At 40.2% G+C, this 64,004-nt stretch overlaps 2 protein-coding genes and 2 long non-coding RNA genes across 5 annotated transcripts in view; all 4 read right to left on the minus strand.

Annotated features, from left to right (window-relative positions):
• The window catches only part of LOC143850822 (uncharacterized), a 4,087-nt gene extending 2,476 nt beyond the window's left edge, over window positions 1-1,611 (minus strand). For both annotated transcript variants that reach the window (XR_013236070.1, XR_013236071.1), the window contains exon 1: window positions 1,140-1,611. This is a non-coding gene — a long non-coding RNA (uncharacterized LOC143850822). The remainder of the gene's footprint in view (window positions 1-1,139) is intronic.
• An 11,765-nt stretch (window positions 1,612-13,376) lies between these two features.
• Window positions 13,377-15,920, minus strand: LOC143850870 (uncharacterized). The gene is made up of 2 exons (XR_013236085.1): window positions 15,207-15,920; window positions 13,377-13,911 (listed from the first exon to the last, which is right to left on the minus strand). It is a non-coding gene; the product is annotated as an uncharacterized LOC143850870 (long non-coding RNA).
• An 8,009-nt stretch (window positions 15,921-23,929) lies between these two features.
• On the minus strand, window positions 23,930-24,935 carry LOC143850204 (F-box/LRR-repeat protein At3g48880-like). The gene is made up of 2 exons (XM_077359469.1): window positions 24,589-24,935; window positions 23,930-24,416 (listed from the first exon to the last, which is right to left on the minus strand). Exons 1-2 carry the CDS (start codon window positions 24,933-24,935, stop codon window positions 23,930-23,932), a joined length of 834 nt encoding a protein of 277 aa, XP_077215584.1.
• Window positions 24,936-40,110: 15,175 nt separating this feature from the next.
• Window positions 40,111-60,643, minus strand: LOC143850205 (protein FAR1-RELATED SEQUENCE 5-like). Its single transcript, XM_077359470.1, has 4 exons — window positions 60,483-60,643; window positions 40,501-42,709; window positions 40,263-40,393; window positions 40,111-40,159 (listed from the first exon to the last, which is right to left on the minus strand). Exons 1-3 carry the CDS (start codon window positions 60,641-60,643, stop codon window positions 40,292-40,294), a joined length of 2,472 nt encoding a protein of 823 aa, XP_077215585.1. The 3' UTR covers window positions 40,111-40,159; window positions 40,263-40,291.
• Between the last annotated feature and the right edge of the window lie 3,361 nt (window positions 60,644-64,004).

A 64,004-nucleotide genomic window follows, 5' to 3' on the forward strand; every position in this document is an offset into this window, starting at 1 on the left:
TTTAGTTTCATTTGAAATTTTTAGTGGTCTTTTGGTTAATGGCTTTTAACGGATTTTTATCAGTGGATTTTAAATGGGTGAATTTTAGTTTTGTTAATTTTAGGTTGGATGTACTTTAGATTAATGTCTTTCGATTTTGGTTTGGAAAATGACGTTAACACAACCAAGTTTTGACAATTGCACAAATTCGACAAACCATTGACCATTAAAAGATCTGACAAATGCAGCCCACTAAAACTGTCGTAACTCTTTAACCGCTTGGCCAAATTCAACGTACAAACATGCGTTGGAAAGATCTTTTATAGGGCTACAACTTTGTAGTTCTCCATTGTTTGTAAATCTGTGATTTAGAGGTTCGAATTTGTGTTGCAAACAAAAGGACAGCAACATTAAACTGGAAATGCCTAAAGGTGTGCCGCAACCATTTTGGACTTAACTTTTTAACCGCTCGCTGTCTGATCTAGCACGAATACTCGTTGGAAACGGCACGAAAATATCTACGACTTTGTAGTTAACCATTTCCCACGATTCTGTTGTTTAGAGGTCGAAAAATCTGTTTAAAGTCTAACAGCTAGCACTATGACGGGAATGATATTGGCACCCCCATGTTTTCTTTTGATAGTTCTTATTTTTTTAGTGATTAAAAGACGGTGAATATGAAAAATGGCTTGAATGGGCCTGAGATTAGATTCAAATGGGATGTTTGAAAAAGGGGTTGTTTTTATCTACTTGGCAAGGTGGGGTATGGATATTGGGTTCTTGAGATTGAGTGGGGGCTGTTGTTATCAAATTGGAGTGGGGGCTGTTGTTATCAATTGAAAGATGGAGGTTTTGTAAGCCAAATTAAATGGGTTTTGATAATTCATGTAAAATTCAAGTTTTCTTTCTTGTAAATGTTCAAAATTTTTAATGAATTGTTTTCCCAAAAGAAATCTAAATTCCCTAACAAGCCAATGATTTCAACATCCCATTGCAAATAGGTTCTAATGACCCTAACACATTAATCATATTTAGCATAAGTGAGAACATGACCAAGGCCAAACTAGTACAAAATTAAACATGACATCAACCAAAATATACGCAAAACAACACTCAATCCTACAAATATAGAAAAGAAAATAAAATTCCAAAAGACATACCTTTTTGTAGACGATATTCCATGCAAACTTATGGAGAAGAGGGATTTGGTCTAGAGAGAGGGCTTGAATTTTCTAAGAGAGGGGTTCTCTCCTCTTTTCTTTTTTTTCCTTCTTTTCTTTGGTAAGATGAGAGGGTATTTATAGGAGAATGGGATAGGAGGTTAGGTGAGGTTAGGTGAGGTTAGGTAAGGTTAGGTGAGGTTAGGTGATGTTAGGTGAGGTTAGGTGAGGTTAGGTGAGGTTTGGATGGTTATGATGGGAGGAGAGGTTAGGTGAGGTTAGGTGAGGTTTGAATGGTTAGGATGAGAGGAGAGGTTAGGTGGTTTTGGATGGTTAGACCCAGGTCATGATCTGCCATTGATCTAACGATTTACGGAAATCGGGTCTCGGAATGGAATCAGGGTCCGGGCTATGAAGTGACCCTAGCTTATTTTGTCCCGATTGATGATCCGTAAAGTCAGATCAAGATATTAATGACCTAAAACATATAAATCAATGATAGAGGGGGTTCTCACATGGATTTAACACACTAATTTATTTGTTGATTAAAACAAAACAAAATGGGGTGTCTACATATAGATCGTGCCCAGTAAAGATATTGGAAACCAAGACTTTGACGAATGATGAGACGACCAACCTTATGAACGAAGAACCATTAGTAACAAGAATGGATTAGGAACACTTTTATGAAACTTCAACAAGATTTTTCTCAATGAGACTGTTGGTCTTGTCTTCTTGGGATTTTGATAACTGAAACCTTGAACAAGACATTTGAGATTGGTAATTTAGAACAATGGCTCTCTTGGATATAATCATGAAAAAGTGGGATTTGCCTCTTGACAGGTGTTTAGATAAACATTTCTTGACCAGGATAGTATTTAACTAACTGGAAGGAGATTCCGAATTTTAATGGTTCATCTTTCTGAGAAATTGGCTCAACCACCATTGCATCTGGGGCTCTTCCAAGCTTAAGGTGCCTTCCTGGGGTATGATCTTTTTACGGAAGCTGGGCTTTTTGATGTTTCTACTTCTGAACTCTTCTGAGTTGATCTTCTTTGAAATGTAGCTGTTTGACTAGATTCTCGAACCCTTTCAGGTATAATTGCAGGGAGCTGCCTAGGCCGGGCCTCCTTCACCAAGACAGTTACATCATTTGGACATAGGAACGACGATTGACTCTTTCTAAAGAGAAAACTTAGATGAAAGGCACTACTCAAAGGATTGAGCAGCCCTGAAGGAGTGAACTTAGAATGACAAAGATTGACTAACTACACTGACAGACACAGTAATGCTTCTGACTTAGTTAACATTTTATTTGGTAAGTCTATCCTTTCGAGGAATGCTTTTTTTTTAAATCGTAAATACTGGACTTCTTCCTTGAAACAGTAATGCCTCAAGAATTTAATTACGACCCCTAAGATTGCTTAGCTTCAATGCACCCAGTTTTGAGGATGTCACTTGAATTTGCTTGAACTTCAGTTGATCTTCAGTCTTGATACCGGCTGTAGCCTTCTTATACTGATTCTCTTACCGTGACCAAGTCACCTCTTCGGGGTTTTTAACTTGGCGGACCGTGCTAGCCTTAACTTTTGCCTGAACCACCTTTCTAGGTTTTTGATCCAGCAGGCTATCTCCTTAGCTTCTGCCTAAGCCGCCCTTTCGGGTTTTCAACTTAGCAGGGGAATGATCTTAAATTTTGCCTAGACCGCCCTTTCAGGTTTTCAGTCTAGCAGATCTTCAAACTCCGCTCTTTTTCTTATTCATCATTTTTTTTTTTTTTATTGTGTCTCGGGATCTAGCTCATTAGTTCTGAACACCAGAAGGACTTTTATAGGTAGGATAGGGCTTTTCAAAGAATGGCTTAAGGCTCAACAAAGATTTCGACCGAACCTGTGAACAGGTCGCCTACATATCCCAAGGTAGGAATCAGGTCGTGTGTAGTTCAGGGCGAATGCCCTTAGTTTGAAGATAAATTGTTTGAAGGTTAATTGATTTTTTCCTTTTTTTTTTTCTTTCTTTCTGGAATAATTGACCTCTCTTCTACTGGAACTTGTCCCTCTTTTTTTTTTGAAATGATTGAATTTCTTTTCCTTTTTGAATCGACCGAACTCGGTTCAACCGAGTTGCCTACCTACCCCAGTATAGGGATCAGGTCTCGCGTAGTTTGGGGAAATGCCCCTGGTTTGATGGGTTTTCAAGAAAATTTTATTCAGGCTCGAAGGGTTTGCAAACCGGTATTCTTTTGACATTGGTTCTGATTTTGGGATTTATTCGGCCAAAGGGGGCCTTCCGATGTTCAGATTGGCTAGAGTCCGTCTGGTACTGATTATTTTTTTCTTTTTTGTTTTGTTTTGTTTTTTTTTTTTTACGGAGTTTGACGGCATTTCCAGGTAAGAGATAATGGATCTTCTTCTTCCAAGATTCTAAAGTGTGCTTTCGACTTTCATAGAGCGAAACTTGTTCTTTGACATCCTCCATCTATGGATTCGTTCTGATGATCACTTTTCAATGCTTGCTCTTGAACTTCTTATCTTGAATTTGTTGGCTTTATGTTATGAATTTGAGAACCAAGGTCATTAATTGGAAATATGAAAGTTGTTTCCACTCTATGCCCCTTGTATAGCATATATCTTCTCACTTTCTTCATTTTCTTTGAGCTTTCCAACTATGTCTTGCCCCTGGTATCGGTTGTAGCTTTTCTAGACAATCATCTTATTCTTGAAATAATTTTATCAATTCTTCACACTCTTCAGAGGGTAATGTATTTTCAATCGGCATTTACTGAATCAAAGTTTCAGTGCCAGCGTTTACCACTTCAATTTCATTTTTGAAAAGCTGGGATTGGCGCTCCTCCTCTTGTTCAAGTAATTGCTGTGACTCAAGTGGAGTTTCGTCAATTTTGTCCTCATTTGAGGAGGGAGTCTTATTTTAAGATCAGAAGCACACTTAAGAAACAAACACAAGTGAATTATTGGACACGACCTATCCTGAACATGCTCAGGATTCACAACTCTAAATAAAAAAGAGAGATGATTTGCCTGGACTAGGCATTGACCTTGAAATGTAAGACCGGACTCAACAATTGTACTGACCATGATGACTGATTCGCATAGGGGAATGCCCCTAGTTCAAGGATTATGATAGTGAACTCTGAAGGACTTAGCAAAATATTCTTGAAAAAGGTTGCCCTTAGAGTAAGAAAGGACTAAGGGTACAAGTAAGATTGGATCATCTGGACCAGGCATGATCAGATCATGAGATTGCATAATCGAAAGATTGTGAGATTCTGCTCCTGCCAGTTAGGGGATGGCATGAAGATACGATCGAATTGTATGACAGAAGAATGAAAGACGCACGATCAAGAGATTAGATGAGATAGCATAAGATTGCTTTCAACGGATAGATCATGAATGACTAATCCTATGAGATCTTTGAAAATGATGGGATTTATATCCTAACCCCAAAGGGAAAGTTTTTAATCTTCACACATTTTAACAGTGTTACCTGAGGGAATCAACCCTAATCCTAGTCTAGCGGAGTGGAGAGAGGATCTCGACTCATGACTTTGTTCGTGTATCTAAGGACCGATCGTAGCCATTGGAAGATGGACTACGGCCTAATCTAGACACAAATAGGTAGGATATCCTAAACTAGGCTCACACACGTGATGCACATGTGTTCGTATACTACATGCATGTGTGGGTTAATCTAGGGGTAAGGCCAAGAGTTCCCTTAGCGCGAATCCATGTTCGATATACTGTACCAGTGTCCGGCGTATCAGTACGTGAACAAGAGATCCGTTTACGTACCATAAAGGTACTAGGCTAAGGGTGGAATGCTTCTCTAGCACAGAGGCACCAGGTGATGAAATCCCAGTCAACCATGCTAGATAACACTCCGGGTTCCTAAAATAGGATGTGTGTGCACGTGAGATGCAAGGGTTTAGATGCAAGTGATGTAAGTGTATGCAATATGTTTGCGCAATCTACGATGCCTTCAGGTTTTGTTAGATTAAGTTCAAGTAAAATGTGATGAGAAAATAAAACAAGACAAAGTAATCTATCAAGTATAGAGTTTTTATGAGCCAGTTAAATTAAATTCAAATGAATTATCTTTTGAAATTTTAATGAAGTTAGGTGATCCCCAGCAGAGTCGCCAAACTGTGGGACCCGATCCCGCGAGAGGGGTGGGGCGCGAGCCGCCGCGCTCTCTCTCTTGGTCTCTCGTACCCACGCGATTGGCGTGTGCATTTTAATGTTGATTTGAATTAATCTTTCCTGTGAACTTGGGATCACTAAGGCAATCCGAATTCCACACGAAAGAGACTGACAGAGTCGCCACCTAGATGTGGGATCTAGGACCCGTAATTAACCAGAAATCTAGACTCGCTACCTGGTTACGAGAATGGAAGGTATGGGGAGTTATCCGCCACATGCACCATTCCTGCCCGATAATCGGTCTTCGATTCCAAAAGCTAATTCTTTTAAATTTATTTTAAATGGCTCATTCAACTCTATGTTAATGTGCGAACTAAGTGACATGCATCCTATGATCTAATTTTAATGTGAATCCTAGATGTGTATCTTGATTTATTAATTTGTCTGGATTCATTCTAAGTGAAAGTTCTCCTAGAATTCTAATTTCATGGAAAATCCTAAGTGATTTGATTAAGCATTTACAAGAAAATTAATATACAAAACACCACAATTTGTTTGTGGTGCCGACTCGCGGGTGGTATGCCATCAGACATCCAAGCTGCCTACGTACCCAAGCCTTACTGGGATCAGAGTCGACGTAGTTCGGTGCACCTAAGCTAAGCTACTTATGCCTAACTCAACTAGGACACCGACCTAGACGGGATTGACTGTTTCAACAGTTTTAGGAGAAGTTATTTAATTCAAGTTGAGGATTTTATTATCTTAAGATTTCATCTAAGATGCTATATGATTCTCATCTAAATGCAAATGGTCCCTTAGACTAATGCAGGTTTGCCTACATCCTAGTTTACTAGGCTTGTCCTAGGGAAAGATTGGGTGACTAGTGTAACTAGACCTATGGCACGGTTGCTATACATAGCAAACGTCCGTGATGAGGCTGGACTCCTAACTCTAGGACTCCCTAAAACCTAAGACTCCCTAAAACTTAGGACACGACACGACACCGGTGTTCCTAAATTGGGCTCTAAGGGTCCTTACGACGGAAACCGTAATCCAACGGTTCCGAGAGACACGAGGTGAATCGATTTCAGTTCTTGAGGTTAGTGAAAAAAGGGATGGAAGAGATGATGAAATAGTGTGAGGGAATGAGAAAGATAGAGAAAGGTGCGACTGAACTTGGGAGTGCCAAATTGCCTACGTACCCCGCGATGGGGATCAAGCCACACGTAGTTCCGCTGGGGAGGTTACTTGGATTTTGGAAAACAGAATTGGTATTTGGATCAGGAATCGGGTTTGTATTTGAGCATTGGACTTGAGATTCAGAAACATTGATTTATCAATGGGATTTTGGAATTGGGAATTTGCATCAAAGAATTGAGCATATAGGAATCATCAAGGGTTTGAATTTTGGGAATTCAAAATGGGCGGGCTTATGAGATTCGGCCAAATGGATTCAGACATGCGACTCAGATTGTGTTGGGATATGACTTGGTTAGGCAAAAGGGAGGAAGTTCTATTAGGTGTAAACGGGCATTAGTAGAATAGGGGAATGACTCGGTTGTGACATGGAAGGCCGCCACTTGGTCGAATGCGACTCGGTTGCATTGGGATGGGTTGATTAAGGAATTGGATTGAGTCAACTAAGGGGAGAGTCCAATCGGTTAAAGAGGTTGAGCATACTCGACTAGAGAGTTGGGTCAACTCGACTAGGGAGGTTGGCTAGAGTTGACTCAGTTGAGCTGGGTTGGGATCCCACTTGGTTGGATTGTATTGGGGCGATTTGACTTAAGCTGCAGGTGGCCTGGCTGGGTTAGATTTAATGTAACCAGATTTATGGATAAATGGTGTGCCTCAGTGAGTGGACAAAGGTATGGCTTGGGTTGATGTGACTCGGTTATAGGGTTTAAGGCTTATGGGTATGGGGTTTAGTGAGTTGGGTCTAAGTTAGGAGCAAACCCGAGACTAGCCATGGTCTAACCAGGAGGAAGCAGGGTACAAACCAGGGTGCGGACCAGGGTGCACCAGGGTGCGAACCAGCAGGGAACCAGGGTGCGAACCAGCAGGGGAACCAGGGTGCAACCAGCAGGGAACCTGGGTGCAACCAGCAGCGAACCTGGGTGCAACCAGGGTCTAACCAGAGTGCGAACCAGCAGGGAACCAGGGTGCGAACCAGTATCGAACCTGGGTGCAACCAGCAACGAACCTGGGTGCAACCAGGGTCTAACCAGAGGCTAACCAGGGGGAACCAGGGTGTGAACCAGGGTACGAACCAGAGTACAACCAGGGGCTGGCCAGGGTGCGAACCAGGGTGCGAATTAGTAGGGAACCAGAGTGCGAACCAGCAGGGAACCAGGGTGCGAACCAGCAGGGAACCAGGGTGCAACCAGTATCGAACCTGGGTGCAACCAGCAGCGAACCTGGGTGCAACCAGGAGCTAACCAGAGGCTAACCAGGGGGAACCAGGGTGTGAACCATTAGGGAAAAATAAAAATGAAGATCAGATGGGTTAAGAGAAGAGGGAAACATGTATAACTTCAAAGTCTACCATCAAGAAGAATATGAGTAAAGATTGATCCTAGATGCTTCCTAACATGGTTTTTCTTTTAAAGTAAAAGATATGCATGAAAACAGACCCTACATAAAATTGAAATAAATGCCTACCTCTTTGAAAACCCACTTTGTGTTTGATTTTTCTTTGATGTTAATTCCTTGAAGATGATTCCTTGCTTGATAATGACCGCTTTTGATATATATCACCCAACGTATAAAATCACCCGATCCGGCAAGGATGGCCGATCCCTTGAAGAGATGAGGGAGAGGGATGAGTTTTCTAAGAGAGGGGTTCTTTTTTTTCTTCTCTTCTTCCTTCTCCTCCTTTGGATGGTGGGATGAGAGGGTATTTATAGGAGAATGGGATAGGAGGTTAGGTGAGGTTAGGTGAGGTTAGGTGAGGTTAGGTAAGGTTAGGTGAGGTTAGGTGGTTAGGTGAGGTTAGGTGAGGTTAGGTGAGGTTTGGATGGTTAGGATGAGAGGAGAGGTTAGGTGAGGTTAGGTGAGGTTTGGATGGTTAGGATGAGAGGAGAGGTTAGGTGATTTTGGATGGTTAGACCTAGGTCGAGATCTGCCATTGATCTAACGATTTACGGAAATCGGGTCTCGGAATGGAATCAGGGTCCGGGCTATGAAGTGACCCTAGCTTATTTTGTCCCGATTGATGATCCGTAAAGTCAGATCAAGATATTAATGACCTAAAACATATAAATCAATGATAGAGGGGGTTCTCACATGGATTTAACACACTAAATTCACCAATCAGGGTATTTTTCAATTTTTCGGGTCTAATCATCTCACCAGGTACATCTCTTTATCATTTTGTTTTTTTCAAAAAATTTGAGGATGCATACTTTACCAATGAAATTCTACGGATCAATATATTAGGTTATTGTTGGTTAAAGTAAGGCAAAATGTGGGTGTCTACAGCGCTGGGTGTCCCTGGTAATCAATAGGGGCGTAAATATCACTTCCCTTAATTTTCTTTTCTTTTCAGTGTGGTTATAAATGTTGTTGGGTGAGGGTAGGGGTGTAAACGGATCGAATTCGAATCGGATATGGCTATATCCAAATTCGATTACAGTATACACTACCGAATTCGGATTCGGATTCGAATTTGACGGATATTTAATATCTATTACCGAATTCGTATCCGTCGGATATTGTTCGAATTCGGATATTATCCGTATCCGTATATCCGGTAAATTCGAACATTGTATTGCAGCACTTTATCTTTCTTCTTCTTCTTACTCCTTGAATAAAATTTTCAAATCCTAAATCTAGACCTCTACCTTCTCTTCACAAAATTAACTCTCAAACCCTAGAATATATGAGATCCTCTTCGTCCTTTTAAAACAAAGGCAGAGAGAGAGGCGGTGGGGATGGATGATGGAATGGGTTTGGGCTATTTTGAACAGGGGAAGTGGGAGTACTGATTGTGGAAGATGAAGAGAAATGGGGATGGAGATGGGGATTGGGTTAGAGATGGAGGTGACTGTGAGAAGGTGGAGAGGGGCGGCGGTGGATTTTGGTGGGGTTGGAGGCACCAAGGAATACCGAAGATGGTATCTCAGTCTCCTCCTTTCTCCTCTTGCTTCTCCTTGCAAACCTTAGAAGGCCCCTTCTTTCAATCACCATCATCCATTTGTCTCTTTTATCCTACAGCTCACATTTGTTGCTTCATACAGAAGCCATGTCAAACTCCAAGAATGTCCTAAAAATGAGAGATTACTTCATTTCCTACCCAAAACACTTTTTGTTTTTGTTTTTTTCTAAGAAAATTCACTTTTCTTTTAGAAACAAAAGATAGTGTGTCATTACTAAAAATAAATATTAATGATATTATTAATATAAATAAAAAGGATTTACTTTTCAGATTCGAATGTTAAACGGATCGGATATACCATTTACCAGATTCGCATCCGCTAAGAGCCGGATATCTCATAAACAGATTCGGATAATATCCGCTTGAAACGGATCCGGATAATATTCGCTTTAAACGGATTCGGATGCGGACGGTAATCGAATTTTCGAATATCCATTTACACCCGTAGGTGAGGGTGTATTTTATGAGGAAAATATATAAACATATAAATCAATCAATCAGAACATGGGATTTGCTAGCGTCCATCCCAATAGACATTTCACAGTTGGCCCGTTGCATGTGAGAGCAGTCACACAGGCTCACATTTCAACAGATTTTGTCTTCATTCACGAGGTGGCTGCTCTCACATGCAATAGGCCATCCGTGAAATGCCTCATGCGATGGGCGCTAGCAAATCCTTCAAAACATAGATATTAAGCTTAAATGAAGGGCGCCCTTACAAATAAAGGGGCAAAGGGTGCCCCCATTGGTCAAATCCCGTTTAAGACAGTTGTGATCTTAATTGTCTGTGCCCCGTTAAAACTCAAAAGTGATTTGACCAATGGGGCATTCGGCCCTTTATTTGCAAGGGCGGCCTGTGAATCTAGCATTCCTCTAAGCTTAAACAACAATAACAACAAGAATTATAAATTAGTTAGAATCATAAACAACAACAGTGGATCAAATAGCAGGATTTTGAAGATGATCGATCTGGGGCCCTGAGCCTCAAGCGAGGTTCAATGCCAGCTTTCCAACCAAAAAAAGGGACAGATTTAGGGCCGACAATCATTGGTGAGAAAGCAGAGGAGTTTGGGGAGAATTTAGTGGGGATGACGGTGAATAGCCCATGTTCAAGGCCAAGAAAAGAATAGTGTGTACACCAAAACAAGCATCAATAGCATAGTTTTCCAACCATTAATATTTTGGGCATTAGAATGAATGGGGTAATATTCAGGCTTAGAAAAGAATGGTTCGTGTGAAACAACCCATTACACCAAAACAGTAAGTTGTTAGAGTTGGTGTTGTTTAATCATTTATACTCAACACTTTGGACAACTAAACAAGTATTAGTAGTGTAAATTTTTTTTACGTACTCATCAGAAACATAGGTCATATCCTCTGGACAGTGCATCCACGGCTCCTACTGATTACGAATTTCAGAAAACCTGTGATTGTGAATCTCTTTACACCGTATTCTTGCTCGAATTTCTCCACAAAAGGACTGGTGTCAAACAAATAATTAAGATCAATTGATTCGAAGTCGAGAACTTTCCAACAGAGAGGATCGGTGGATGCTTTGTACCAGGAATGACAGACGAAAGGCACGCCTAAGATCATGTCATCAAGCCCCAATCTTCCAAATATATTCACCAAACAATCCATTCCTAAATCCTCCCACTTCCTATCCTCCATTTCTTCTATATCTTTTGAAATTAATTTGGGGCAAATCCCAAGAGTTGCAGAGATTATCAAGGTTAAGAGGGTAAAAAAAAGAAGAAGAAAAAGGATCAAGGAAAAGTGGACAAAGAAGATATGAAAAGACCTTGAAGAAAGTTGATGAGATGAGAAAGGGGGCAAACAGAAAGTCGTCTAAATAGACGAAAGAAAGGAGACTGGCGGGGAGTGACTTTCCAAGAAAGAGGATTCGTTAATATTTTATACGAGGGTGGCCGCTAACAAACGTCAGGTCTTGAAGAACAAGTCTTACTAATAAGAGTTTTCATATGGTGTAAACTCGTTTAGTCCATTACTTTTCAAAAAGTAGTGTACGAATTACACCATAGGATGATCCAAACCGTCCATTTGATGGGCCCCAACATAAATACGTTGTGCTCCAAAAATCATTTCATAGGATTACCCCAACCCCCCGATCTATACAGGTTTCCATGATATACAGTTCCTTTATAGATTGTAGAGCTATGATTTTTCTATGGAAATGATTTTTTGGGCACAACCTATTTACGCTGTGGCCCATCAAATGGATGGTTTGGATATGACCTATGTTTTTTGGGCAAATTAAGGCCGAATTGTAGGCCCCACCCATGTTTTTTACAATGAACCATACGGCCCACAACATAGGATGATCCAAATTGTCCATTTGATCGGCCACATTGTAAAAAGTCATTTCCACATGATGATCATCAGAGGGCTAGAATCATCTTGTGGAAATGACTTTTTTGGGGCACAACCTATTTACGATGTGGCCCAAGGAATCCAAGATCAGTTAAATGGTTCTTATTCTAAGTCATATCGATCACAAATCATACCTTTTAAGTATTTTAATCCTTGTTTTAGTGTTATTAACATGCTAAATCTTATGTAGAACATAGATCTTACCTCGATTTACGTTTTCTTCTTCCGAGTCACACTCTTCCTCTCTTTCTCCATGTAGATCTTCTCTTAGGGCTGCAAAGACGGTTTAGAGTTTCTTATTCTCTCTTAAAGTTGTATTTATAAGCTTTTCTAAAGAAGCCCTAATTCTAATCCAACTCTAATGACAAAATTACCCTTGATTTGCAAGGGGGACGAATTTTAAAGGGAGGGCGAATTCGAGTATTTACAGTTCTCCAGTCCGAAGCTTTTTTTTTAAGAGGAGAAAAGTTCAGCCAGACTGTTGGATTCCATTTTTCTCGTCCTCTCGGGTACCTGTTAACAAAAACCTCGTCTTTTTAGTGAAGGTTTATAATTCATTGCTTTGTGCATAAGGGTTACACTAGATCGGAAGATCCTTCCAGTGAACAACCTAATTTGCAAACATGAGCATTTTTAAGAGTGACTTGCAATGATCACGAAGCATTGAGAATCCAATCATGGTAAGGGGTTACCTCAATTTTTCACATTAAGATTTTTATTAATTTCTAACATTTCTTTTCACAGTCATCTAATATCCATGCTGATTGATGGACCTTCAATACTTGGTATTTTGATCAAAATGTGGTAAGTTATTTTATTTTTATTTTTTATTGAATTATTTTTCTTTGATTTTGGATCTTTATCAACAACCACCATCAACTTTTTGGTGCCACCAATGGTTGAATGGCAGATGATGAACATTTGCATCCTTGAAGAAAAGAGGAAATGAAAAATTGAAAAATAAGGAAAATAAAAATTGATCATCCAGAGTCTATTTTGATGCTATATTGTTTGGGCATAGAGATTCCATTGGCCATTGTTCCCCTATGGTTGCTTTTGTTTGAGAATTCAACCCTTGAATAAAGGGTATTTTTTCATTGGGAAATGACATATCTCCATCCCTTTTTTACTTGGCACAACACCCTCTAGGGTAAAAGAGTAGTCATGAATAAACTAGAGGAGGCCGTCCCAAGTTAAAAGGGGGCGAATATATCACTTTCCTTTTGTGATGGTGTTTTTGGGTTAGTTTATCAATTTTTTAGGTAAATAGAAGGGCTTTTTTCCAGTCCACTTTTATGCTAAATTTCAAGTATCACTGCTTAAACTGCATCGTAGATACTCTGTTGGTGAATAGGAATAGTTAGAGATGGAAGTGGAGCAGTATCCATCCACTGGGTGGGAATGATCAACAGTAATCAAAGTTTTTCATGTTTAATTAAACTTAGAAGTAAAAGATGATCAGAATTTTAAAAACCAGTAATTAATTTTGGCCATTCACTGTCATTAAAGGTAGATATAATATCTGGACTCTGCTAAACAGAAAGATAGCATCATATAACAACCTTACTGAGCAAACATCAACAGTCACTAGTCATATCCACCCTCTGAGTTAGCACCATCTATGTCGCAGTATGAAAGTTCATAATCATCATAATCCTCCTTTTGAAGTTATGCTCCCTCGCAATTAAAGTCTCTGATATGGGAAGCTCGTTTTAAGATCTCTTTGTCCACATCAAAACCCACACAATTCTTTAGATGTAGTAACTCTAGATCCTTGCAACCCTCCAGTATGACCATCAGTTTTTCCTTGGATAGAGTGGAGGAGCTCAGATTCAAGTACTTAATCTTCGGAAGGTAAGTAGGGAAAGCAGCTGCAATTTCATCATTAAACCAACCACGAGCTTTTAGCCCAAGAAAATTCTTGCAATGGTTACTGATTTCTGAAAGGATCTCCATAATGGCGGGCGGAAATGACACATTCAGGCACAAAAATTTAAGATTCGTCCATTTACGTAGAAGATCTGGTCGAATCCACTGATGAGAAGAAAGGACTCTCACTGCAGGGCACCTACGGGCAATTGCTAAATACTCAGTGTCATATGATAGATATATGTATCCATCAATCAGACCTTTAAGTTTTCATTTTTCAATGCAGTAATAAATGTTGTTGGGCAACATGGACCTTGTGTGGAAAAAAAAACTCGAAACATCTACATTTAATTTTTTTATCAAGCTTAAACAAGAACAACAACAAATAGAAGTGCAAATAAGTTACTCCAAAATAATAAGCTGTTAGAATTGGTATTATTTATTCATTTATAATTCAACAGTTAGAATCATGTGTGGCTGACATAGCTGAGATCTTGAAACTGAGTTATAAAAGATGAAAGGTTTGGAATATAGGGATTACAGACGGTAATGAAGTACAGATCAGAGTTGTGCATCAAGGAATCAGGTTGATTGAGCAGAGCATGCTTCATAAGGTAAAACTGGAAGGTGATTCCTCGAATGTGATAAAATGGCTGAATGGTAGTCTCTTTCTCCCTTGGCATTTTGTGTTGGAGAAGTTGGGGTCAAGTAGATTTGTTCAACAATATAATATGACAAAATCAAATATCTAAGAATAAAGAATACAAAATTACCTTTGAGAAGTGTATGCAAGCAACAAAACCATATGCAAGATCTAAATCAAATATGTTAGAAATCAAAACAAATTAAAAGAGATTTGAGCGGTAAAAGCATGTTACGGAACAATGCTACCATTAAGAGGGATTATCGCCCCCACCACAATTGGTATGCAAGTGGATTCCTCTTGCGACCTATCTCCGAGATACAACACCACTATATTCATCGTTGATGGTGTGCACGCACCGGCTCGGACCTAGCGAACATGATCTATGCCGAACAAATTGCCGAAATGCTCTTGCAAAATGCTATGAAATTTGAAAAAATCAAAAGAATTGAATTGCCTCTAACTTAATTGGCCAAGGCTTTGTTCTTTAACCATGAGGTCGTAAGTTTAATTAGGGGTGCAGGTCGGATTGAGCTTTTGGTAAAAAATGAACTGGAATGAACCAAGTTGCACCCCTAGGTTCAATCCCAGCTTACCTACCAAAAAAGAAAAAAGATTTTGAGGGCCACAATCATTGGAGAAAAAAAACAGATTAGGTTGTCTGAGGAGTTAGGGGAGAATTTAGCCAGGCTGACGGTGAATGTGCCATGTTCAGGCCCAAAAAAGATTGGTGTGGACAATAAAACAAGTATCATTAGAGTAGTTTTCCAACCATTCATAATTTGGGCATTAGCATGAATTGGCGTTTGTGCAACTAAACAAGTACCAGTACTGTGTTTTTCTCTACTTACTCATCTGAAATAAAGGTCATGTCCTCTTCCGTAAGTTCATCTTGAGGAAGCATCAGTTTGACACAACTTCGACGGCTCCGACTGACTACGAATTTCACAAGACCTATGATTGAGAAAGTCTCTACAAGGTATTCTAGCTTGAATCTATTTACAAAAGGGCTGGTTTCACTCCACCACCAACGACGAAGATCAAGTTCTTCGAAATTGAGAACTTTCCAACAGAAAGGATTGGTGGATGCTTGGTACCAGGAATGACAGACGAAAGGCACCCCTAAAATCATGTCTTCAAGACCCAACCTTCCAAATATATTAACCAAACAATCCATTTCTGAATCATCCCACCTCCTATCATCCATTTGTTCCATATCTTTAATGATCAATTGGGGACAATTGCCTAGAGGAGAAGAAGGTTTTAAAGGAAAAGAGGGTAAAGAAAGCAACCAAAAGAAAAAGGATAAAGGAATAAAGGGTAAAGAAAAAGGAAAAAGAAAATGGCCTTGAAGATAGCCTATGTACGAATTGAGAATCACCCGTACTCGTAGTCCACTAAGGGGGTGAATTTAGGTAACCTTTGGCTTATTAAAGGGAAAGGTGATACAGTGCACCCTCTTTCTTTACTTAACAAAGAAGATACTTGATAATGAGGAAGGAGGGTTGATGAGACAAGTTTGAGACAGGGACTAATGAGGAAAGAGGGTTGATAAGAAAGGAAAAGGGTACACTCAGCAACAAAGAGGAGTGGAAAGTCGAGAGCTCTCAACAACAAAGAGGATTGGTTGATAATTTGTACGAGGTCTAAGTCTGGCAAGCCCAAAAGTCTTTTCAATACTGCTAGGGAACTTCGTGGAGAGCCATTTCGCTGCCCCCTTTTGCAATAGAGAATAACACAACATGTGCTAAAAAGTGAGCCTTGCTGGCTGTATGCCAAATCTACTTATTTTCCAAAAATAACAGAAAATTAGAATGACAATTTATCATGCATTACATGTGAATAAAATTCATCAATTCCTCTTTACATGGAATGAAATAGTTTGGGTAATGCAAAACCCAACTTGCCTATTAAAGTTTTCATGCCATTGTAAACATCATTTCCAATACACGATGGCAATACACCATGTTCCTTAACAAGAACAAGATATTTAAAATTTTATTGCGAATGAACTATATAACATTCCCATTCAAGTAATGAAGATTTTTTTTTCTTGGAAATAAATCATTACTCATTGCCATTAGATTCATCTGCAAGTATTTAACAAGACATGCTTATCTCTTATAGGCATTTTAGCAAACACTTGACAAGCATCAATTTTTACCCATTTACCATTATCAATTAAATAAGTGTCAAAATATTTAACTAGATAAATCGGTGTTGATATCAAAACATAAGCTACTGATTTTATGAGCCACCACAAATGATCCAAATATCAAGCCCCTATGATGATCAACCATGAATTCCCTTTTCTTTTACCAACAAACCATTAAAATTTCTTAAAATAGGAATTTAACATGTTGAGGCAATTGTATAAAGATATAATAACGAAATCCATCATCAAAGCCAAACAAGTATAATCTACTAGTTTGTGTGCCAATAACAATATTGGATCCTAAGGTACTCAACCTTTTAATTTGCTCAACCAAATAAGAGATAGGTATTTACACTAATTTAAAATAAAGTGTTTCACAAACCCCATCCATGTGATCCAGTAATTTCAATTCCAAACATCGGAAGAGTTTTAACTAAAGGATGAAAATAGCATCATACGAATTTCAACCAAGCATGTGCAATTCCAAAACTATATATAAAACTAATTATGGAACTGTTCATGTTTTTAAGAGCAAACATAAATAGATCAACAATCAATCATCATGACATGTGGCTAAAATTCATTAAAATGTTCTATTTTCTTTCGAGAAATCTGAATATATCTTTTGATTTTCGTTTGCACCAAAAATGGGTTTTTAAGAAAGCCATAGATCATAGATCAGTAACAACTCTGATCCTTATAAGAGAAGTAGTACATCTGATATAATACGATTCTCAAGACTATTGGAAAATATCCATATCTTAAGAAGCCCAAATATTATGGTTCTTAAGATTGTTGGATAAAATGGACGGATCAGATTTCTACATATCTTATAAACAAATGATGAAGAAATGATATATGGCTTAATTGAACCCCAAAAACAGAAAGTTGAAGTCAAAACAAGTTTTTCGAACCTAAAACAGGTTACTTAAACCGAAAACATGTTACTCTACCTCAAAATAGTGCAACTCGAAGCCAAACATCTATGTACTGTAAATCAAACCATAATTGAAATAAAACATGGAAAACAAATTGCACTTATCTCTTTTGATGAAAACCGTTTTGAAAAATCAGATTTGAAGAGAGAAGAGGCTGAGTCGTGCCACTGGTCACTCTCCTTAAGAATCGTATCCGCCCCCTATCGGTGCAACCGGGATCCTCGAATCGACGGTCCAAGATAAAACAGCCAAATATGGCTTTAGTCCGCGTGCACTCGCTGACTGGTCCACCCAGAATCACCTTAGAACTGTGCTCAAACACGGAAGGAAACGGATAGAAGGAGATGAAGCAAAACCAGAAAACATAACCCTTTTTATGTATAAAACTCTTTCTTTTTCTGTTTGCAAAAGCCACCCCAAACTTAGACCCCAAAATCTCTTAGCCTTACCCAAACCATATTCTCTTCTCATTTTTATAGACACCAAAGTGTATGTTGGAAAGAGCCACAATTTATGGGTATTAATGTTGAGAAAAGCCACCATTAAGAGCCCTGAACGTTTCTCTTTCAACGGTCACAACGGTCACAAATGTGACCATTGAAGATGAAACGGTTTTGCTACTTTAAGGGGTGTTATTATCGCAACCGTTTAACAATTAATGGGGTAAGATGGAAACCATTTTGGGCATTAAAAAGAATTTTTTCATTTAAACCAAAAAAAAAACACTCAAAAGTCACTAACTTTTGAAATAAGAGGGAAACCAAATTTTGAATCTTTCCCTCTAAATTTTAAAGACAAGGCAAAAGCACTTTTGACTTTTCAAATTCTTTAAAATTTCCAACAGGATTTAGCCAAAACCCACAAATCCACAACCCTTTCTTTGCTTATCAACCAAGATCGTGTTAAGAAAAATATGACAGTTGAGAGGCTAACAATGGCAAATATAATAAAGCAAATAGGCAAGCAAGCAGAAAGATAGAAGGAAAAAGAGAAACAAACAAACACATAGGATTTACGTGGTTCGGCATTGTCCCTACGTCCATTGGCGACAATCTCTTCTTCCATTATTCAACAATGAAAGCTAACAATACAAGAGAAAACATACCCTCAATCGCTACAAAGTTGTTCCACTTTGTTTTTGTTGTCTCACGTATAAGCAACAACTCAAAAGTGTCAAAACCCTAAAAGAAGAATGGGTTTTAATGTTTTGGTGGGTTTCAAATATACAAGAAACATAAAAAGGTAACTTCCCTTTTTGTTACATGGCTTCATGTACAAGCCACCCAATAAAAGTAACTTCCTTCTATTGTTACATGGCTCCACATACAAGCCACCGATTCAACATATCTTTCACACAAGAGTAGCCCCAAAAAACCCGAAAGATGAATCCAAGAGGAACCCAAGAAACTCAAAGAAGAAACCCTCTCTCTCTCTCTCTCTCTCTCTCTCTCTCTCTCTCTCTTGTTTGCCACCACAGCCCAGGAGCACAACCGAGAGCCAATTATAGGTTTTACCAAAAACCTAAAAATTTATTTCTATTTTGCCTCCTAGTGACTGTGGGAAACAAGGAAACTTTCCCAACAATCTCCACCTTGGCTTGTTTCCCAGCCCCCCCCCCCAAGGATTTTCTGTTAATATCATCACCGGTCCACAATTGTTGCAAACTGCCATTGGCCTTCTGAAATAGCAGCCACACTCTATCGAATCACCCTGATTCTAACTCTTCTTGATTCGAACAACACAACCAATGCACATGTGTAGCTGTGAATCCGTTGACTCATTTAGTCAACCTTGTAGAGAGATCTCGATCTATCCTCCCCAACATAGGACCTCTCACCTCCCCATCCTTGCAACCTAGAAACCCATCTCTGCACCAACTGCGAAAGATATGGTACTCGCGAGCATGCCACTCTGTTTCCATCCAGCCATCGAAATCTTAGGAAAATTAGCCATTGTGTCCCTTTCCAAACGATAGCATCCGATAGACTTAGTATCCATTGTCCTTTCTGGCTTCCCATCATTCAGGCCCCGTTGAACAAGCATGTCCTTCACCCTCATCTACCAAGGAAGCAACTAACCTTTTTGTTGAACATGTCAATCTTGAATTGAGTAAAAAATGATTTTACTGTCATTTCCTATCACCCTTGTTGCAAAGCTCCACCTCGAACAAGAATTTCTCAGAAATCTTTCTACCCTTCAAAGATCACTGTAACCGTAATCCAATCACGACACCCATGATCACTCAACTTGGCCTGAACGATCGCTCCAACCTTAGCTCTGATACTACTGGTTGAGAAAATATGTCCGGCAAATCCGATCCGATCATGAACAAATAAATAGATGTGTAGAAACAAAGACAAGCCACAAGATTAACATCGAGATTTTTACGTGGTTCGGCAAAGATGCCTACATCATGGGCGAAAACACGATCTTCCACCATGAGAAATCAAAATACAAGGATTGCAATGGATTTAGCCCAAACCCACAAACACACCCCTTTTCTTGCTTCTCTCGGTGAATGTATAATTTCCCTCTTAATTCTCAGATTATTGAGTGCCATTTACTATCTTGAATGGGAACACTCCCTACTGAAAATTTAGCCCAAGTGGCTACATTCTCACGCAACAGCGGTTCGCAAAATGCCTGTGTAATGGTCCGCGCTAGCAGGTACTACGAGCCCTCTGTCCCACATATCTAACCAGCTCGCGTGGGTCACTGGTTCCAGTCCCTAGCAAATCCCCTCTTAATTAGGAAAGCATAAACTTTACAACTGAAAAAGAGGAAACGACATCCGTAGAGAGGAAAAGACTATTAGACTATTGGTGAAAATTAAAGGTTTGTGGCCGTGTAGTCCCGTACGGCCCACTTCATGAGATGATCCAACCCGTTAATTTATTGGGCCACAAGCGTACATAGCTTGTGACCCAAAGGTCGTTTTCATTGGATGATCTTAACCCTGCAATCTGTAGAGGTTTCCATAATGTGCAATCTCTTTATAGATGGGAGGGTTAGGATCATCCAATGAAAAATACTTTTAGGTCACAACCTACTTACTTTATAGCCCAATAAATAAACAGTTTTGATCATCTCATGAAGTGAGCCGTACAGTCCTTTGAAAAATACTGGACCATAGGGCCATACACCATATAAAATGTCAAAATTGAAAAGCTTAAAAGGGAACGCCACCGCGGTAAAGGAAGAAATAACTAAGGTTTTAAATTTCGGTTTCGGGCGAAATTTCAGTCCTTCCCAAAACCGAAATTTCTGCCGAAATTTCTTGGTTTCGGCCAAGAATTTGGTAAAAACTCTTGAAATATCGTTTTTTAAGCCAAAATTTCAGCCGAAATTTATGTAATTTCGGTCAAAATTTGGTAAAAGATTAAAGTAATATTAATTTATCAATTATTTCGCCGAAATTTCCAAAATTTCAACCAAAATTTGATACATTTCGGAAATTTCGGTTTCAGTGCGATTTCGTTTCGGTCCAGACCGAAATCTGGATTTCGGTCAAAATTTAATACCCTGGAAATAACTAGTGCCGCATATAGAAAGGGCTAAGTAGAGATAAGATAGCATGATTTAAATAGGGCAGTGATAAATCAACCCCCTCTGTTGAAATTCCCCATTTTTACCTGTTGTGAGATACAAGTACAACGCATATACAACCGGTACTCTCTCTCCTTCTTGAACAGTAAGTGGGCCCCTACATGCTTAATCTCACAAGATTTTATTGTGCAAGACCGTGTAGTACAGTAGTTTTCAAAATGGACTATACGGCACATACCTTAGGATGATCTGACCCGTCCATTTGACGGGCCACAATATAACTAGGTTGTGCCCCAAAATCTCATTTCCATATGATGATCCTAGCCCTCTGATCTATGGAGAAACTTCATAGTATGGAAACCTCTATAGACCAAAGGGTTAGGATCATCTTATGGAAATGATTTTTTGGGCACAACCTATTTGCGTTGTGGCCATCAAATGGAATGTACATTGATGATTGTAGGGCCCATCCTATGGAAACCAAGTATTTTTTAAAATGGATGGTACGGCCTACATATACATATTAGGATGATCCAAACCGTATATTTGATGGGCCACAATGTAAATAATTTCCATAGGATGTTCCTAACCCTTTGGTCTATAGAGGTTTCCATACTATGAAGTTTATCTATAGATCGGAGGGCTAGGATCATCCTATGAAATTGAGTTTTTCGACACAACCTATTTACGTTGTGGCCCGTCAGATGCGGGTCGGATCATCCTATGGTATGTGCCGTACAGTCTATTTTAAAAAATAATGGACTGCACGGTCTTGCACCCATATAAAATCCTGTGAGGTTAAATATAGGGGGCCCACCAGCCGTTCAAGTACGTAGGGGAGAGATAGAGAGCGAGAGAGAGAGACTATGTGTTGTACGGGTTCTGGTTTCAATCTCAACACAAAGACTTTGCACTTACATACTCGAGAGATACCTAAAAATAGCAAATGCATTAACCACATAGTTGTAGTTTCCATAAGTCCTTTAGGCATCCTAAGCAACTACATAGGAACTCACCATTTGACTCTTTGATAATCTAGTTAGACACTTAGACATAAAGACTCTTGCATTTTCCATTCACAATAACTACCCGGAAGATTACAATGACTTTTCACAAAACCATACAAATATTGATTTTGATTTACTATTTCCAACATTGTCCTCTTTGTTGGAAATTTCTTTAATTTCAAGCACAAGATATTTGTTGTGATCAGTCCGGTAGGATCCCTTTTGTGGAGAGATTCATGCGAGAATACAGCTTAATAAGCCGCTTCTCATTCTGAGGCTTTTTGAAATTCGTACTAAATCGAAGCACTCTATATGTTCGATCTGAAAGATGTTACGATGGCGGACCTAACGCATCTCTCAGATGATTATCGATAACTACGCAGTAAGTACTCTTGTTTAGGCCCCATTCGTTTCAGATTGTTATAATCGATTGTGGACCCCAAACTGATTATTGGACTCCAAAGTACGTTCATTCTGGAGTCCAATAATTGGTTTGGGGTCCACAATCGGCTGCAACAATCTAAAACGAATAGGACCTTAATTGCTTGGATTTATTTTGTTTTAGATTTTGAGAACCGATTGTGAGTCTCAAACTGGACTCAAAACTATGGCCCTGCTCGTTTGAAATTATGCCAACCGATTTTGAACCCAAAACTGATTATTGTTTAATTTTGAGTCCAATAATCGGTTTTGGCCTCACAATTGGCGGGCGCAATGTTAAGCTAACAAGGCCTATATAAATAATTTTGAGTTCAATAATCGGTTCTTAAAATATAAAACCAACAAGTGCCTTGAAGGTTTCATCTTTCGGTAGCAATTGAAGGATTAGATTTTGAGTGGAAACGATAGAATTTTGGGGGGCATTTTCCTTTTTTGGTAGTAAAATTCGTTGAAGAAGGGATGGAGTTTGAGGTTTCTCTGCTGGAAATTGGGGTATTATGAATATAAATGCAGATGGGTTCTTGTGTGACTTAATCAAATTTGAAATAAATAGAAGCTCTTATGTGCTATATATTCATCTGCTCAAGTACCCTATTCAGCTAAAATTCAAGTATCACTAGTAAAACTGAGTCTTAGATAGTACTCTATTTGAGTATTTGGTATATCAGCACTTCAATGTTTTGATAAGTCATGGAAGTAGCATGTCTTTCTTTTTAATTGGCCCATTTGAAGGGCACAACGTAAATAGGTTGTGCCCCAAAATCTCATAGGATGATCCTATCCCTCCGATCTAAAGAGAAACTGCATATTACGGAAACCTCTATAGATCGGAGGGTTGTGATCATCCTATGGGAATGATTTTTGGCCCATAAAATGGATGGTTTGGATCATCCTATGGTGTAGGTCATGCATTGACATTAAGGCCCAACTGTATGCCCCACCCATATTTTTCAAAATGAAGTGTACAGTCCACACCATAGGATAATCCAAGCCGTCCATTTGATAGGCCACAACGTAAATAGGTTGCCACCAAAATCAATTCCATAGGATGATCGCAACCCTCTGATCTATAGATGTTTCCATAATATGCAGTTTCTCTCTAGATTGGAGGGCTAGGAACATCCTGTGGAAATAATTTTTGGGGACACAATTTATTTATGATGTGGCCCATCAAATGGACAGTTTGGATGATCCTATGGAGTGGGCCGTGCAGTTCATTTTGAAAAACATGGGTGGGACCTACCTTGCTAAAATATTTAAACAATTAGGCCCACCAACCGTTCATGTGTTGGAGAGAGAGGTTTGGAGTAATGTTGTACCGGTTGTGGAGTAGAAGAGAAAGGAGAGGGAGGGGGAGGGGAGGGGAGGGGATGGATAGCATTTCACTCAGACAATCCAATATCAGTACAAGTAGATAAATTATCCCAACTCCACAAAACAGAAAGATAGTACCATATAACAAACTTCTTCAACAAACATCAAGGATCCTAAATCATGATCAAAATTTTAAAATCCTCTTGTAGTTGTGAAGCTCTTTTCAAGATCCCAACGTCCACATTGAAACCCTTGCAATTAAAGTCTCTGATATGAGAAGCCTTTTTCAAGATCACTTCGTCCAAATCAAAACCCACGCAATTCCGCAGGTATAGTAACTCTAGATCCTTGCAACCCTCCAATATCACCATCAGATTTTCCTTAGATAAAAATGAGAAGCTCAGATTCAAGTACTTAATCTTCGGAAGGTAAGTAGCGAAAGCGGATGCAAGATTGTAATCTACATAACCACGTAATTGTAGGCCAACAAAATTCTTGCAATGACTGCTGATCACTTGAAGCATCTCTGTGATGGAATCTGGTATATCTTCGAGTAGTAGAATTTCCAAATGCTTCCATCTACCCAGAAGCTCTGGGTTGAATTTGCAACGTAGGCCATAGTTAAACCAAGGCAGACCAAGGCATTTCAAAGCCGGGCACCTATATTCATTAGTTGAAGGATCAGTAACATGGGTGATTCATAAATTTAAAAAATTGATCTGAGGCCGCCACGATCAAAAGTTCTCACACTCAATATATTTACAGGGCACAGAATAATCATGTTCAAGCATACAAAATGAATGGTTAGGATCATGGAGTTTTGTATACTTACTCATCTGACACATATACTATGTGCTCCAAATCGAGGTATCTGCTAGGAAACCTGAGGGCCACAGCAGATCCACGGCTACGGGCGACAACCAATTTCAGTAAGCCCATGAGTGAGAAGTTCCATATACAGTATTCTCGTATGAATCTCTCCTCAAAGGAAGGCATTTTTCTTCCCAAAAGGTTGATTGAATGGAAATCGAGAACTTTCCAGCAGAGAGGATCAGTAGATGCTTTGTACCAAGACTTGCAGACGAAAGGCACACCTAATAACATGTCTTCAAGTCCCAGCCTTCTAAACACATTAATCAAACAATCTATCTCTAAATCTTCGCATTTCCTATCCTTCATTTCTTCTCAATTGTATTGCAATCTTTGATTGAAAGAAATGTAGTGCAATTTATTATATAGAGCTGCCTTATTTATAGAGAAATACATGGGAGGAGATGCTAGCTATCACCAAGAATGAATGAAATTCGTCAATGTAAAAACAATGCATGCATGATGGTATTTTAGTAGCATTGGGAAGATGGAAAGACATTTTGGTTTTTGGAAGATAGAAATACTCTATTGGAATTAGACCTGGCAAACGCGACCCGTGCCCGTGGGTCGACCCGTCCCACCCGCAAATTTGCGGGCACGGGTCTGAGTTTTAGTGACCCGTCAAAACTAACCCGCGGGTGACCCAACCCGCAAAAACACGGGTCGGATCGGGTCAACCCGCGGGCACCCGCATTTTTAAGGGTGGTCATTTTGTTATGCTAATCTAGTTAGATGGCTTTTTTTCCTAATGCGAAGGATGGTGATTTTGTCATGCTAATATATTTTTTAAGGGTTTGATGCCTGAATAGGTTATGGCTAGCACCATAGGTTGATCCCAACCCTCCGATTTGAATGTTAGAGGGTTGATCACTTGATCCTAACCCTCTATAGATCGGAGGGTTAGGATCAACCTATTGAAATGATTTTTGGGGCAACACCTATTTAGCATGTGGGCTATCTAATGGACGGTTTGGATCATCCCACAGTGCCGGCCATACCGCCCTCATCAAAATCCAATGATAACATTTCCCAAAATAAGTAACTGTTTGAATTTGCGGGTGACCTGCGGGTTGACCCGGCCCACCCGCGGGCCACGCGGGTCACCTAAATTCTGACCCGCAAAAATGCGGGTCACTTCCTCACCCGACCCGTGTGACCCGCACCCGCATCACACGCGAGTTGACCCGGCCCGACCCACCTGTTTGCCAGGTCTAGTTGGAATCACACCTTGGTCATTGGAAGAAAGAAAGGGTCTGTTGGAATCAGGCACTTTCATAATTGAGATATATGTAGAGGGTCGTTGGCGTAGATAGCCGAGAAAGAAACTGCAAATTAACATGTGAGAACATTATTCATGCCAAAAAAAATGGCATTCACATGTGGGAACATTATTCATGCGAAAAAAATGTATGCTTTTTTATGATTAAACATTGGGAAAACCCGATGAAAACCTATCTACTGTAATCCCTCTAAAAATGTATGCTTTTAATTATTTCGTTTACCCATTTTACCCTTAGTTGTAGATAACTTAGTAATCCCTCAAATCACTCACTTCAACAATAAAGGCAACTTTAATTCGTCTAAAAGTATATCTATTATTGGAGCAATGATAGATATAAGGGAGCCCTTGCATAAAGAGCGGCGAAAGGGCTCGTGGTTGGATCCACATCTTCAAATGTAATTGATTTTTCTTTTTCAACCAATTTTAAAATGTAACTGAAAATGACGTGGATCCAATGAAGAGCTCTTTTACCGCTCTTTATGCAAGGGCTTCCTTGTATCTATCATTGCCCCTATTTATAAAGGCAACATCTCTGTACTATGAGATCTTATATAGTGTCAGCAGGTATGGTTCATTATTTTTCAAAAAGTATTGTACGGCCTCACTTTAGTATGATCCAAACATTTCCATAAATTTTGTTTTGTATGTATCCTTTCTCTCATCATAACAAACATTTCCCAATGCATTTCCTAAATGCCCGCCTATTTTTTTTCCTTTTACCTGTATCCGTGTTGGTTTGGTGCATTGATTTGCTTGCTAGCTTAAAAATAAAAATCCAGGTTTCTAGCTGCCTCGTTGGGAAATTGGAAGTTGGAAGTTGGGATAAAGTAAGATTTACAGACTAAATATTGGAAGCTTTTTGTTTAAGTTCAAGGCTTTTAGGGTTGGTAAAGAAGGATAAGATGTCATCTAATTAGGCGAGGTTTCTTGTTTGGGGATCAAAGATTGTTGAAGGCAGTTTGAGTTTTGAGGTTTCTCAACTAGAAACTGGGGTTTTCTGATTATAAATGCAGAGGTTCTTGCAGCAGTGTAGCTCTTTTTTGGTAATTAGAAGCTCCTCTGTATATTTTATACTCGGCTAAAATTCAAGTATCAATGCTTTAACTGAGTTTTAGATATTCTACTTGGTGAATAGGAATAGTTGGAGATGAAAGTACAGTAACATCCATCCTATGCATAGGACTAATTAACTACAATCTATGGTTTTCATCGAAAAAAACCAGACCGGCAGGGTGGGTTGCATTCTTAGAGATGAAGAGAGTAACTATTAACCACGTTGGGGTGAAGGACTCTAGCGAGGCTGTGGGAGCGGAGCTTAAGGGCATCAGGATCTAATAAGATAGTGTTTTACACACCCTAATAGTGGAGGAAGACTCCTTAAACACTATTAGAAGGGTGGATAGTACCAGGCTTATCGTGGAGGTTCGTGGAGTTGATTGATAAGATTAAAGACAGCCTGAAGGCTAATATTATCTCGTTTCAGCATATCTGTTGCTCGGCTAATAGTGATGCGGATCTGCTCGCCATAGCTGAGCTGGGGTGAATCAGGAGCCTCTGGAGAGTTTTTTATTACCCTCCTCTCTGAGAGTGTCACATAGTCCATCTATGGTTTTGATTTTTTCCTCTGTACATTTGACCTCCTCGGTCCAAGGACAAGCCCCTCCTCTCTGATAAATCTAAACCAGTTCAGAAAAAAAAAATCTATTGTATTCATATTTAATTAAAAGGCAAATAAAAAATTGAACAGAATTAACACACAAGTATAATTTCATTTTCACTATCAAATGCTAGAAAAAGTAGACAAAGAACCTCGACACCGCAAAACAAAATGCTCATACCACGTAAGAATCTTCTTCAGAAAACATCAGCAATCACACAAGTATTACATTTTGACCATCCAATATCCAAGAAAAAACAAAAAAAAGAGTTGATAAAGAACCTGGATACCGCGAAACCTGGATACCGCGAAACAAAAAGATACCACCACATAACATTCTTCTTGAGAAAACATCAACGATCACCAGTCATATATTTCGACCATCTGGTTAGGTGCCATTTATGATGTTGCATGTGATACATATTTTGTACTGCATAGATGTCCTCATATGGTTCTGAACTCTCGTAATTGAAGTTTCTGATATGAGCAGCTCTTTCCAGTATCTCATCATCAACAAAAAATCCCATGCATCTTTGTATATCAAGTGTCTGTAGCTCCTTGCAACCCTCCAATATCACCATCAGAATTTCGTTAGATATAAAGGAGAAGCTCAGGTTTAAGAACTTTTTGGAAGCAAAGTAACGATTGCGGATACAATACTGTCTTCAAACCAACAATATGCACTCAGGCCAACAAAATTCTTGCAATGTTTGTTGATTACTTCAAGGATCTTTGTAATCTTGAATGGCATCTCTCGCAGCAGTAGGATTTCCAAATGCCCCCACTTACCCACAAGTTCCGTCGGGAATGAGTGAGGCATCAAACTCAAATTAGAAGGCAGAGCAAGGCATTTCAAAGCCGGGCACCTATATGCATTAGTTAAATATTCAGTACCATGTGTGATGTTAGAAGGTATTAGAAGATGTATTATATGGTGTTACATAGCCTAAGGGCATAGTGGTCATTTGTATGTTCTCTTTCTATATATATCAAAGTAAGGGGAACTGGGCTTCACTTCTTCTTTTTCTCTTCCTCTCATTCTCTAACATGGTATTAGAGCCCTAGGGGTTTTTGTGCCTTAGGGACCACTGGAGAAGCCCCTCTTCTCCTTCTTTCCTCCATTCTCTCCCCCACACCACCCCCCACCAAATCCCTCTCCCAGCCCCTCTCCCTCGCCCCACCTCCTCCCTACGTTGCCCAAACCCTCTCCCTCACCCCACTTCCTCCCTCCCTCCCATCCAATCCCGCCCCACTTGCGCCTCTTCCTCTTTATTTTTCCCAACCCCTCTCTTTCTCTCCTTCTCCCTCAAAACTCTCTCTCTCTCTTTCTTCCCATTGTTCACCCTCCCTTCTTATCCCTCATAAATCCTTAAACCCTTAACCCCCCTTCCTAAGTTTCTAACCCTCTTTCTCTCTATGGTCTAAATTTATTTCCCTCTTCTTTTCTTCTTTGTTTGCGACTTTGACCTTTCATCTTCTCCATTTATGCCCTAGAGGCCATATTCTGTCTTCGTTTTCTCCTCTCATCCGTCGGAGTCGCGCCACATTATCTCGCCACACATAGTGGTCTCTTTACGCCCTAGAGGCATTCTCCTTTCCATTCTCTCTTGCCTTGCCGTCATGTGATGTGTCTATTTCACCTTTGTTCCTTCTATAGAGCTCTCTCCTATAGAAAATTCCTCTGTCAGATAACCCCCCTTCATGGGTGTCCCTCTCACACACACGGCTTCTTCTTCTTCTACGCATATTTCCTCTTCATCGGGTGATGCCTCCTTCCTCCCAATGACCACTGTCAAACTTGATGGTTCCAATTACATGAATTGGAAAGTGGCGGCGGACGTTTATCTCATTGCCAAAAGGAAGGTCTACACCATACGTCGTGACCCTCCTGCGGCTTCAGATCCTACCTATGAGCAGTGGGAGATAGATGATGCTCATATCCGTAGTTTACTCTGGCAGAGTATGATCCCACAGATTTCAGGGACTATGATGCAGCTTCCGACTGCAAAGAGGATTTGGGATCATACTGCAGTTATATTTTCCAGCGTAGGTAACCTCTCCCGCATTTGTGCCACATATTCTGAGTAGATGCATCTTCGGCGTGGCGACACCCCTCTTTCTACATACTATGGCCAATTCGTCTCTCACTGTCAGCAGCTCGATGTTTTCATGCCCTTGATGCAGACTTGGCCGTAGCCGCCCAGCAGCGGGATCAGCTTCGAGTTGTTCAGTTTCTTGAGACCTTTGGCCCTGAGTTTATGTCTTTTCGCCAACAGATTTATGGTTCTGGTACTATGCCTTCCCTCGAGGAGGTCTATCAGCGGGCTCAGCAGTGTCTCGGTGCAGCCTCTCTTACTCATGTTGTTTTTTAAGGTCCTGCTACAGCGGCATATGCCACAGGAGATCGGTCTGCCCGTGGTGGTGGGACGTTTGGCCGAGGCTGTGGCCGTGACCGTGACTCTAGCCGTGACTCTGGTGGTAGGGGGTATAGTGGCCGCCCTCGTCCATATTGTACACATTGCCGGCGCAAGAGCCACCGTGATGAGACCTGTTATGTGCTACATCCTGAGCGTCGTCCCCTGCAGCCATCTCATTTTGGGCGATCAGCGCATCTTTCTACTCTCGATGACTCTGACCCTCGAGCATCTTCCTCCGGCTCCAGTCCAGCTGCACCATCTTTCACTCAGGCCAACTATGATGAGCTCCAGCACCTACGCTTGGCCTCCCACCCTCCCAATGCTGGCTTTGCATAGCCAGGTAGCACCCATGCCTCTCTTCTCAGTAGCTCGAGCTCCTGGATCATCAATTCGGGAGCCTAGAACCATGTGACAGGTACTTCATCATCACTCAATTCTTTTAGCCCTCTTTCATCTCAATCTATGACCCTCGTTGATGGCTGCACTACTCCCATTTCTGGTACTGGGAGTACCTCTCCCTATCGTGGTCTTACCCTCTCCTCTGTTCTTTGTGTTCCCCAATCTCTATTCAACTTACTTTCAGTCAGTCAGCTTACTAAATCTCTTAACTGCTATGTCTCATTTTATCCATCTTACTGCTTATTTCAGGATCATGCGACTGGGAGGCGATTGGTAGAGGACGTGAGGTAGATGGGCTGTATCGTTTGGATGGTGTTACCACCCGTACCATTTTACAAAGCTCTGTTGACGCTTACCAGTGGCACTGCCACCTTGGTCATCCATGCATTGAGCGCTTACGGTGCACTTCTATAGTTTCTGTTCCTATTTAGTCTTTTCAGTGCGAGGCCTGTAAACTTGAAAAACACTACCGTGTGTCTTTTCCTTCTAGGCTTGTTAGTCGGGCCTCGCACCCTTTTGCTTTAGTGCACTCTGATGTATGGGGTCCCATGAGAACTCCTATTTTTTTATATAAACATTTTGTTATTTTCATTAATGACAATTCTCGCATGACTTGGTTGTATTTGCTTCGAGATCGTTCTGAGGTTTGCTCTGCTTTTCGTACTTTTCATTCTGAGGTTACAAATCAGTTTGATTGTACCCTCAAATGCTTGCGCACAGATAATGCTCAAGAATATTTCTCCACTACCCATGGGTTCCAGGATTTTCTTTCCAGTCGGGGTATTATCCACCAGTCTTCCTGTCCTCACACCTCTCAGAAGAATGATGTGGCTGAAATGAAGATGCGATCTTTACTCGATGGGGCTCGCTCTCTTCTTATTCAGATGCGAGTTCCCAAGAGCTATTAGGGTGATGCTGTTCTTACTGCATGTCATCTTGCCAACTGGCTTCCATCATCAGTTCTTGGTGGCTCTTCCCCCTTTGCTTTGTTATACCCTGGTCATGACCCCTTTCCTATCACCCCTAGGATCTTTGGGTGTGTGTTTTGTTCACCACCTTGGTCCTGGCTTCGATAAGCTGGACCCTCGGGCTGAACGGTGCATCTTTCTTGGGTACTCCCGTACCTAGAAAGGTATCGCTGTTACAGTCCTCGTCTGCGTCGGTCTTTTGGGTCTGCCGATGTCACATTCGTCGAGTCCGAGTCCTACTTTGTGTCTTCTCATGAGACTCCTTCCACAGCTCCTGAGTTGGACCTTTCTCTTCCCCTCCCAGCCCTTCTGGCTCGTCTCCTCTCCCCTCCTGTATTGGTTCCTGAAACTACTCCTGTCTCTTCACTATAGGCTCCTGAGGCTACTAAGGCTCCTCCTCCCGCTCCTACGCAGACGTATCCTCGTCGGCCGAGATCTACAGCTCATCCTCCTCGGCCCGTGCCCTCGCCCTTGCAGCCAGAGATCCCACCCTCCACATCTCAGGTACCCATTTCCCCTAGATTCTCCCATTGCTTCTCGTACTCGTTCTCACAGTACTGCTCATCATATTTCCTTTGTTGTTTCAAATGATTCTCTCACCCCTATGTTTTAGAGTTTTGTTTCCTCTTTGTTCTCTATTTCTTTGCCACAGTCTTTACCAGCTGCTCTTGATCATCCAAGATGGCGTGCGGCCATGGATCTTGAGATGCAGGCCCTCCAGGCCAATCAGACATGGGAGTTAGTTCCTCTTCTTCCTGGGGCTCGTCCAGTTGGTTTCCGCTGGATTTATGCCGTCAAACACTTACCTGACGGTACTGTTGAGCGCCTTAAAGCGCAGTTGGTGACCAAAGGATATACTCAGACCTTTGGTATTGATTATTTAGAGACTTTCTCGCCGGTTGCTAAGATCCCGTCAGTTCGAGTGCTATCTCTTGTCGTTACACATGACTGGCCTCTACATCAGTTAGATGTCAAGAACGCCTTCTTACATGGTGAGCTTACTGAGGAGGTGTATATGGAGCAACCTCCTGGATATATTGCTCAGGGGGAGATGTCTTCCTCAGTATGTTGGCTACAGAGGTCTATATATAGCCTCAAACAGTTCCCTAGAGCCTGGTTTGGACAATTCAGTGATGTTATCATGTGATATGGCATGATGCAATGTGCAGTTGATCACTCCGTCTTCAGTTCTCATTCAACTGCTGATTATGTGCTATTGATAGTATATGTCGACGACATCATCATTACAGGCAATGATTCAGAGGGGATACACAGACTGAAAACCTTCTTGTAGAAAGAGTTTTCAACTAAAGATTTGAGTCGTCTCAGATACTTTCTTGGCATTGAGGTTGCATATTCTACTAGAGGTCTCTCCCTCTCACAGAGAAAATATGTTCTAGATCTTCTTGAGGAGACAGGTCACCTTGGAGTGAAACCTGCGTCTGCTCCCATGAACTCAAATGGAAAACTTCTACCGGAAGGAGATTTATTAGATGACTCTGGCAGATACAGGAGTCTGGTGGGTAAGCTCATATATCTTGCAGTCACTCGTCCAGATATATCTTTGTTGTTGGTGCAGTCAGCCAACATATGAGCTCACCCCGTACTTCTTACTAGGCAACAGTGATTCAGATTCTTCGCTACTTGAAAGGAGCGCAAGGTAAAAGCCTCTTATTCAAGAAGCATGGTCATACCAGAGTAAAAGGCTTCTGTGATGCGGACTGGGCAGGATCTCCAGCAGATAGAAGATCCACCACTGGATATTGCACCTTTGTTGACGGCAATCTAGTGTCATGAAAAAGTAAGAAGCAGGACATAGTTTCCAAGTCGAGTGCCGAATCAGAGTATTGTGCTATATCTCATACAAGTGGAGAGCTTATTTGGTTACGTTCTCTCCTTTCAGAGATTGATTTCTCTTCATCTGCTCCAGCTCGGCTTTATTGTGACAATAAAGCTGTTGTTATTCATATAGCTACCAATCCGGTCTTTCATGAGAGAACCAAGCATATAGAGGTTGATTGCCACTTCATTCGCCAGAGGATACAAAGAGGCGAGATTCATGTTTCTTTCACGAGATCAGCTGATCAGTTAGCTGATGTATTCACAAAGCCCTTAAGCTATACAAAATTGAGTGACATATGTAACAGGCTTGGAATGTACAATATATACATTCCAGCTTGAGGGAGAGTGTTAGAAGGTATTAGAAGATGTATTATATAGTGTTACATAGCCTAAGGGCATAGTGGTCATTTGTATGTTCTCTTTCTATATATATCAAAGTAAGGGGAAGTTGGCTTCACTTCTTCTTTTTCTCTTGTTCTCATTCTCTAGCTTCACTTCTTCCTTTTCTCTTCTCCTCATTCTCTAACATGTGATTTATATATAAAAAAATGATCTAATTAAATATTCACAAACGTGTTCGGTCAATGTAAAGTTTCTAATTAAGCTGTTTTTATTTTTAATTGGTTAGTAAAGGGTATTAGTTTCTTATTTGAGGTAGGGTACTTTCTTTGAATGTAGGCTTTATAGAGTGCTTAGGTGCTCCAGATGGTAGGAGATTTTGGCGCTTCTAAATTAATTAGAAAGATCCAAGGCAAGTGGATGAAATTCCCTGAATTTGCAGGCTTCAGGTATATTCTGGAAAAATATATGAATATGAATTTTTATAAGCCTGGGTGCATTTCTTTATTAGGAAAATATTGAATTTTTATAAGCTTCGACAAAGCAGATTTTATTTATTTATTTTAAATGATTCGAGAAAGCAGATTTTGGGTTCGAGAAACAGAGTGCAGACCAAATTTTATATATAAAGAGAGAAGAGATTTAAAAAAATAAAAAAACGAGGATTAGCCGCCTTGCCTCGAGAACAAAAACCAGGGAAAACACTAGAAAATCAAAATGTTCAAAAGCATACAAAATGAATGGTTTGGATCATTATACAAGTGGTTGTTTTGAATACTTACTCATCTGAAACATAAATCATGTCCTCCAAATCGACACCTTCATAAGGAAAAAGGAGCACCACAGCGGATCCACTGCTACGAGTTACAACCAATTTCAGTAAGCCCTTGAATGAGAAGTTCTTTACACGATATTCTCCCATAAACCTCTCCTCAAACTCCTTTGCCATAAGGTTGATAGAAGTGAAATCGAGAACTTTCCAGAAAAGAGGATTAGTAGATGCTTTATACCAAGAAAGGCAAACAAAAGTCATACCTAATACCATGTCTTCAAGACCCAACCTTCCAAACACATTAAGTAAACAATCCATCCCCAAATTTTCCCATTTCCTATCCTCCATTTCTTCTCAATCGTCTTGCTATAAACGAAAGCAATGTAGGGCAAACGGGCACATTGGCTACTGAGATATACGAATGGACTACTATAAATACCCTTACAATTGCTTGAGAGATACTATTCACCTTGGGAATATAAAAAAGTGCAGTGTGGAGTAGCAGGGCGGCGGGAACTGCCCTATAAAAATACTATTATAAGCAGCCGAATGTCCTTGGGAAGATAAGCATCCATGACAGTTGAGGGTGTCTGTCACTTGCCTTTTTCTGGAAAACGTTTTTTTAGAAATATTTTTCAGCTCTAAAATTTGATTTTGCCACCCAATAGCATGGCACTTGACAACAATTTGACTTTGCCGCTCCAAATATTGAATTTGCCCCCTCCTAATTTAGGCCATTTGCTAATCTGAGGGGAGAAAGTAGAAAACTAACAAGCCCATTTCTAATTTGGGTGGTAAAAAGGCAAATTTTTCACCTACTAATTTCGTGGGCCACTTCCTAATAGGAGTGAGATCTACCAAAATCAGATTTGCCAACTAATCTCTCTCTCTCTCTCTCTCTATATATATATATATATATATATATATATATATAGAGAGAGAGAGAGAGAATTTATATGATGGGTGGCCGTGAAAACACGTGAAGCCTAAAAAAGTGGGTACGGCGCACTTTTTTTTATGATCCAAACCGTTCATCTGTTTGGGAACAACGTAAATAGGTTGTGCCCCAAAAATCATTTCCATAGGATAATCCTAACCCTCTGATCTGAATATGGAGATTTCCAAAAATCATTTATGGAATCTTATACAGATCGGAGGGTTAAGATCATCCTATGGAAATGATTTTTTGGGCACAACCTATTTACGTTGTGCCCAAATAGATGAACGGTTCGGATCATCAAAAAAAGTGAGCCGTACCTAGTTTTTTTAGACTTCACGTGTTTTCACGGCCACCCATCATATAAATTCTCTCTCTCTCTCTCTCTCTCTATATATATATATATATATATATATATATATATAGAGAGAGAGAGAGAGAGTTAAGTGAAGCTACACATACGTGTACCTAAGTTAGCTACACCGACGGCTTAAACTACAGTGGGCCCACATTGTTTGGGCGATCCGAACCATTCATTTGATAGGCCCTCACATTGATAGGGTGTGACAAAAAAATCAGCTCCATAGGATCATCCTAACCCTACAATTTGTGGAGGCAAAAATGGACGTGTAAAAACCTTCACAAATCGGTCCATTTTTGCCTCCACAGTTTGAAGGGTTGGGATGATCCAATAGAGTTTGAGAAAAGTGTAGCTACACATACGTGTAGCTAACTTAGCTACACCGACGGTATATATATATGAGGAAACTGTTGGTGAGCTTAAGCTCACCAAACTTATGGTGAGCTAGCTTGCCCAATCACATGGGGGCCGACTTTGTTAGGATGATCCAAAGCATTCATTTGAAAGTCCCTTACATAGATGGGGGTGTACCAAAAATCAGCTCCATAGGATCATCCTAACCCCTCCATTTGTGGAGGACAAAAATGGACAGCCCCCTATCTATGATAAGGCCTTGCAAATGAATGGTTTAGATCACTCCCCAAAATGTGGGACCCATGTGCTTGGGCAAGCTAGCTCACCATAAGTTTGGTGAGCTTAAGCTCACCAACAGTTTCCTCTATATATATATATATATATATATATATATATATATATATATATATATATATATATATATATATATATGAGAAAAGTGATTCCACTCGGCCGTGTAGAGAAGCTATCTACACCTCCCCATTTCATTAACGCATGTGAAAAACTGACCGTTGGATGAAAACAATTCCAGCAGTGTGATGACAAGTAAATGGGCAAGACAAAATTAGATTTCTCAATCGCCTGAGAACCCATCGCGTAGAGAAGCTTCTGAGAAATCATCTTCTTCGCCGCGGATCTGCACCTCTCACACGGCGCGGATCTGCACCTCTCATCTCCACGGCTTCATCATCTTCTTCCTCTCGCCAGCTTCGCTACACGGCCCCCCTAAATCCAGGTATGATTCGTCTCCTTCTTTCATATTTTTCTTTTTTTTTGGGGAACCTGTGTTCTTTGATTTTGGGGAAAACCAATCGAAGAACACAGGTTCAAGTGATTCCACTCAGATTATTTGGATTTTTTTTTAAAAGCCTAAATCCGAAATGGGTTTTAGGGGTGTAAATGAAATGGGTTTTATGGGAAAACCCAAATCGGTTTTTCCAAATGACAACCGATTCTGCTGGTTCGATTGAAATGGGTTTTCATCCAACGATTAGGGAAAAATCACATTTTCGATTCTGTTGGTTCGATTGAAATGGGTTTTTCAGGCACGATTAGGGAAAAATCACATTTTCGATTCTGCTGGTTCGATTCTTTTTTTTTGTGAAAATCGATTCTGCTGGTTCGATTGAAATGGGTTTTTCAGCCACGATTTTTTTGGGATTTTGAAGTGATCGAACCAGCAGAATCGAACCGTGAGAAAACCCCAATTTCACATTGGGGTTGTGAAATTGCTTCGTCACTTCCCCTCCTTTCAATTTTTTTTTTTTTTTTTTTTTTTTTTGTGAAAACCGATTCTGCTGGTTCGATTGGGTTCCTCAGCCACGATTTTTTTGGGTTTTTGAAGTGATCGAACCAGCAGAATCGAACTGAGAAAACCCCAATTTCACATTGGGGTTGTGAAATTGCTTCGTCACTTCCCCTCCTTTCAATTTTTTTTTTTTTTTTTGTGAAAACCGATTCTGCTGGTTCGATTGGGTTCCTCAGCAACGATTTTTTTGGGTTTTTGAAGTGATCGAACCAGCAGAATCGAACTGAGAAAAACCCAATTTCACATTGGGGTTGTGAAATTGCTTCGTCACTTCCCCTCCTTTCAAATTTTTTTTTTTTTTTTTTTTTTTTTTGTGAAAACCGATTCTGCTGGTTCGATTGGGTTCCTCAGCAACGATTTTTTTGGGTTTTTGAAGTGATCGAACCAGCAGAATCGAACTGAGAAAACCCATATTTCACATTGGGGTTGTGAAATTGCTTCGTCACTTCCCCTCCTTTCAATTTGACCTTAACCCAGATTTTTCCAACCCTAATTATTTTATTTTATCTGATTCCTTTTGTTTCGTTTTTCATTGATAGGAGATTAAGGCATGGCTTCCTCATCCAACAGTAATAGTAGTACACGTGGGGTTAGAGTCATCCGCAGGAACTGTGAATGTCAAAAGAAAGCTGCACTGAAGATAAGCGAAACGGACAATAACAAAAATCGCGTATTTTATACATGTGCTGGATACAGTGTAAGTAAACAGTCAATAAATTGCCTTTTAGATGTCGGTCGCATGCTTTCTCTTTTCTTTTGCAAAATTCTAACGTTTAGCAGAATTTGCAGGATGGCAGCAGGAGGAAATGCAAATATTATCGTTGGGCCTACCAGTTAGAAGGCACTGAATTTGGTTCTGAGATTGAGCCTGTGGAAGGTGATGAGATTAGAGTCATACGCAGGAACTGCGAATGTCAAAAGAAAGCTACACTGAAGATAAGCGAGACGGACAATAACAAATATCGTGTATTTTATACATGTGCTGGATACAGTGTAAGTAAACACTGAGTAAATTTCCTTTTAGATGTCGGTTGCATATTTTTTCTTTTCATTTGCAAAATTCTAACCTTTAATAGAATTTGCAGGTTGGCAGTAGGAGGAAGTGCAAATATTTTCGTTGGGCATACCAGTTAGAAGGCACTGATGGGGAGGCTCTCAGTAAAAATACCCGTCTCCAAAGTTTGGAGAATGAGATAGAGCAAATGAAGGTGGTCTTGGAGAATGAGATAGAGCAAATGAAGGAGGTGTTGCAAGATGTAAGGGGAGGTTTTGAGAGTGTGGGGTGTTTTCTTAAAGTAGTAGTGGTTGTAGGACTTCTGTTATCTTTTTTGAAAAAGTAAGTAGTAGTGAGTGACTGAGAATCCGCTCTTGACTATGTACATAATTTTATTTTACTACTGACTTTAATCATTTTAGTAGTGACAACAAATTCACACTAGTTACTGTTATTGTACAAAAGGTTAAGCTGTTAGAGTTGGCGAATAATTTGTCAAATCCGCATTGAAATTTTTTAAAATGTACAGAGCATACATTTTCAATTATTTGAAAATACGGCTCTATTTTCATGCCATAATCGCTTCCATGAGAAAATAAAGTCATGGTTGCGAAATTAATATGGCTTGATTATATGATGGTTGCCATATAAAACCCGTATTTTTAAAAAGTACAGTACGGCCCGCTGGATAGGATGATCCAAACTGTCCATTTTTTCCACCACCCTCCAGTTCTTTGAGTCGGAAAAGTAAACGTTATATAATCAAATTGGATAACCCAAATTGCAGTTTTTCAAACTGTCCATTTTTTCCACCACCCAAATTGTAGTCTTTATATAATTGGAAAAACTGGAGGGTGGTGGAAAAATGGACTACAATTGGAAAAACTGGAGGGTGGTGGAAATCTCTATATGTTTATCATTTTCTATATAAATCTCTATAGAATCATATGTTTATATAACACCAAAATTGGATGGTGGTGGAAAAAACTGGAGGGTGGTGGAAAAACTGGAGGGTGGTGGAAAAAATGGACAGTTTGGATTATATAAAGACTACAATTTGGGTGGTGGAAAAAATGGAGGGTGGTGGAAAAAATGGACTACAATTGGCAAAACTGGAGGGTGGTGGAAAAAATGGCCCTGCTGACAAAAGATTTTTCAATTTGTTGAATAACCCAAATTGCAAATGAACCAGATCTTGCCTCATAGCATGTACCTGATATTTAGATTGCAAAATAATATAAAGACTACAATAATATATCCATAACAGTTTTGGCATTCAACCCATAATGAAATTGGATGGTTCTCTGCTTTGCAACGTTGAGCTAATTGATTCAATCTTAAAAGAAAATCCATCAGAATTCAGAATACACTGATTATGGGTACTAAATTAGTAAATGGCATTACAATTTGGATTTGCCACAGCAGCTCCACATGAATGAAATTAAGGTCCATGTAGCACAAGTCATTTCAGTAATAAAAAATACAAATGATACATGCTTCTCTGTTCTTCAAAGTGTGACTGAACTGTCACTAAACATCGTGTTGAACAACAAAATTTTCTTACAAAAGAATTGGAGCGAAAAGAATCAAACATCTCACAAAGCACCACCATATATAATTACACCTCTTCAAGGAGGAGTTTGACAATATCCACAATAACAACACAATCAATATAAACACCATCACAAAGATAATAAGAACCTCTAAAGAGGAATCTGAACATCAAACCAAGGTAAAACAAAGCACCTCACCTCCAAGAGGGTCGTCTAAACATCACACCAAACCAAACCAAATCAAAAGAAAGCAATCCAATAACACTTTAACTACTAAAACAAACATAGCAAGCAAAAGGTCCCAGCATCTTCAGATTAACAGAACAAAAGCACGTCCATCTTCCACCTGCTGCACCGGAGTCAAGTTTCTTAAAATTTTTCAACATAAGATAGCACATACAAGAAATAAATGCAACATATTAAGTGAATACCAAAGAGGCTTATATACTTACAGAAAGCATACTAAAATGACTCTTCAGTATCACATCTGGTCCTCTTCATCTTCCCCTTCATCTTCCTCTTCCTCGTCATCCCCTTCTTCTTCCACTCCCTCTTCTGTCTCTTCAACCTCCGCTGCAGTCATCTATCGGAAAAATAGTAAATGAAAAATATATTAGCTCCCTGTCACATGATAAGAAAATAAAATATTTCTCAAACACATCTAAATGACTAGCAAGCAAGAATCAAAACCTTGGGCTGTTTGCACGTCCTAATATAATGGCCTCTTTGTCCACAATTTCCACACTTTCGTTGCTTGGTTTTGGATTTAGATTTCACTACACTGGATTTAAACCGGGTAGCCTTCTTCGGTCGACCCTTCGTTTTCACAAGTAAGGGGTCACGAATACATATCTCCGCAGTGTTAGTCACATAGTTGGATTGTACTTGACTGCAACTATTTGCAACAATTTCACTGTCTCTCTTCTCTAGCTCGGATTCCGCCAAACATGCATCTAAAGTTTCGTCCACCTTCTTCATAAGCCTCTTATTATTCTGAATGACATCCAGTGCTCTGTGGCACTTTGCTAGTAGGAGCCATCTTTCAAGAGGAGTTACAGCTTTATTATTTCCTTCGTCTGCAGCCACCCCACCCCGGGATTGATGATATCTTGCCATAACCGTCCACCTATTTAAGATATATCGCTCCGGAATGCTAAGTAAACGTTTCTCCCTCATAATGCGCAGGATGTGTTTGCATAAGTAGCCTTCGGTCTCAAACTTCGCACACTGACAAGTAGCCTTTACTGAACCAGCTTCAGATTCTTCATATACAACCTTGCACCATTTCCACTTCTCTTCATTACTCAATCCCACAAGGTATTCAGACACGTTACCATTCTTATCCAACAACTCATCCCAACAGTCGCTACTATCCCCAAATTCTGCTTTGAATAATTTAAACATAATACTCGTATAACATTTTGCAGCTTGTGATTCCAAAGTGCTCCTAGAAATCAATAAAGCACTTGTACTTTTAGACTTGAAATCTGCTTGAGATTCTTTATCGCGCCGATCATGAAGGGCATTATCATATTGTTCAACAAACTCCTGTAAAGTAGTGCCCTGGTTTACAAAACCATCAAAGAAAGCATTCATGCTTTCGCTACGTGAACTTGATGTCATGCCTGCCGTGAACGTGTCTCTAAAATAAGCAGGCAACCAATGACTCCGTAGCTCCCACATTTTTCCTAACCAACTATTTTCAACAAATGGGTATTTCTCCACCAATTTCTGCCATTCTGTCTCACTGTCGGCTATGTTTTTTCTAAAATACCAATGAGTGTAATCCTTAGCGAAATCGCTAGTCGAATCTCGCATGGCTGGAATATGCTCAACTAGGTGCCTACTGATATGCCACGAGCAAAACCAATGACGGGTGTTCGGAAAAACTGTTTTGATTGCATTTCGCATAGCCCCGTCCATGTCGGTTATTATACAACTAGGAGCTTTCCCCCACATGCATTTCAGCCACTCCTTAAACAACCAAGTAAATATCTCCTCTGTCTCGTCTGCTAAGAGGGCACAACCAAAAAGAGTAGATTGCCGGTGGTGGTTGACACCAGTAAATGGTGCAAATGGCATCTTATACCGATTGGTCTTATACGTGACATCAAATACTATCACATCACTGAATCTAAGGTATGCATCCCTCGCCCTTGAGTCTGCCCAAAACATGGATCTCAAGTTTCCTGAAATATCCAACTCCATGCAGAAATGGAAGTTTGGATCTTCTGATCGTTTCTGTTGGAATCTTAGGGCTACTTCGACAGCTTCTCGTCCCATGTTGTTAGCCCTCTCTGATCTCAAATGGGTCACTACCTGATTGGTTGTGACAGCACTACCTGATCCATCACGTGATATATTAATTGTCCTTGCAATTCCACTAGGACCCAATCCACTTTTATTGAGGACGTTTACCAAATTCTTACATGCGGCATTCTTATGAAAATTATTATGCGAGCGATGCAAGCGTCTTTTAGGTGGAGATGTGAGATCGTGACAATGATCCTCCACAAAAGTGCTCACTTCCCACATTCCATCTCTAAATTTAATATCCATCTTCGCTTTACACCCTTCTCTTACAGTACGACGCCTTTTCACCTCCCCTTCCCTACCCTCCAGTCTCTTATCTTTAGGATATCTCTCTCCTTCTTTATCACAAACAAACCTCCTAAATATCACTTTCCCTGTTTTCTTCGACTTACTGGTCCTGCATTTCCTTACCCCAAACCCTGTAGACAAACCATATACATTGTAAAAGTCGTAGGCAGCCGCCTCGCTATCAAACTGCTGCTTTTCCACCGGTTTCTGAGCTACGTTGCTCCTACCATTATCCTTAGTAGGAGTCTGCAAACTACCACTGCAACCTTCTTCGTTATTGTAGACACCCCATTTTGCTCTGCTTTGATTAAAAAAGAAATTAGGGTTTCGCTGTCAATTTTTCAATGTTTTCTATTCCGGTGTTCGTCCCTTACGCTTTCTCAAATCTTTCTGGTCATTTCTGCATTGTTCTGATTTTTTCCGCTAAAGTGTGGAGAAGGGTTATTCGTGAGAATCCGAGCAAGGGAGAATTTGTACCCGTTTGGTGGGCCCGCATTGAACATTTGTTTAAAATTGAATCAACCGGGGGCCCACATTGTGGGGCCCACGTTGTGGGGCCCGCGTTGTGGGGCCCGCGTTGTGGGGCCCGCGTTGTAGGGCCTCAATGGGGCCTCTTGTGAGGCCTCTTATGAAGAGCAATGATGGTAGCTCTCCACTAAGACAACATGATGGGCCCTCCACTAAGAACAATAATGATGGATTCTCCACTAAGAAACATGATGGGCCCTCCACTAAGAACAATAATGATGGATTCTCCACTAAGAAACATGATGGGCCCTCCACTAAGAACAATAATGATGGATTCTCCACTAAGAAACATGATGGGCCCTCCACTAAGAACAATAATGATGGATTCTCCACTAAGAGGGACAACATGATGAGCTCTCCACCAACATATCTCTCTCTCTCTCTTTCTCTCCCTATATATATCTTCCTTCCCATCCATACAAAAAAAAGGAGAAATTTATCTTCCATTATCTCTTTCTCTTCCATTATCTCTTCTAATCACTCCCTCCAATCCCTTTCCTCAATATATTCTTCCATCCCTCTCCCTAATATTCTTCTTCCATTATCTCTTCACTCCCTCAATCACTCCCTCTAAACACTCCAGAGAAAGCGAAAGACGGCGGAGCGGATCGGCGGCGGCAGGATTTTTTATATTTTTTTGGATTGGGCAGAGATCTTCACCACAGGTAGGTGCATTGTTCTCAAAATATTTCTGTATTTTTCCGAATTTTTCTGATTTTTTCCGCAAATTGTGTTTTAAAAATGGAAAACTCTTCAAAAAACATCTTTTGATGAAGAAAAATTAAATTATATACCAAACAGATTCTAAAATTAATGAAATTTCGTGGGAACATAATATGTTACTGATTCATTTTACCATGAATTTATAAAGATTTTTGGAGTTTATTTGGTATATTATTTAATATTTTCTTTGAAACTTATCAGATTTTAGGAGAATTGTTACTAACATCAGATCATCATTAAAATTCATAAAATTTTTACAGTAGTCTTATCTTCCATATTACTTGTTACTGTAAAATTTTCGTGTTATTTGGATCTGTTTTAATATGGGATGTAGTGTTAATTTATAATCTGGTCTGGAAATTGTAAAATCCGAAATTGGTAGTAAATAATTTCTAAAATTCATGAAAATCTCACTGCATGCTATTTTGATTCATATAGTATTTCTGTAGAAATTTCATAGAATTTCGAGTTGTATTTCTACTAGTTTATGTGTTAATTGTGCAATCTGGACATTTAATGGATTAATCAAGATTAAATGTGAATTTAATGTAAAAATATGCAAAACTCATCCTGTAAGCTACATACATTTTCATCTTGCTGCTGTAGAAATTTCAAATCATTTCGAATTTATTTGCAACAATTTCACTTGTAAAACCGCTCATATGCTTAAAATTGATAAAATCCATGGAAAATTCGAAATTAATTGAAAATCATATAAAAATTCCTAAAGAACTTTAAAATTCTGTCACAAGTTCACTCCTTAATCCATTAAAACAGAAATTTTAGGATCTTTAGATTTTCCTGGAAAAATGGCCAGTGCATCCATAATCGTATCCCAATTGCAACTTGATCTTTGACAATTTGAATATTTAAGTTATAGCATGTTGTTGGCTCCGAGGTTATTGTCCACGGAAATCCTGAGATTCTGCCAGGCAATAAGATGCTATAACCTAAGTATTAAATTGCACAAGGAAAGAGCGCACGATTCCCTCCTTTGGATGCCATTCAAGGCCGAAATTGGTGAACCCTAGAACCATTGGTAATCCTTAAATGTCTAGAAACTGAAAATCTTCGAAATCTGAAACTCATTAACCTCGAGAACTTAAATCGATTTATCTTGTGTCTTTCGGAACCATTGGATTATGGTTTCCAATCTAAGAACCATTAGAGCCCAATTTAGGAACACTGGTGTCGTGCCGTGTCCTAGGTTTTAGGGAGTCCTAGAGTTAGGAGTCCAGCCTCATCACGGACGCTTGCTATGAATAGCAACCGTACCATAGGTCTAGTTACACTAGTCACCCAATCTTTCCTTAAGACAAGCCTAGTAAACTAGGATGTAGGCAAACCTGCATTAGTCTAAGGAACAACTTGCATTTAGATAAGAATCATACAGCATCTTAGATGAAATCCTAAGATAATAAAATCCTCAACTTGAATTAAATAACTACTTTTAAAACTGTTGAAACAGTCAAATCCGTTTAAGTCGGTGTCCTAGTTGAGTTAGGCATAAGTAGCTTAGCTTAGGTGCACCGAACTACGTCGACTCTGATCCCAGTGAGGCTTGGGTACGTAGGCAGCTTGGATGTCTGATGGCATACCTCCCGCGAGTCGGCACCACAACAAATTGTGGTGTTTTGTATATTAATTTTCTTGTAAATACTTAATCAAATCAGTTAGGGTTTTCCATGAAATTAGAATTCTAGGAGAACTTTCACTTAGAATGAATCCAGACAAATTAATAAATCAAGATACACATCTAGGATTCACATTGAAATTAGATCATAGGATGCATGTCACTTAGTTCGCACAATAACATATAGTTGAATGAGCCATTTAAAATAAATTTAAAAGAGTTAGCTTTTGGAATCGAAGACCGATTATCGGGCAAGAATGGTGCATGTGGTGGATAACTCCCCATACCTTCCATTCTCGTAACCAGGTAGCGAGTCTAGATTTCTGGTTAATTATGAATCCTAGATCCCACATCTAGGTGGCGACTCTGTCAATCTCTTTCGTGTGGAATTCGGATTGCCTTAGTGATCCCAAGTTCACAGGAAAGACGAATTCAAATCAACAAATAAAATGCACACGCCAATCGCGTGGGAAAGAGAGACCAAGAGAGAGCGCGCGGCGGCTCGCGCCCCACGCCCCTCTCGCGGGATCATGTCCCACAGTCTGGCGACTCTGCTGGGGACCACCTAACTTCATTACAATTCCAAAGGATAACTCATTTGAATCTATTTTAACTGGCTCATGAAAACTCTATCTCTTTTATGCTTGTTAGATTAGTTTGTATGCTTTATTTTCTCATCACATATACTCAAACTTAATCTAACAAAACCTGAAGGCATCATAGATTGCGCGAACTTATTGCACACACTTACATCACTTTCATCTAAACCCCTGCATCTCACATGCACACACGTCCTATTTTAGGAACCCGGAGTGTTATCTAGCATGGTTGACTGGGATTTCATCACCTGGTGCCTCTGTGCTAGAGAAGCATTCCACCCTTAGCCTAGTACCTTTATGGTACGTAAACGGATCTCTTGTTCACGTACTGATACGCCGGACACTGGTACAGTATATCGAACAGGGATTCGCGCTAAGGGAACTCTTGGCCTTACCCCTAGATTAACCCACACATGCATGTAGTATACGAACACATGTGCATCACGTGTGTGAGCCTAGTTTAGGATATCCTACCTATTTGTGTCTAGATTAGGCCGTAGACCATCTTCTAATGGCTACGATCGGTCCTAGGTACACAAACAAAGTCATGAGTCGAGATCCTCTCTCCACTCCGCTAGATTAGGATTAGGGTTGATGCCTTCAGGTAACACTGATAAAATGTGCAAAGATTAAAAAACTTTCCCTTTGGGGTTAGGATTTAAATCCCATTCATTTCCAAAGATCTCATAGGATTAGTCATTCATGATCCATCCGTTGAAAGCAATCTTATGCTATCTCATCTCATCTCGATCGTACGATTTTTAATCTTATATTATCTGATTCGATCGAGTATCCACACTTCCTTTATATTGGTAGGAACTCATCCTAATCTCATGTTCATGTAATCCTGATTATCCCTGTATCCTTTCTCCTGGCTTACAGACACCATGTCTACTCGTACAATTCTTGATTGGATCCGTGGTACATTAAGAGAATCCCATATCTATGCCATAAGTGAGCAAGAGAAAAATCTCTTCGGTTACGTGGCCACCATCAAGCTCGATTGGGGATTACTCTATGCTGCATCAGAGTGTTGGGATCCCGATCATCATGTCTTCCGTTTTGGCAACCAAGAAATGTGTCCCACCTTTGAAGAATGGTGTGCCTTATTGGAATATCCTGTAGATGGCCCTCTGGTGAAGCCATCTTACGTGTCGGATTATCGTCCTTTGTTCCTTCGCTTGATGAATAATCCAGATGAATCCATGAACTCTTTCATCAAAGACCAGGAAGTGTCCATGCAACAACTGATTGACATTTACCCTCCTGTTGGGCATATTGGTGCTGTTGATATTCAAAAAGCCCGAGGTCGCGCTCTGAGATTCTGCTCCTTTGCTAGGTTCCTCACTGTCCAGCCTTCTCGCTGTGCGTCAGCTGTTCTCTTGGACCTCGTTGATCAGATGGATCGTGGCGCCAATCCAATTCCTACTATGCTTGCAGAAACCTTCAATGGATTGGATGAGATGGCTCGTCTTCGTGCCAGCTCAGGTCCAGGCTCTTATGTTCGATCTTTTGTTGGGTCCTTCTCAGGATGTCCTGCATTACTTCACGTGTGGTTATGCCACAAGCTAAAAATTGCAGCTCCTGTGCATTTTGATCATACGTTATACACCTTCAGTGAATGGCGTCATGATGTTTCTTTCAATCATAAAGGCGATTGGGCTGAGTGGTTGAGTTCTCGCCATGAAGATCAGATTTATTGGCAAATCCCTAGAATCCAAGAAGCTGTCTTCAATACTGGAGAAGCTAACTACGTTCGCCTTCTTGGCCTCAAAAAGACTTCCTTTTATATTCCTGCCAGGATTCAGCGTCAGTATGGAAGGGAGCAATCCATTGTGCCTCCCCTTCGTCATTTCTATCCGCCTGAGGATCTCAAGCCCAAGATTGTCAAAGCCGTTTCATCTGCTTGGGATGTTCGAGTCATCAAATCTTTCAAGGAGTCAGTTGAGGAAGATAGTCGTCCAAAGAAGAAGTCTAGAAAGAGTGCTTAATGTCATGTTTTCTCTTATCAGTCTATCTTTGAAAGATCGAACCATGTACTCAAGCTTTAATGATCTATCAATAAAAGTTCACCTTTTTCTTTCAGTATCTTCGTCTATGCATACATCAGTGTCTACTTCTTTCTGATTTTAAATATGTCTTTCAAATATTACAGGGCCGTAGACACCATAGCTAACCCTAATACTCCTTGGGTTCGGGTCTCTTCTCGATTACAGAGGAAATCTGTATCCCCGCCACCTTCTCTGAGAACCCCAGCATCTCATTCTTTCCCGTCCTCATCCTCACCAATGGCAGAAAACCAGGACAGTCCTCCACTCGCTGCTATCACCGATACTCTTACCTTGATTCTCCGGCAGCTTCAAGAACTCAAGGAAGAGAACCAAGTTATCAAGGCTCAACTTTCTGAGAAGTTCGGACAATCGTTGTCCAAGGATAAAGGGCCTGTGCACCAAGCAGCTACTTCAGCAGCACCTGTCCAGCCAGTGTTCATCAATATCCATGATAAAACCGAAGAAGATTTGGAAAAAGAGCAGTATAGCGAGAATCGCAGTAGACCTTCTCAGTCCATGGTTGATAAGTCTGTTATGGAGAAATTAGAGACTCTTACCAGAAAAGTTCAAGACATTCAGTTTCAAGACCAGGGTAGTTTCAATCCCAGTGATCTTACTCTATTTCCCGAAATCCGCCTTCCTGCTAATTTTCAAATGCCCGATTTCGACAAATATGATGGTGTGGGTTGTCCAATCACACATTTACAAATGTTCACCATCATGTGTCAGCCTCAAGGCTTATCTCCTGAGCAAATGGCTCAATTGTTCCCAGTTTCCCTAACCAAGGTTGCTAGGAGATGGTTCATGGTCTTGGACAAAACTCGTTACAGGACATGGAAGGATATCGGCGAGCAATTCATCAGGCAGTTCAAATATGATGATGGGACAGAAATCACCAGAAAGGATTTAGAGAGAACAAAACAAGACTCGAGAGAATCCTTTCTGATTTTTGTGAAAAGATGGAGGAGAATAGCAGCTCAGATGATGGAGCGCCCGTCTGAGGAGGAGCAAGTCCAGATAATCATGAAAAATATTTCCCCCCAGCTCCAGTATCACATGTCATTGCAATACTATCCAGACTTCAAACACTTCATTGTGGCTGGCACCCAGATAGAGGAGGCTATGGCTCAAGGTGTATTCAACCGTAGCAACCCAAATCCTAGAGATTTCAAAAAATCCCCACCAGCCCAAGTCAGTAGTATCTCCCATTCCAATGCTCAATCCTCTAAATCCCAGGAACCTCTAGTAATGGACTATGCTCAACCTGCGACCGCACCTCGGCAACAAGCCCGGGTAGAATTTACTCCTCTTCCCATTCCATCTTCGGAGGTGCTTAAGCAGTGTCTGGCTTCAGGTCGCATAACCCTACCTGCCACCCGGCCTCCCCCCAATCCTTTACCTGCCAATTGGCGAGCCGACCTACACTGTGAGTATCACAGGGGTCCTGGTCATCTTACAGACAATTGCATCGCCTTGAAATTCAGAATCCAGAAACTTATTGATGAGAAAGTCATTGCATTCCAACCAAGACCCAATGTTACCCAAAACCCGCTACCTGGTCATGCTAATCCTCCCGCTGCCGTTAATGCCATAACCATAGGAGATCCTGAGTTTGACCCTCTCACCCTCATATGTGCTTTAGAACCCATTTCTGAACCCGAAATCATCTTCTGTGATGAATCATACCTGAGGGAGTCTGTACCTCCCTTGGTAATCACCTATGAGCCACAAGTCCCTCAAATTATCACCTATGGTGAGCCAGAATTGGATGAAGTCAGACATGTGACAAGGGGTGGAAGAATTTTCAAACCTGCTGAATTAAGAGTCGAAAATCCAGGGGCATTGGCTCGAGGAGAGGAGCCGCAATACGTGAAGGACCCAGATGATGAAGTTGTTCAGCAGTTGAAGAAAACTCAGGCTGTCATATCTGTTTGGGGGTTGTTGATAGCATCGAAGAAACACAGAGAGGCTGTGTTGAAAGAACTGAATACCACACAGGTGTCCTCAGAAATATCTCCAGAGCAACTAGCTGAAGTTGTCGCTCTGACACACGCCACCAGGGCCATTAGTTTCTCAGACCAGGAGCTGCCTCCTCAAGGTCGGAATCATGCTAGAGCTCTTCATGTCACTGTTGTTTGCGAAGGCAAGAAAGTACCGTCTGTGCTGGTAGATAATGGATCCGCGTTGAATGTATGTCCATTAAGAACTGCCATTACCTTGGGTTTCGGTCCCACTGATTTTGCCGAATCAACCCTTGGTATCCTCGCATATGACAATACCCGCAGAAATGTGGTCGGAGTCCTTACCACCAGGATCGTTATAGGCGGTCAAGAATTTGAGGTGGAATTTCAAGTTATTGATATCAAGGCCTCGTTCAATATACTTCTGGGACGACCCTGGTTGCATAAGGAAGGTGTTGTTGCCTCAACCCTTCATCAAAAACTGAAGTTCATTAAAGAAGGAAAATTGATCACTGTCAGAGGCGACGAAGAGCCAGAAATAGGGCAGATAACAGGAGAAACTCGGATTCTTCCAGTTACAAAAGCAGATGATTACAACTTGAATGGTTTCGCATTCGATGTTACTGCTATTTCCTATGAAGATGCCTCTCGGGAGGAGTTGTATTTGCCTTTTGCCATCAGTCCTGTGGTTGCCAAGATGATGAGAAAAATGAACTACTTTCCGGGTATGAATTTAGGCCGTGATCCAAGCAAAGCGTCTCACTGGCGCCCAATCAAAGCAAACTCTGGAGCTTTCGGTCTTGGGTATATACCTACTGAGGAGGAGGAGGAATCCATGAAAGAATTGTTGAAATTGAAGGAAGAAATCCGCCGCACTGGAAGGATACTCCCGATGACTCCATATTCCTTATCAATGAATGGTCACTTTATCAAAGAAGGTGAGACTTCTCCATACTATGGGTTTTCTGAACCATGGTATGACTCAGTAACAGGGATCATGATACCAGGTTTTGAAATATTCAGTGGCCTTGCTCTCCCAGAAACAGAACCGCCGGTATATTGTGTTGAAAAAACTGTTGAGGATTGGATAGTCTGCCTTGAGCCAGATATGTTGGGGTCTTTGTTCGAAGAAGATGTGCCTGATGTTGTTTGTCAGGAGTTGCCCGTTTTAGATCATTCTAAAAAGCAAGAAGAGACTGACTGTGAAGATGTGCTGGTGGCAGTTATTCAGAGTAATGATACCTTTACTGAACCTCAGAGTCAGATTGCACCTGCAACAGAAAATCTTTCAAACTGGAGTTCTGATGTTTTTCCACCTTATTATATTGCTAAGTCAAGTCTAGTCAAGTCGAGTGAATCGGTGTCAGTGCCTAGTCCAGGCGAGTCATTTTCTGAGTTTATTTACTATGTGAATCCTGAGCCTGTTCAGGATGAGTCCAATGATAATGATGTAACTTCTTTCAATTCAATGAAATCTGATTCTCAGTATGTCTCTGTGTTTGCTTCTGACTTTAATAATAATGATAACACTCCCTCCTCAGACGAGGAAGAGGGGATCGACGAAACTCCCTTTGAATTACAGCATATGCTCAAACAAGAGGAGGAGCGCCGAGCCCAGCCTCTTAAAGATGAAATCGAAATTATAAACATCGGAACAGAAGATTTAATACAGGAAATACGAATTGGAAATACTCTATCATCTGAAGAGCGCGATGAATTAATAAACCTACTTAAGGAATATAAAGAAGTTTTTGCCTGGTCCTACAAAGATATGCCCGGGTTGAGCGAAGACATTGTTCAACACAAGCTACCTTTGTTGCCTGGGATTAAACCTAAAAAGCAGAAGCTAAGGAGAATGAAGCCTGAGTGGGTCCTGAAAGTAGAAGAAGAGGTTACTAAGCAGTTGAATGCTGGATTTCTGCAAGTGGTGGAATATCCAGAATGGCTCGCAAATATAGTACCTGTACCAAAGAAAGATGGAAAGGTGAGAATGTGTGTAGATTTTAGGGATTTGAACAAGGCAAGTCCAAAAGATGATTTCCCTCTACCACATATCGATATCTTGGTGGACAATACGGCCGGGCATGAATTACTATCTTTCATGGATGGTTTCTCGGGCTACAATCAAATTAAGATGGCACCCGAGGACATGGCTAAGACCTCGTTCATTACACAATGGGGGACATATTGCTATCGGGTAATGCCATTTGGTCTTAAGAATGCTGGTGCGACGTATCAAAGAGCAGCTACAGCCTTACTCCATGACATGATACATAGAGAAGTCGAAGTTTATGTCGATGATATGATTGTAAAAGCTAGGGAAAGGAGGGATCACATCCCGAACCTCAAGAAGTTCTTTGAAAGAATACTCAAATACCAGCTTCGCCTGAATCCTAGCAAGTGTGTATTCGGGGTTACCTCTGGTAAGTTGTTAGGATTCATGGTGAGTCAAAGGGGTATAGAGGTGGATCCTCAGAAGATTAAGGCTATCCAGGAGATGCCGCCGCCTAGAACCGAGAAGGAAATTCGGGGATTCCTAGGAAGGATACAGTTCCTAAGGCGATTCATCGCTCATCTGACATCAACTTGTGAACCTATCTTTAAGCTCTTAAAGAAGAACTCTTCCAAAGAATGGACAGAGGAATGTCAGCAGGCCTTTGAAAAGATAAAGCAAAGTTTGTCTGAACCACCGATAGTAGCACCAGTGATACCGGGACATCCATTGCTGCTTTATTTGTCAGTAACAGAAACCACAATGGGTTGTATGTTAGCGCAACAAGACCCAGAAACTAAGCATGAAAAGGCTGTGTATTATCTTAGTAAGAAAATGTTGGAGTATGAACAGAAGTACACTGTCCTGGAAAAAACCTGCTTAGCCTTGGTTTGGGCTACTCAACGACTCAGGCATTACCTTTTATCACATAAGGTCTTGCTTTTGTCAAGGATGGATCCTTTGAAGTATCTATTTGAAAAACCAGCCCTGACAGGTAGGACTGCCAGATGGTTGTTATTGTTGTCTGAATTTGACATCACCCATGTAACCCAAAAATCAGTAAAGGGCCGAGCTATTGCTGAACAATTGGCAGAAGCACCCCGAGAAGAAAATCAGCCTTTTAAGACGATGTTCCCAGATGAAGAGATCATGATGGTAGAAGATGAATATCCAGAAACTGGTTGGACCCTCTATTTTGATGGAGCAGCAAACCAAACAGGGCAAGGAGTAGGGGCATTGCTTGTGTCACCCCGAAATGAGCATGTTCCCCTTGCAGTTAAGTTACAATTCAATTGCACCAACAATATGGCAGAGTATGAAGCATGCATTGTTGGGCTTGAGGCAGCATTGGCCTTAGGCATAGAGAATCTTGACGTATATGGAGATTCAATGTTAATCATTTGCCAAACCCAAGGAGAATGGAGAACCAAAGAAGAAAAGTTGCTGCCATATCATGAATACTTGGATATTCTCGCTAAGCAATTCCAGCACATCACTTTCAGTTATTTGCCAAGGTTGAAGAATAGATTCGCCGATGCCTTAGCGACGTTAGCTTCTATGATTGACATACCTCACAATATGAAAATGAGGCCCATCACGGTTCAAGAGCAATGGGCTCCTGCATATGTTGATGCTATAGAGATAGCTGCAAGATGTCCCGATGGTAAACCATGGTATACGGACATAAAGAACTACATCTCGGGCCAGGGGCATCCCAATGAGGCGTCGAATAAGGAGATAAGGACTTTGCAGAGATTGGCGGCTAACTTTGTCATTTGTGGAGGAGAGCTGTATCGACGGTCCTTCGACGGAATTCAACTCTTATGTGTCACTGAAGATCAGGCAGAACAAATTCTCGCAGATGTTCATGAAGGGGTGTGTGGACCTCATATGAATGGGAAGATGTTGTCAAAGAAGATCCTACGTCTGGGGTACTATTGGCCAACATTGGAAGCAGATTGTCACACATTTGTGAAGAAATGCTATAAATGTCAGATACATGCGAATCTCATCCATGTACCACCTACCGAATTGCATTCTCTTACTTCTCCTTGGCCGTTTTCAGTTTGGGGAATTGACATTATTGGCAAAATTTCCCCTAAGTCATCCAGTGGTCACGAGTACATACTCGTTGCAATTGACTACTTCACTAAGTGGGTTGAGGCCGCTTCTTATGCAAAGCTTACATCCGCATCAGTTGCTAAATTCATACGAACCAACATCATATGCAGATATGGGATTCCCCATGAACTTATCTCAGATAACGGATCTCATTTCAAGAAAGAAGTTATCATTCTTTGCGAAGAGTTCAAGATTAAGCATCACAAATCCTCACCTTATCGGCCGCAGACAAATGGAGCAGTGGAAGCTGCAAACAAAAATGTCAAGACTATCATTAGCAAGATGTCAGAAACTTATAAGGATTGGTCGAATAAGTTGCCGTACGCCTTGTGGGCTTACAGAACATCAATTAGAGCTTCAACTGGGGCAACCCCTTACTCTCTTGTTTATGGTATGGAAGCAGTGCTACCTGTAGAGATTCGTGTACCTTCGCTCCGAGTATTGGCTGAAGTCAAGTTGCCAGAAAATGAATGGGCAGACGCCAGATATAAAGAGCTGAATATGCTAGATGAAAAGAGGTTAAAAGCGCTTTACCATGTGCAGGGTTATCAGCGCAGAATAGCCCGGGCTTTTAATAAAAAGGTTAAAATCAGAGATCTCGAAGAAGGCAACCTTGTTCTAAAAGAAAACCGAGCACCAGTGTTTGACCCAAGAGGCAAATTCAAGCCTAATTGGTCAGGGCCATACATCGTGGACCAAATCTTACCTGGAAAAGCCGTCAAGCTCCGTAATTTAAATGGAGAAATATTGCCGGAACCAACAAATCTTGATCAACTCAAGAGGTTCTATGCTTGAACACCAGAAGGCCGTCTTTTGGCCGAATAAAACCCAAATTCATAACCCAAAATCAAAAAATATATAACCTTTTGCAAACCCTTTTGAGCCTACATAAAATTTTCCTTCAAAACCCAATGTACTAGGGGCATTCCCCTGAACTACGCATGACCTGATTCCTACACTGGGATACGTAGGCAACCTGTTCACAGGTTCGGTTGAAACTCTTGCAAAACCTTAAGCCATTTTTTGAAAAGCTCTACCTCACCTGTAAAGTCCTTTTGGTGTAAAAAAAAAAAAAAAAAAAAAAAAAAAAAAAAAAGAGAATGGAGCTTGAAGATCCGCTAGATTGAAAACCTGAAAAGGCGATCTAGGCAAAATTTAGGATCATTCCCTTGCTAAGTTGAAAACCTGAAAAGGCAGCTTAGGCAAAAGTTAAGGGGGTAGCCTGCTGAGTCAAAAACCTGAAAAGGCGATTCAGGCAAAAGTTAAGGTTGAACGGTCCGCCAAGTTGAAAATCTAAAAAGGAATACTTGGTCGTGGTAAGATGGGGTTCACGCCAGAAGAATTACATCGACCTCTGAACTCTCAGTAGGTCAGGCAAAAATAACAATGATTCCCGAAACTAAGGGCATTAATTTCAAAACAATCCGAAAGTTGATAGAAGGATATATGAAGTATCACTGTCTTAAAAAATAAGTGAAGATGTTTATCAGTGGAGAAACATTCTTTAAAAGAGGCTAACCTAACCCAAAAGAAAATACTGATAAGTCAGAAGCATCACGAGATCACTTGAGTAATCTTTCTTATTTTGTCTTTTTATTACCAATGTCTGTGGTTCTATTTTTAGAAAAATTTACAAATGCTATTTTAAAGAATTGTTGTAGGGTGCAATCACTCTGAAGGCAGGTTCATTAACGGATTCCGAGAAACTTGGAAAAGGTGCGACTGTCACGAATGGTGAAAAATCGTTGCAAGAATGATCTCTGGTCAATGAATAGAAGAAGGTTAGAAGGCCTTAAACTGGGGCAGGTTGCTAATAAAGTGGCATCTCATATTCAAGCCTTGAAAGACCTTTGCTGCATGGTGGTATTGAATCATTTGCTTCCAAAATTGTTAATTGGAGATTCCAGTTCCCCCTTTCCTGATAATCTCTGTTATCATATACTCTCTGAGTCCATTTGAAAGTGGTCTTCTTTCTTTGAACATCATACAAATATGATATCTCATTTCCTTGGAACTCCGTAAAAATACGGTATTCCATTTTCTTCTAAGTCCATTCAAAAATGTTCTCTTATTCTCTTTGAGCATCATACATACCTCATTTCCTTGGAATTCCGTAATTCATCAAATCCAATTCTACGTTAAATTCAAATTCCCAAAATTCATCAAGTCCAATTCTACGTCAAAATTCAAAATCCCAAAATTCATCAACTCCAATCCTACGTCAAATTCAAATTCCCCAAATTCATCAAATCCAATTCTACGTCAAATTCAAATTCATAAAAAAACCTCCAAATTCATTAATCTCAACCGAAGATTGAAGCCGTAAAAATACGGTATTTCATTCTGAGTCCATTAAAAAATGTTCTCTTATTCCCTTTGAGCATCATACAAATATGATACCTCATTTCCTTGGAACTCCGTAAAAATACGGTATTCCATTCTCTTCTAAGTCCATTCAAAAATGTTCTCTTATTCTCTTTGAGCATCATACAAATATGATACCTCATTTCCTTGGAACTCCGTAAAAAATACGGTGTTCCATTCTCTTCTGAGTCCATTCAAAAATGTTCTCTTATTCTCTTTGAGCATCATACAAATATGATACCTCATTTCCTTGGAACTCCGTAAAAAATACGGTATTCCATTCTCTTCTGAGTCCATTCAAAAATGTTCTCTTATTCTCTTTGAGCATCATACAAATATGATACCTCATTTCTTTGGAACTCCGTAAAAATACGGTATTCCATTCTCTTCTGAGTCCATTCAAAAATGTTTTCTTATTCTCTTTGAGCATCATACAAATATGATACCTCATTTCCTTGGAACTCCGTAAAAAATACGGTGTTCCATTCTCTTCGAGTCCATACAACTACGTTCTCTTATTCTCTTTGAGCATCATACAAATATGATACCTCATTTCTTTGGAACTCCGTAAAAATACGGTATTCCATTCTCTTCAGGTCCATACAACTATGGTCTCTTACTCTCTTTGAGCATCATACAAATGTGATGTCTCATTTCCTTGGAAGCCGTAAAAATATGGTATTTCATTCTGAGTCCATTCAAAAATGGTCTTTTCTCTTTGAACATCATATAAATGTGATGTCGAGCGGCACCGCAGCGGGATTTTTTTACTACATTCCAATTCTAGGACTTCGTTTTGGGTTTTACATTAGGTAGTAAATGCTTGCGTCTAGGTTCCGTAGAGTCTTTTGTCGATTAAAGCTACGCAAAATGGTTCTGTCATTTTGACTTTGGTATTCGATGACTACGTCATCTCTACCAAAGAGGGGCATCTGTAGACACCCCATTTTGCTCTGCTTTGATTAAAAAAGAAATTAGGGTTTCGCTGTCAATTTTTCAATGTTTTCTATTCCGGTGTTCGTCCCTTACGCTTTCTCAAATCTTTCTGGTCATTTCTGCATTGTTCTGATTTTTTCCGCTAAAGTGTGGAGAAGGGTTATTCGTGAGAATCCGAGCAAGGGAGAATTTGTACCCGTTTGGTGGGCCCGCATTGAACATTTGTTTAAAATTGAATCAACCGGGGGCCCACATTGTGGGGCCCACGTTGTGGGGCCCGCGTTGTGGGGCCCGCGTTGTGGGGCCCGCGTTGTAGGGCCTCAATGGGGCCTCTTGTGAGGCCTCTTATGAAGAGCAATGATGGTAGCTCTCCACTAAGACAACATGATGGGCCCTCCACTAAGAACAATAATGATGGATTCTCCACTAAGAAACATGATGGGCCCTCCACTAAGAACAATAATGATGGATTCTCCACTAAGAAACATGATGGGCCCTCCACTAAGAACAATAATGATGGATTCTCCACTAAGAAACATGATGGGCCCTCCACTAAGAACAATAATGATGGATTCTCCACTAAGAGGGACAACATGATGAGCTCTCCACCAACATATCTCTCTCTCTCTCTTTCTCTCCCTATATATATCTTCCTTCCCATCCATACAAAAAAAAGGAGAAATTTATCTTCCATTATCTCTTTCTCTTCCATTATCTCTTCTAATCACTCCCTCCAATCCCTTTCCTCAATATATTCTTCCATCCCTCTCCCTAATATTCTTCTTCCATTATCTCTTCACTCCCTCAATCACTCCCTCTAAACACTCCAGAGAAAGCGAAAGACGGCGGAGCGGATCGGCGGCGGCAGGATTTTTTATATTTTTTTGGATTGGGCAGAGATCTTCACCACAGGTAGGTGCATTGTTCTCAAAATATTTCTGTATTTTTCCGAATTTTTCTGATTTTTTCCGCAAATTGTGTTTTAAAAATGGAAAACTCTTCAAAAAACATCTTTTGATGAAGAAAAATTAAATTATATACCAAACAGATTCTAAAATTAATGAAATTTCGTGGGAACATAATATGTTACTGATTCATTTTACCATGAATTTATAAAGATTTTTGGAGTTTATTTGGTATATTATTTAATATTTTCTTTGAAACTTATCAGATTTTAGGAGAATTTTTACTAACATCAGATCATCATTAAAATTCATAAAATTTTTACAGTAGTCTTATCTTCCATATTACTTGTTACTGTAAAATTTTCGTGTTATTTGGATCTGTTTTAATATGGGATGTAGTGTTAATTTATAATCTGGTCTGGAAATTGTAAAATCCGAAATTGGTAGTAAATAATTTCTACAATTCATGAAAATCTCACTGCATGCTATTTTGATTCATATAGTATTTCTGTAGAAATTTCATAGAATTTCGAGTTGTATTTCTACTAGTTTATGTGTTAATTGTGCAATCTGGACATTTAATGGATTAATCAAGATTAAATGTGAATTTAATGTAAAAATATGCAAAACTCATCCTGTAAGCTACATACATTTTCATCTTGCTGCTGTAGAAATTTCAAATCATTTCGAATTTATTTGCAACAATTTCACTTGTAAAACCGCTCATATGCTTAAAATTGATAAAATCCATGGAAAATTCGAAATTAATTGAAAATCATATAAAAATTCCTAAAGAACTTTAAAATTCTGTCACAAGTTCACTCCTTAATCCATTAAAACAGAAATTTTAGGATCTTTAGATTTTCCTGGAAAAATGGCCAGTGCATCCATAATCGTATCCCAATTGCAACTTGATCTTTGACAATTTGAATATTTAAGTTATAGCATGTTGTTGGCTCCGAGGTTATTGTCCACGGAAATCCTGAGATTCTGCCAGGCAATAAGATGCTATAACCTAAGTATTAAATTGCACAAGGAAAGAGCGCACGATTCCCTCCTTTGGATGCCATTCAAGGCCGAAATTGGTGAACCCTAGAACCATTGGTAATCCTTAAATGTCTAGAAACTGAAAATCTTCGAAATCTGAAACTCATTAACCTCGAGAACTTAAATCGATTTATCTTGTGTCTTTCGGAACCATTGGATTATGGTTTCCAATCTAAGAACCATTAGAGCCCAATTTAGGAACACTGGTGTCGTGCCGTGTCCTAGGTTTTAGGGAGTCCTAGAGTTAGGAGTCCAGCCTCATCACGGACGCTTGCTATGAATAGCAACCGTACCATAGGTCTAGTTACACTAGTCACCCAATCTTTCCTTAAGACAAGCCTAGTAAACTAGGATGTAGGCAAACCTGCATTAGTCTAAGGAACAACTTGCATTTAGATAAGAATCATACAGCATCTTAGATGAAATCCTAAGATAATAAAATCCTCAACTTGAATTAAATAACTACTTTTAAAACTGTTGAAACAGTCAAATCCGTTTAAGTCGGTGTCCTAGTTGAGTTAGGCATAAGTAGCTTAGCTTAGGTGCACCGAACTACGTCGACTCTGATCCCAGTGAGGCTTGGGTACGTAGGCAGCTTGGATGTCTGATGGCATACCTCCCGCGAGTCGGCACCACAACAAATTGTGGTGTTTTGTATATTAATTTTCTTGTAAATACTTAATCAAATCAGTTACGGTTTTCCATGAAATTAGAATTCTAGGAGAACTTTCACTTAGAATGAATCCAGACAAATTAATAAATCAAGATACACATCTAGGATTCACATTGAAATTAGATCATAGGATGCATGTCACTTAGTTCGCACAATAACATAGAGTTGAATGAGCCATTTAAAATAAATTTAAAAGAGTTAGCTTTTGGAATCGAAGACCGATTATCGGGCAAGAATGGTGCATGTGGTGGATAACTCCCCATACCTTCCATTCTCGTAATCAGGTAGCGAGTCTAGATTTCTGGTTAATTATGAATCCTAGATCCCACATCTAGGTGGCGACTCTGTCAATCTCTTTCGTGTGGAATTCGGATTGCCTTAGTGATCCCAAGTTCACAGGAAAGACGAATTCAAATCAACAAATAAAATGCACACGCCAATCGCGTGGGAAAGAGAGACCAAGAGAGAGCGCGCGGCGGCTCGTGCCCCACGCCCCTCTCGCGGGATCATGTCCCACAGTTATCAACAGAAACCAACGTACCCTCATTAAGATTTTCCTCCTCACCAACCAAAAGAAATTCATTCCCCTCAACTTCATCATTTACTAACCCACCAGCAGCTTGTGATAACGTATCATCAACAATAATTAACCTATTAGCATCAACATCATCAATGGATAACCCACAAACATTTGACATAGTATCATCAATTACCTGCAAAGGGCATTGGCCATTGGGATGTTAGGTGATCATATACAACTCAGAAGCACTATCTCAGTTGAAACTTCCAACTCACAAGATAAAAAAAAATCAAAATAAGATGGGTCGGTTTTCACCCAGAAAATTAAAACTTCCAACTCACAGGATAAAAAAAAAAATTAGCATCTCAGTTGAAACTTCCAACTCCCAAGATAAAAGCAAAAATTCAAAATAAGATGGGTCGGTTTTCACCCAGAAAATTGAAACTTCCAACTCACTGGATAAAAAAAAAAATTTACCATCTCAGTTGCAACTTTCAACTCCTAAGATAAAAATAAAAATAAAAAAAAGATGGGTCGGTTTTCACCCAGAAAACAAGAGAAGAAAGAAAAGATCAGATTATTAGGGGAAAACTGTGATTTTTCTCGTAAAATGAGAAAAATTCAGATTATTAGGGGAAAAATGTGATTTTTCCAACCCATTTCATTTTCCCCTAAAAACCCATTTCATTTTTTCCCTAAAATCATGATAGAATGGGGGTGAAACAAAGGACTTATTTGGGTTTTCCCTAAAAACCCATTTCATTTTCAGATTATTAGGGGAAAAATGTGATTTTCCCTAATCGTGGCTGAAAAACCCATTTCAATCGAACCAGCAGAATCGAAAATGTGATTTTTCCCTAATCGTGGCTGAAAAACCCATTTCAATCGAACCAGCAGAATCGAAAATGTGATTTTTCCCTAACCGTTGGATGAAAACCCATTTCAATCGAACCAGCAGAATCGAAAATGTGATTTTTCCCTAATCGTGGCTGAAAAACCCATTTCAATCGAACCAGCAGAATCGAAAATATGATTTTTTCCTAACCGTTGGATGAAAACCCATTTCAATCGAACCAGCAGAATCGGTTGTCATTTGGAAAAACCGATTTGGGTTTTCCCATAAAACCCATTTCATTTACACCCCTAAAACCCATTTCGGATTTAGGCTTTTCAAAAAAAATCCAAATAATCTGAGTGGAATCACTCGAACCTGTGTTCTTCGATTGGTTTTCCCCAAAATCAAAGAACACAGGTTCCCCAAAAAAAATATATATATATGAAAGAAGGAGACGAATCATACTTGGATTTAGGGGGGCCGTGTAGCGAAGCTGGCGAGAGGAAGAAGATGATGCAGCCGTGGAGATGAGAGGTGCAGATCCGCGCCGTGTGAGAGGTGCAGATCCGCGGCGAAGAAGATGATTTCTCAGAATCTTCTCTACGCGATGGGTTCTCAGGCGATTGAGAAATCTAATTTTGTCTTGCCCATTTACTTGTCATCACACTGCTGGAATTGTTTTCATCCAACGGTCAGTTTTTCACATGCGTTAATGAAATGGGGAGGTGTAGATAGCTTCTCTACACGGCCGAGTGGAATCACTTTTCTCATATATATGTGAGAAAAGTGTAGCTATACATACGTGTAGCTAACTTAGCTACACCGACGGCTTAAAATACAGTGGGCCCCATATTGTTTGGGTGATCCGAACTATTCATTTGATGGACCTTCACATAGATAGGTTGTGCCCAAAAAATCAGCTCCATAGGATCATCCCAACCCTACGATTTGTGGAGGCAAAAATGGACGTGTAAAAACCTTCACAAATCTGTCCATTTTTGCCTCCACAGTTTGAAGGGTTGAGATCATCCAATGGAGCTGATTTTTTTGGCACACCCTATCAATGTGAGGTCCTATCAAATGAATGGTTTGGATCACCCAAATAATGTGGGCCCACTGTATTTTAAGCCGTCGGTGTAGCTAAGTTAGCTACACGTATGTGTAGCTTCACTTAACTCATATATATGAGGAAAGTGAAGCTACACCGCCGGCTTAAAATACAATGGGCCCACATTGTTTTGGTGATCCAAACCATTCATTTGATTGGCCCTCACATAGATAGGGTGTCCACCAAAAATCAGCTCCATAGGATCATCCCAACCCTTCAAACTGTGGAGGAAAAAATGGACAAATTTGTGAAGGTTTTTACACGTTCATTTTTGCCTCCACAAATCGTAGGGTTGGGATGATCCTATGGAGCTGATTTTTGGTGGACACCCTATCTTCTATGTGAGGGCCAATCAAATGAATTCTTTGGATCACCAAAACAATGTGGGCCCAGTGTATTTTAAGCCGGCGGTGTAGCTTCACTTTCCTCTATATATATATGAGGAAAGTGTTGGTGAGCTTAAGCGCCCAATCACATGGGGGCCTACTTTGTTAGGATGATCCAAAGCATTCATTTGAAAGGCCCTTGCATAGATGGGGTGTGTACCAAAAATCAGCTCCATAGGATCATCCTAACCCATCCATTTGTGGAGGTCAAAATGGACAGACATTGTTTGTCCACAAATTTGCCCATTTTTGTCCTCCACAAATGGAGGGGTTAGGATGATCCTATGGAGCTGATTTTTGGTACACACCCTATCTATGATAAGGCCTTGCAAATGAATGGTTTGGATCACCACAGAAAATGTGGGACCCATGTGATTGGGGAGCTTAAGCGCACCATAAGTTTGGTGAGCTTAAGCTCACCAACACTTTCCTCTATATATATATATATATATATATATATATATATATATATATATATATATATATATATATATATATATATAGAGAGAGAGAGAGAGAGAGAGAGAGAGGAAAATGATTGTGAGCTTGAAGCTCATATAGCTTATATTAGCTTGAGGGCCCAAACACATGGGTCCCACATTTTTTTTGGTGATCCAAACCATGCATTTGCAAGGCCCCATCATAGATAGGGTGTGTACCAAAATTCAGCTCCATTGGATCATCTTAACCCCTCCAAAGGCGGAGAGGGGAAAATGGGCAGATTTGTAGCAAACGGTGTTTGTCCATTTTGCCCTCCACTTTTGGATGGGTTAGGATGATCCTATGGTCCTGATTTTTTGTACACACCATATCTATGTAAGGACCTTTCAAATGAATGCTTTGGACCATCCTAACAATATGGGCCCACATGTGTTTGGGCCCTCAAGCTCATATAAGCTATATGAGCTTCAAGCTCACAATCATTTTCCTTATATATATATATAATATGAGAAAAGGGTTGTTGCGCTCGAGCACAGCAAGGGGGTGATCCTAACCATTCATTTGGAAGGCCTCATCATGGATGGCGGGCCTACAAAAAATCAACTCTATTGGATCACCAATGGGTGTCCATTTGTGGGGTAAAAAAATAAACAGATACTGTGAAATCCAAGTAGAGACTTGGTTTGGCAACCTAGAGGTGGGGTGAATAGGATGTTTATAAAACTTTTACCTTTTGAAAACTTTTACTAATTTCACCCTAGTTTTATCC

This window comes from Tasmannia lanceolata, unplaced genomic scaffold, assembly GCF_043159265.1.
Source record: "Tasmannia lanceolata isolate RefF3 unplaced genomic scaffold, GAP_Taslan_0.1 ptg000018l, whole genome shotgun sequence".
Taxonomy (NCBI): domain Eukaryota; kingdom Viridiplantae; phylum Streptophyta; class Magnoliopsida; order Canellales; family Winteraceae; genus Tasmannia; species Tasmannia lanceolata.

Excerpts from the sequence above, each read along its gene's own strand:
- LOC143850204 (XM_077359469.1), bottom strand. The coding sequence starts at position 24,935 with ATGAAGGATAGGAAATGCGAAGATTTAGAGATAGATTGTTTGATTAAT. Across the intron at positions 24,417-24,588 it reads ATAGTATATGTGTCAGATGA|GTGCCCGGCTTTGAAATGCC; the intron begins GTAAGTATACAA and ends TAATGAATATAG.
- LOC143850205 (XM_077359470.1), bottom strand. The coding sequence starts at position 60,643 with ATGTCAAATGTTTGTGGGTTATCCATTGATGATGTTGATGCTAATAGG. Across the intron at positions 42,710-60,482 it reads GAAAATCTTAATGAGGGTAC|AGCAAAATGGGGTGTCTACA; the intron begins GTTGGTTTCTGT and ends TAATCAAAGCAG. Across the intron at positions 40,394-40,500 it reads GGACGTGCAAACAGCCCAAG|ATGACTGCAGCGGAGGTTGA; the intron begins GTTTTGATTCTT and ends TTTTTCCGATAG.